At 42.0% G+C, this 60,948-nt stretch overlaps 6 protein-coding genes and 1 non-coding gene across 14 annotated transcripts in view; 1 reads left to right on the top strand and 6 right to left on the bottom strand.

Moving 5' to 3' along the window:
• Nucleotides 1-1,043: 1,043 nt before the first annotated feature.
• Nucleotides 1,044-19,644, bottom strand: bod1l1 (biorientation of chromosomes in cell division 1-like 1). Of its 3 annotated transcripts, none has more exons than XM_061787790.1 (27): nt 19,417-19,644; nt 18,551-18,675; nt 18,290-18,480; nt 15,627-16,073; nt 14,866-15,015; nt 14,610-14,770; nt 14,308-14,404; nt 11,400-11,526; nt 11,264-11,324; nt 9,239-10,850; nt 8,874-8,929; nt 7,814-7,928; nt 7,659-7,748; nt 7,542-7,582; nt 7,416-7,458; nt 6,767-6,813; nt 6,608-6,677; nt 6,416-6,468; nt 6,268-6,337; nt 6,150-6,184; nt 5,905-6,067; nt 3,446-4,051; nt 3,268-3,344; nt 3,078-3,162; nt 2,856-2,991; nt 2,580-2,651; nt 1,044-1,472 (listed from the first exon to the last, which is right to left on the bottom strand). In XM_061787790.1, the coding sequence occupies exons 1-27, from the start codon at nt 19,531-19,533 to the stop codon at nt 1,349-1,351; spliced, it is 4,971 nt and encodes a 1,656-aa protein (XP_061643774.1). In that variant the 5' UTR covers nt 19,534-19,644; the 3' UTR covers nt 1,044-1,348. The 3 variants fall into 3 exon arrangements, with proteins under 3 accessions (XP_061643774.1, XP_061643775.1, XP_061643776.1); XM_061787791.1 differs by having other exon boundaries at nt 6,268-6,334; XM_061787792.1 differs by lacking the exon at nt 19,417-19,644 and having other exon boundaries at nt 18,547-18,677.
• Nucleotides 19,645-20,054: 410 nt separating this feature from the next.
• On the bottom strand, nt 20,055-20,136 carry trnal-aag (transfer RNA leucine (anticodon AAG)). The gene has a single exon. It is a non-coding gene; the product is annotated as a tRNA-Leu (tRNA).
• A 794-nt stretch (nt 20,137-20,930) lies between these two features.
• On the bottom strand, nt 20,931-28,851 carry aurkb (aurora kinase B). Of its 2 annotated transcripts, none has more exons than XM_061787588.1 (9): nt 28,683-28,851; nt 27,197-27,235; nt 25,988-26,063; nt 25,868-25,913; nt 24,523-24,711; nt 23,234-23,372; nt 22,955-23,103; nt 22,690-22,864; nt 20,931-21,186 (listed from the first exon to the last, which is right to left on the bottom strand). In XM_061787588.1, exons 1-9 carry the CDS (start codon nt 28,686-28,688, stop codon nt 21,013-21,015), a joined length of 993 nt encoding a protein of 330 aa, XP_061643572.1. In that variant the 5' UTR covers nt 28,689-28,851; the 3' UTR covers nt 20,931-21,012. The 2 variants fall into 2 exon arrangements, with proteins under 2 accessions (XP_061643572.1, XP_061643571.1); XM_061787587.1 differs by having other exon boundaries at nt 24,523-24,714; nt 28,683-28,849.
• Nucleotides 28,852-33,059: 4,208 nt separating this feature from the next.
• On the bottom strand, nt 33,060-39,586 carry LOC133484663 (F-box/LRR-repeat protein fbxl-1-like). Of its 2 annotated transcripts, XM_061787586.1 has the most exons (4): nt 39,386-39,586; nt 39,174-39,249; nt 35,311-35,616; nt 33,060-35,214 (listed from the first exon to the last, which is right to left on the bottom strand). In XM_061787586.1, the coding sequence occupies exons 1-4, from the start codon at nt 39,568-39,570 to the stop codon at nt 34,609-34,611; spliced, it is 1,173 nt and encodes a 390-aa protein (XP_061643570.1). In that variant the 5' UTR covers nt 39,571-39,586; the 3' UTR covers nt 33,060-34,608. The 2 variants fall into 2 exon arrangements, with proteins under 2 accessions (XP_061643570.1, XP_061643569.1); XM_061787585.1 differs by having other exon boundaries at nt 33,060-35,616.
• A 58-nt stretch (nt 39,587-39,644) lies between these two features.
• On the top strand, nt 39,645-46,437 carry cops6 (COP9 signalosome subunit 6). 3 transcript variants are annotated; one of them, XM_061787589.1, is made up of 11 exons: nt 39,645-39,663; nt 39,759-39,856; nt 40,331-40,456; nt 40,545-40,676; nt 42,342-42,430; nt 42,512-42,574; nt 43,218-43,265; nt 43,384-43,498; nt 43,576-43,668; nt 45,863-45,963; nt 46,051-46,437. In XM_061787589.1, exons 2-11 carry the CDS (start codon nt 39,814-39,816, stop codon nt 46,189-46,191), a joined length of 951 nt encoding a protein of 316 aa, XP_061643573.1. In that variant the 5' UTR covers nt 39,645-39,663; nt 39,759-39,813; the 3' UTR covers nt 46,192-46,437. The 3 variants fall into 3 exon arrangements, with proteins under 3 accessions (XP_061643573.1, XP_061643574.1, XP_061643575.1); XM_061787591.1 differs by lacking the exons at nt 39,645-39,663; nt 39,759-39,856 and adding an exon at nt 39,893-40,041; XM_061787590.1 differs by lacking the exons at nt 39,645-39,663; nt 43,218-43,265 and having other exon boundaries at nt 39,740-39,856.
• Nucleotides 46,438-53,200: 6,763 nt separating this feature from the next.
• On the bottom strand, nt 53,201-56,441 carry and3 (actinodin3). The gene is made up of 5 exons (XM_061787831.1): nt 56,153-56,441; nt 55,501-55,563; nt 55,362-55,406; nt 55,125-55,285; nt 53,201-54,394 (listed from the first exon to the last, which is right to left on the bottom strand). Exons 2-5 carry the CDS (start codon nt 55,553-55,555, stop codon nt 53,615-53,617), a joined length of 1,041 nt encoding a protein of 346 aa, XP_061643815.1. The 5' UTR covers nt 55,556-55,563; nt 56,153-56,441; the 3' UTR covers nt 53,201-53,614.
• Nucleotides 56,442-58,272: 1,831 nt separating this feature from the next.
• mcm7 (minichromosome maintenance complex component 7) overlaps nt 58,273-60,948 on the bottom strand; it is a 13,623-nt gene continuing 10,947 nt past the window's right edge. For both annotated transcript variants that reach the window (XM_061788139.1, XM_061788141.1), the window contains 2 exons: nt 59,287-59,396; nt 58,273-58,746 (listed from right to left, as the gene is read on the bottom strand). In XM_061788139.1, coding sequence (XP_061644123.1) covers nt 58,524-58,746; nt 59,287-59,396 — 333 coding nt within the window. In that variant the 3' untranslated portion in view covers nt 58,273-58,523. The remainder of the gene's footprint in view (nt 58,747-59,286; nt 59,397-60,948) is intronic.

Below are 60,948 nucleotides of genomic sequence, written 5' to 3'. Positions count from 1 at the left end.
TATATTTTTTTTTATTTTTTTTTAAATTGTGTGTGTCTGCGGGGCAGGGGGTGTGGGCGGGGGCTGGGGTATGAAATGAAATGTAAATAATCACACAACAACCATATGATATGGTCATTCTCCCAAATGTGAACAATATGTTCGGTTAAGTCATTTTGATAAGCTACGTTAATGCTGCAAACTGTAAAAGTTTACACACCCATATTTAAAGGCCAGGATTTTGTGATCTAAAATAATTAAACCAAGACAAATCATTTCAATTTTTTTTGTTGTTGTTTTTTTTTAATCATGAATGTGACCTATAACTTTCACAACAAAATTTCTGTGTGTGTGTGTGGGGGGGGGGGGGATTCAAAAGCGGAAGTACTGGTACAAATAAACTAAAATAGTTGGTTCAGTAAAGCAGTCTGAAATAGGAGTGAGTGCTGGCACAAAACCTTCTGGCTAAAAATGTCAGGAAAAGCCTACTAGTACATCTGAACATTTGGGGTTAATCAGATGCACTTTAAATGGTAGTAGGTGCATGCAGACTTCCCTATAATGAGTTCCAACGTAATTGGTTCATTTTGAACACAGCCACATCCACACTTACAAGATGGTGTGTGTACACACGTGCAACCACATTATTTTTACTTGCGCTCGGGGGTTAAAAAATCAAATAAAAAAAGAAATTTTAGTTGTACAAGTTATTACCGGTAATCACAATGGTGAAAACAGTTTTGAAGTGATTTTTCTGGGTCCAAATTTTTACATCACAAAAACCCAGCATTTGAACAGGGGTGTGTAGACTTTCAATTAGTGTTGCTGTGAATTTTGCCGTTCAGCTCCTTGTCAAGAGAACGGGAAGTGGTGCAAAAAGTACTGAAACACTGAACTGTTGGGCAAGTGTGTTCAAAAGTTGAGAGAAGTTCCCCCTGTAAAAAGGTATTGTGGATTTTAGATTCACCCTGAAATTTCACAAGAAAGCCGAATATCCCCTTTTGTGAGTAGTGTTAAATCAAACTTCTTGGTGGTCATCTTTTGTTAAAAAATGATAACATACATGATTTTGTTTTAGTTTATTATAAAGAAATAATCATCTGACACACAAGACACAAAAAGTACATATATAAAAAAAAAAAAACTTAAAGAGTAAAAGACTAAAACACATTTTGTCATTTACAGAATAAATATTTCCCTATAAAAATGCTGAAAAATTCTCAAGCTTGTGTGTGGCGTCAGTTAATTTCACTAGTTGTGAATTCAGTCCACTTAAAAGGAATGATGCAGTGAGATCAGAACCACAAGTGATTATTACACACTGTGTCCCTTCGATACAACTCTTTTGGTCCAATTGTTGGCGAGACCGTCAGCGTTTTCCTCGCTTGGCCGGCGGCTCCTCTGACTTCTGTCCTCCTCGCGTCCGCACTGCGGGGGGACTGGCCTCCAGTTTGCGGACTCCCTTGGTGACGGTTGCCTGGCCTCTGGTCCCACTACGAAGACAAAACACACACAGTTGCCTTTGCAGTGGCAAAAAAAACAACAACAACAACAAAAGCAAAGTGGTAGCCCTGAAGAGATTAGCATAGATGCTAACAGTTTCAGCAGAGCATTTCATTAATTTTCACTCTTACTGGGTTAAAGAAAAATCACAATTCAACTCAGTTAAGCAGTTAACTACCAGTTAACTAGCCCAGTGGATTTATCCAAGATGTAAAGCGGTACAAAGACTCGCCATAACCTCCCCTAACAACCCAGGCTAAATTTAGCTCCTCCTGCCGTGGAAATAAACACGCAAGACAGACTGGCTGTGGAAGTGAGGGATCAACTCGTTTGCTTGACACCGAGTTTATTTTTCTTCACGTGGCAACTTATGTCATGTACAAGAGCGGCCATCACCCTTGAGGTTGTTGATAAAGAAATACGGCTCGTAACAGTCATACCGCAGAGGTTCATCTTGACCTCATCTAACTTAATTGGGAGTTTTACGAATCGGTTCTTTGCCCAATATCATTCCCCACTTTCCGGGGTCACTCAACCCCCCAAAAGAGGGTTGGGGAAATGTCTCATAACATCAAGACTGCAAAGTCCATACTTGGTTGATGATGTAGGTATAGCACACTTGGTTGTTTCTTGAGTTGACCTTAGAAAGCTTGTCTCTCTGTCGAAATGTATCCTTTCAACAAATTAAGACTTTTGACACCAATCACTGTACTACTTTCCTATTTTGACAGGTTTTGGAAGCATCTTGGGGTGGTGTTTCAGAAATAGCCCAAAAATACAAATAGGAGACCTTGAATCGTGAACCACAGCTAAGCGGGGGGATTACTGTACTGCGTTAGCGTAACTTAGTAATAATAAGACTGCGGCGCATTCCAATTCGCACGCAAATGGGTTAAGTTTGCCGCCGCAACATGGCTTTATGCATTTCCCCAAACCGTTACCCAAAAAAGCAGAAGCACACAATTGCCCAAAATGTATGTGATCGGACGATGATTTTAAGGGAGACAAATGACTCAACCGCTGATCGATTGCGCGACTGATTGAGAGGTGTTGACAAAGGCTGAAAGTGAAGCTTGAGATCATGAAGATCAACTCACCGTGCGCCAACTGCAGTCTCGTCTTTGCCACTTTGCCTACTGGCTCGCGTGGACGGTTTGCTCGGCTTATTTCTGGAAATGAACAACAAATATGAAACCCCTGCCCGCTGTAGCTAATTAGTGCAAAGGAATTCTCAGTGTGATGCCGGAGTACAGTTGTACAAAACGACAAATACAATAATACAAATACATTAAACTAATACCACTCAAATGAAAACTGAACATCATTATACTCGTAAGGGAAGAATTGTCGTCAAAGTAGTAGTAAGAAGTGACCTTTCAGCTTCCAGGCGAGACGCCAAGCGCGTTGTAGCTCTGCCCTTCGTTTCTTTCCCATCATCCTCTTTCTCGCCACCGTCCTCATCCTCATCATCCTCCGTCTCCTTTTCTCCTGTCGTTTTCTCTTTCTTCTCTGCCAGTGGAACCAAAGACACCAACTTTCATGCCCTCCTTTTCTTTTTAAATCAGAATCACTCACGAGGAACAACCAAGAAGAACCTGAGTCGTCCGATGACGTCGCAGCCTTGGGGGGTCTTCCCCTCCGAGCGTTCTTCTTGGGAGTGGAACCTTGCTGCCCGTCAACCTGAAGACATCCAACAACACTCTCTTACTGCACTTGAATTTGACAAGAGAATGACAAACGGAGTCACATAAGAGGACGGCATTTCACACTTTAGCACCCACGCACATCATCGGGTTTCTTCTCACTGCCGCTCTCCTCTTTTGCCTCCTTGTTGCCTTCGGACGGGCTGACTGATGGAAAAGCTGAGAGGTTTCACCACTTTAGACGTCAGCAAAATAACACTAACAAGGTACACCATCATGCCAATGTTGTGTCTTCTCTGCCTTTTTGTTATTGTGCTCACCAATGTTTTGCTGTATCTGCTGGTCCTCTCCTTGCATCTTCACTGCCTCCTTGTATGTGTCCTTGGATGCATCCTCATTGATGTCCTCGATGGCCTCTTCACTTGTGTACTCATCACTGGGGCCCATTATGTCCTCCTTATTTAAATCATTGAAGGCCTCCTCATTTTTATCTGTAGTCACCTCCTCACTTGTGTCCTTTGTGCTCTCTTCGTCATTGTCCTTTGTGACCTCCTCATTTGTGTCCTTGGTCAACTCCTCCTTTGTTTGTGTCGTTGCCTCCTCACTTGGGTCCTTGATGGTTTCCTCACTTGTGTTCTTATTCACCGCCTCACTTTTATCCTTTGTAGCCTCCTCATTTGTTACTAGTACGGCTTCCTCACTTGTGTCCTTTATGGTCTCCTCATTTGTGCTCTCGACAGTCTCAACACTTGTGTCCTTGGTGGCCTCCTCACTTGTTTCCACAGTTGAATCCTTACTTGTGTCCTTCTGTGTTTCCTCACATGTGTCCATCATGGCCTCCTCGCTGGTGTTCTTGATCATCTCGTCTCCCTCTTGAGGTTCTCCGGCCGTCACAATTCTCCTCCTCTGCTTCACTGCTGGTTCATCTGAAAATGAGGACATCACATTTTTCAATCTCAGATACAGCGGATAGTCGGGACCCCGGAACGGTTAGGCAGTTCAATTCAATGAATTCATTACACACAATATAATCAGAGTCAACCTCAGAAGATGGAACGAAGGTGTCGGACACCAAGGGGGGGGGGAGGAGAACACCCCTCCCCCCCCCACCTCCCCTCCCAGGGTACCCTCCAACTCGTTTTAACTGTCATAGCAAAACACATTTACACGGTATGGCACGAAATTAGATACCTAAAGACCCAGATTAGCCCAACAAATCTTAAGACTTGTGAAATAATCAGACACAACACTGTCTACGTGTTGTTGTACCGTTTGCGTTCAAATATCCCTTGCTTGAAGCATACAGCAACAACAACGCCACACACAGGTGGTGGATCGTTACCGCTTCGTCATGACGTCGAAGCCAGGCGCAGCCTCGCTGAGTCTCCGTTTCACCTTGTGTCGAAAGTGCAGACTTTAAACTATAAACTAGTTTTATAAATTGTATTAATAGACAAAGTAAAACCAGAAATATGATCAACAAATTACACCGTATTTTCCCCCCTCCGACCATTCTAAGGAAAGCAACTAGAGCAGGAATTGCTTGCAAGCAAAACAAACAAACAAATAAATTAATACTGCGATAACCCTTTTTATTGGTGGAAAAAAATTCACATCAACCAATGAAAACTAGGTGCTACGGCAGGAAAGGGAAGGAAACAGTTGTGGGAATGTGTGAGTGAGTGTCTCATTGAGGAACAGCGATAGCGACAGCGGGAGAGTCTTAATCAGAGAGTGAAGATTTTGATGAGGAAGTGGCCAAAAAGCTTCCAAAGGCAGACTGAAAAGCAAACGCTGCCTCCAGGTGGACAAACAGAGAAGGGGCACACCATGGAAGTGTCAATCCTGTGATGTGCCACTCTGCATCGTTGTGGACAGGAATTGTGGCACAAATACATTTGTGTGTAAAAGCATCTGAGGAACGGCCTGCATTTTACTGTAAATAGTTGGATATCATTTTGTTATTTTTGCTAAATTTTCACAGAAGATTTTGAAATCAACTAATCATATTTGAATTCTATGTTATAGAAATGGTTCGTTCAGCCTGGTTTTCACAATCAGAAATACAACTTTTTCTTACTTGGACTTTGTTTTCTGTGTGATTTTGGGTCCAAAGTGTGACTATCATGTCAAAATGTAAAATAAATAAATAAATGGTACAAATGACACCAAAAAAGGAAAGGTAAACTATTTTCTTTAGGTGAAATATAATGATTAGCATTTCATAGTGTATGACTAGTGTTGATCATTTTGTAAACAATTCATTGTTAAGCCATGATCTCAAAAACAAATTCTCCAATGTTTTTTGCGTGATATATATATCTGCATGCATGCGCATAGTGTAGGTGTACCTCCCCCAAAAAGGGTGCGGCCAAATCATGTGCTGGTGCGACCAACTGAAAATGTTGGGTGGCTCACGGACAGGTAGAAAAACATTTATCGTATAATACAGAGGTGGGAGGTAACGAACAAAATGAAAAAGTTAGTCGCACCAGTGCTACCAGTGCAAAAGTTAGTGTAGAGCACCGCCTTAAAAGTCTTTTTTTTATCAAAAAAAAAAAAGAAAAGAAATGCTTGTTGTGAAGTCAATTGAGATCATTGACACCAGCTAGGGCTCATATCTCAAAATGTTCCTCACAATTCAAAGCAAAAAATGTTGAGCGACAGCTCGTATTTCGAAAAACCCGTGAGTCTAGTCACTCATAAGTGAAGATACCACTGGATATATTTCAATGAAAACTTTTAGCACACTTGCTTGTAGTTTTTTCAAGTGTCTTACCATCAGAGTTTCCTTTGGCTGCTGAACGTCTCCTTCTGCGACTCGGCGTCTGTTCCCTCTTCTCCAATTGTTTCGACGGCTCCTCCTCCACCTCTTCTACAGTTCTGGACGATCGTCCCCTGCGTGGGGTTTTCCCCTTCACGACCTTCGGCTGCTCAGTTTCCTGCGAACAACACATTTGTTTCGTGTTTTTCCCCCCCCTTGATTCAAAAAAGTTAAATCTGATGCAATTGAGCTTCTCTGACCTCAGATGATGGTTCCTTTGCATCCTGGTCCTCAGCTGTTGAACATTAAAGTAGTCACTGTCAAATCTCACGTTGGCAAAGTTGTTGCATTTCTAATATCTGGCTTTGAATTATTTACCATATTCATTCACTGCTGCAACATTCTGACTGGACAGCTTTCGCTTCCGTCCAACTCGTACTCTTTCCTGCTGCGAGAGAAAAGCCCCCAAAAATACACCATATCAACACCGAAAGTATCAAGATGATCCACTGTGTGTACAAGTTACCTTCTCTGACACCTCAGACTCCTTCTCTGGCTCATGAATGTCTACACTCTCACCTGGATGAATGTCGAGAAAGACAATAAAAATATAGCAAGGAAGATACGGTTGAACCTTGCAAGTGTCATTTAGGAATCTTATCAACGTCAACATATCAAACACAAACTGCAACAGCAACAAAACTCCAGAATGACTCACTTTCTTGTTTGGCCACTTCTGTTCCACTTGCGGGTTCTGTGACCGGTCCGGGTGGACGGCAGAGTTGCGCCTAAATAATGATGGATGAAGTCCGCATAAAAGAAGGATCAGGGAGTGATAAAGGTGTGGACTGTTTCCTTGGGAACAAATCTAACTTACAGGTTGTGTGCCACACTCCTCCTCCTGTTTTTTTAGATCTAGTGTGCCTGATGATGAGAAAGCAAGTTAAAAATATATCAATAACAGGGGTGTGCATCTCTCCAATAAGAAACAATTTGCATTCCATGTATATCGACACATGGAATGCGATACGCTTCAAGGATGGTACATTTTTAAGTGGACCGATTCGATTTGTTTTGATTCAATAAGCTTACAATTCGATTCAATACGGTTCGAGTCGATTATATTTTTCATATAAAATCCGAGTTGCTTCCACACTTTGGACTTGAAACTTGTCGGGGCGTTGTGAAACCTGTCCGAGTCCACAATTTTCCCCTCACAAACTCACAGCGCGATTTGATGTAACTGCGACAAATCTCGCGAGAGTTTTGAGAGAGCGGGAGAAGGTCAAAGAAGGAGATGCAGCTGTCCTCAACATAAAACCGAATAACTTTTTGACTGGGCGATCGGCCAGTTCAATCTATATTGCGCCCAATGCGATATGATTCATTAGTCCGCGTACCGATGCACTCACACTTTTTTTTTTTTTTCCTTCAATCAAAAACGGTTTCCCAATTCAAATCGTTTTGTTGTTACGCCCCAAATAAATAAATACCGAAGACGTAGCTTTTGAGGAAAATTTACGTACCGTAACTGACATCCACCTGCTCCTCGTCTAATATCTCTTCTACCTATAATTCAGAAGAAAGCATTCCATTTTAGTCTTTTTCATGTCAATTAAAGAAAAGAGAGTGAAGTGTGGGTGGTTCCTCACTTTAGTGCCCGTCTTTGCTACAACACCAGAATCGCTTTGGTCTAAAGGTGACACAAAACAATGTTAAGACAGACGGAAAAAAGTATTTTTGCAACAGTGATGATTTCATGTGCTCACCTTGCGGACTGGAAACATGCTCTAGAGTCGGCGCCTCCCACAGAGGTACAGCTGCGTTTTCCTGTGGGTTTCCTGTGCCGGCATCATCAGCTGGAACATATTTAATGATAACAATAATATTCCCGACCCATGGGATAATAATGTAATACACTTACCATTTTCATCAGCAGGTGTGGCCTCTTTGTCAGCTGGTTTTGAGTCAGCAGCTCTTTCTCCATCTTTGGACTCATCCTGTTCAGAAGGAAGGCCATGTGGCTGAGTGTCATCCTCCTGTGCACACACAAACACACACACAGAACATGAGCAGTGACTCGAACAAATTTCACATTCAAACAACAGATTAAAAACGAAGCCTCCCTGTTCAGAGATGTCATGTAGCATGTAAGATCAGATAGTGAACGCATTGATAGGCGTCTCTGTAGTCTCAAGTTAGCGAAGCCAACAGTAATCGTCAATCTGTTGAAATTTAAGACCTGTCATTCATCAAATATGACCATTCGGATTGCATAGTATGGGGATTACTATGTTATACAATATGCAACAATATTTTTAATATCCAATCTAAAAAAAGTATGAAACATTCAGTGACTGCGCAGTAATTGTAAATGTGTCAAATTTCTCACGTTTTCCAAAATAAAATCGCAATTTGGGTACTGTGTCTCCTGTAAAAAATGAGGGCAACCCACCATCTACTGAGCAAAGCAATTTTGGAGCTTCTGACTTATCTTAGGCAGGGGTAGTCAACACGTAGATCGCGATCAACAGGTAAATATCAATGCATAACACGGTAGATCACGAGTGAATTACTGTATTATTTTAAAATTTCATGAATTTTATTTTGAAGAGCACGAAAAGGTTCTGCTGTCACTGAGCATGCAAACTTTATAGAGGTTGGATTTATCTGCTCCGCCGTAAAAATCTAAAAAAAAACAAAAAAATAAATAAGACAGTTAACTTATTTCCATCTTGAATGGGAATGCAAATTCCTTTTCACATCATCAAATGGGAAGACGATATCGCTCATATGCAAATACTGTGTGCATCTGTAAACAAACGAGGCAACCTCGAACGGCAGCGGCAACTCATGACAACTCAAAGACTCGACAGTGAGTGAAGAAGCAAGAACTTAAGAGAGCTACAAGAAGAACTACAAGAAGGTGAGAGGTGAATAACCAAAAGAAAAGCCTAAGGAAAATAAAAGTGATGTTTGTTTACCTGAAGAGCAGGCAACACAGGTATATCACCACTTGTTGCATCCCTTTCTGACTTCGCTGTAAAGAGGCAAACATCATTACCTGACTTGAAAAAGAAAAACCCACTAGTCACAAAGGATATACATTTGGCTTGCGCGTGAAATTTCAAGATGACGCTAAAATGTACTACAGTCGTACCTTGAGCTACGAGTTGAACTTGTTCTGTGACTGAGCTTGGAACGCACGTTACTCATATGTCAAATGGTAAGCGAGACGCGGGATGCTGGGCAGATGCTGTGGCGTTCATCCAGAAATTTCACCCGGAAGCAAAACATGCCTAACGTTTTGTGAGTAATGTAATTTCACTATCAAAGTAATGTTAATTACCTTCACTGTTCAATTCGTCAACATCACTCTTCACAGTCTGGGACGCAAAGGGTGACAATTCAGAAGTCTTAACAGGCACATCACCAGCACTTTGTGGATCTTGTGGTTTCGGCTTGTTCTCCTCAGCCACCACCTCCTCCGACTCCTCCTTTAATCCATGATTCATGAACCTGGGGGACAAAGCGCTGTCGGGGTCCATGGAGAGCAGCGTGAGGGCCGCCTCTTTCATCTTCATGTCGGCGTCCTGAAGGGTCACCTGCAGCGGGGTGTGCTCTCTGCTGCCCGCCGAGTGCAGCCTGTCGTCCATGGCCGAGGTGCAGACGTCCATTAGCGTCAGCAGAGCGTCGGCCTCCGGGGGCACGACGGGCATTTCCCGCACTTGCGTCACGCCTTCGGAGGCGATGTCGATTAAAGGTTCACGGGAGTCGTCAGAGGAGCCGGCAGCGGCAACCGGTTCCGAGAGTGTCCCTTTCATCTGGGCCTCCTCCGCTTCAATGGCAAGAGACAAGTCAGAATTCTCAACTTTGTCTTCTCTGGGTGCTTCCTTCTCCTCGCGGCTCTCCTCTTTCTTCGCTTTCTCCTTCTTGTCCTCTTTTTTCTTCGTGCCTTTGACGTCAGGCTCTTCAGAGCCTCTCCTCTGCTCCTTCTTCTTCTCCTTTTCAGGTTTGCCAGCACCCGAGGCGCCACGGATGTCCAAAGCATGAGTTTTCTTGTCTGTCTTTGATTGCGTGTGAGACTTTGGTTCTTCTCTGGATTTGGATTTTTCCGTGGTTTTTCCTCTCTCAGCCGAGTTGACTCTTTTGTCGACGTCAGCGAGAGTCTTGTTCGATTGCTCAGCTTTCGTCTTCTCTTTGTTTTCCATTTTCAGTTTGACCTTGTCCCCTTGCCGGTCTTCACTGTGGCTCTTGGACCTTTTCAGGACATCTTTGGAGTGTTTCTCCTTCTTCTTACCGCTGTCTGCTCCCGCTAGTCCCACCTCAGGCCGGTCCTCCAAAGAGCCAGAAGAATCTAGCCGGAGCAGTTGCTTTGATTCACTTTTTGCTGCCGTTTTCTCTCCTTTGATCCTGTCCTTCTCTTTGATCTTGTCCTTCTCTTTGATCTTGTCCTTTTCAACGGACTGGGCCCGCATCCTCTTGGCCGAAGCGTCGTCAGCCTCAGACACAGACACCTTCTGTTCTTTTGTACTGGTCATTTTCTTCTCATTTTTCACTTTAGGCTTCTTCTCGCCTTTCTCATCGGAGGACGCCTTCGCAGGAACGCCGTCCTTCTGCTGGGATTCGTTTGCCTGGGGTTCGGATTTCTTCTCCTGCTTCTGTTTGATCTTGGGGAGCTCCTCCGACACGCCGCGCTCCTTCTCTTTGCGCTCCTTGCGGGAGGGGCGGTCAAACTTCCCGACGGAGCGCTGCCTCAGAGCCTCCTGTGAGCCCAGCTCCAAGTCTAAGATAAAGGAGTGCGTGCGGCTTTTGTCAGGGAGCTTCTTGGCGTCGCCGGGATCTTCCGAGACGTCGCCACTACCGCTTGTCCTTGAGGGCCTCTCATCAGGCACTGAGGACTCGGATAGATTCTTCACCACCTTCTGTTGTAGGTTACGCAATTGTGTTGATTTTACTTCCTGAAAAGGACAGAACGGTTACAGGTCATCATATCCATTTTCTAAGTCGCTTTGTCATTAGGAAGCTGTAGCCTATCCCAGCTGACTTAAGGGGCAAGAGGCGGGGTACACCATGGACTGGTCGCCAGCCAATCACAGACACATATAGACAAACAACCATTCACACTCACATTCAAATTTATAGACAATTTAAGAGGCTACAAAGAACAACATGTCTGGTTTTTTTTTGTTTTTGTTTTTTTTAACTGTGGACTGGAGCACCCAGAGAAAACATGCAAATTCCACACAGGAAGGTGAGAGCCAAGATTGAAAAATGAACCTCAGAACAGTAAAGCAGACATGCGAACCACTAACGACCGTGCTGCCACTCATCCTATCACTTAATGTTTAGTTTCATGATGGCTGTCACATACTGGCTTCTTTGATGTTTCTCCTGCTTCTCCTTTTTTCTTATTGGTCACATCTCCCTCGTTCCTAAACGAACACAAACATGAGCAGATTCCATTAAAAAAGGCTAAAAGGTGACAATGAGGGCTCTTTGGTCCTCACCGTGAGTCGAGCTTCCTCTTTCTGCTGAGAGCCATTTTTTTCTCCAGAACTTTCCGTTCTTTCCGGGCTTCTTTGGCTCGGGGTGTCTCGAACCCAGCAGAGGGGTCGCTCTTCTGCTTTTTCTGATCTGTCCGGGGAGAAAATGACCAAGTACCACAACCGAATGATTATTTTCAAATGAGGGTTGGATCCAAACTCCTCCACATTCTATAAATTAAACACAGTAGATGAGCACTGGTCAATAGCCAAGGTACAATAAAGTGAAGGAAAACAGTAGATGTTTTGCACACAAACATGTCCAAACCTTTGACCGGTAAGCTACTAATGCCCTCATATGCCGTTAAGGATGATGCAGTCGCTGATGCAATTCAGTCGCTTTATTCCCATGAGCGGTAACAGAATGCACATTCATTCAAGAGCTGCTATCGGCCGCGACTCACACCCAGTCCCTCCACACACACGCTTACTAAGTTGAGCCAACTTCAAGCACAACTGTCCCTTTGCTCTTTCTTCTTTTCTCACGTCACAACCGCTCTTTTGTCTTTGCCGATGTCACAACCGCCAATCACCAGGCTCGCCCCAAAATAAACTGTGAGTCATCTGAGTTAACAACACATGATTAATGTGATCATTTGTTTGTGATTAATCATGAGTTCACGCTTTAACTATGATAGCCCTTATCTTTTTTCATGAATAAATAATGATAAAGCGGCTGAGATAAGTATTTAACACGTCACCATTTTCCTCACTCAAAATAAAACCCCAATTCCAATGAAGTTGGGACGTTGTGTTAAACATAAATAACAGAATACAATGATTTGCAAAACTTGTTCAACCTATATTTAATTGAACACACTACAAAAACAATATATTTAATGTTCAAACTGATAAATTGTATTGTTTTTAGCAAATAATCATTAACTTAGAATTTTATGGCTTCAACACGTTCCAAAAAAGCTGGGACAGGGTCATGTTTACCACTGTCTTACATCACCTTTTCTTTTAACAACATTCAAACAACGTTTGGGAACTGAGGACACTAATTGTTGAAGCTTTATAGGTGGAATTCTTTCCCCATTCTTGCTTGATGTACAGCTTCAGCTGTTCAACAGTCTGTGGTCTCCGTTGTCGTATTTTACGCTTCATAATGCGCCACACATTTTCAAGGGGAGGCAGGTCTGGACTGCAGGCAGGCCAGTCTAGTACCCTCACTCTTTTACTACGAAGCCACGCTGTTGTAACAAATGCAGAACGTGGTTTGGCATTGTCTTGCTGAAATAAGCAGGGGCGTCCATGAAAAAGACGTTGCTTGGATGGCAGCATATGTTTCTCCAAAACCTGTATGTACCTTTCAGCATTTATGGTGCCTTCACAGATGTGTAAGTTACCCATGCCATTGGCACTAACACAGCCCCATACCGTCACAGATGCTGACTTTTGAACTTTGCGTCCATAACAGTTTGGATGGTTCTTTTCCTCTTTGGCCTGGAGTACACGGCGGCCACAATTTCCAAGAACAATTTGAAATGTGGATTCGTCGGACCACAGAACACCTTTCCAATTTGCATCAGTCCATCTTAGATGAGCTGTAAGCACGCTCACCACGCAAGACACCATTGCTGAAAACAAATCAAAAAACGTGCCAAATCTCGTTTAAAGTTTGCTGAACAGCATTGGGACAAGCCAGTTAAATACTGGGAGAATATAGTCCGGTTTGATGAGAGCATAATTGAACTCTATGGATGCCATAATGCACACCACATTTAGAGGAGAAATGGCACTGCACATCACCCTAAAAACACCATGCCAGCAGTCAAGTTCAGAGGAGGGAACATGATGGTGTGGGGATGCTTTTCAGAAAAAGGTACTGGTAAACTTCACATTATTGAAGGAAGGATGAATGGGCAAATTTACTGAGACATTCTTGACATCTACGGGGATGATCGAAATGAAACAAGGGTGGACATCAGGATAATGTTCAAAAGCACACTGCCAAGGAAACTCTCAATTGGTTTCAAAGAAAAAAAATAAACCTGCTAGAATGGCCCAGCCAATCACCAGACTCGAATCCAATTGAAAATCTATAGAAAGAATTGAAACTCAAAGTGCACAAAAGAAGCTCACAGAACCCCCAAGATTTGAAGACTGCTTGTGTGGAGGAATGGGCCACAATCACACCAGAGCATTGCATGCGACTAGTTTCTCCATACCGGAGGAGTCTGGTAGCTGTCACGGCAAACAAAAGTTTTGTATAAAGTATTAAATAAATACCAGTTGGCGTGTTCAATACTGTTTCCCTGTGTCGTTTCACATTATTACACACAACTTCATTTCTGAGCTTATTTGTTCTACTTTCTTTGTATGTATGGTTTACTTGGGTTGTTCCCAACATCAAGTGAAATGTTCAGGTCAATAGCACCTTTGGAAACATATTTAATGAGAAAAAGGGTGGTGCGTTATATACTTATTTCATCCGCTGTACGTGCCTCCATAGTGACATACGGTGGTATTAGATGTCATCATAAAGGTAACGCTGTATTTGTTGGCGGGGCGAGGGCATTTCTTTCGGTGAGGTGTTTATTTCTTCATGTGGTTGGTGGTCAAGTAAGGCACTGTGTCCATTGGTGTGGAAGCCACCATTTGGTGGGAATACGAGTTATTGTACTTTACTCTGGCATTATTTGTGAAAGGAATTATGTATACTGTATTTAAATGAATATTTAATCACTTTCAAGCTTGAAGATAGGTGAGGATCATGAAGTATTTTCTGTGCCATAAAAAACAAACAATGCTAAATGTCAGAAAACAGATTGGAGCTGGGAGCAGAGGATGATGCTGCGACGTGGGCACGACCATCTTAACAAGACGCCAAATACAGGAGCGAGGAGAGTAATCCAAGTAGAGATACCTTGCTCTTCAGACTGAGCTGCTTTCTGCTTCCGCTTCTCTTCCATTCGCTCTCGATTTTGCTGCCTTTTGAGCAGACGTTCCTCTTTGTCCTTGGCCTGAAAAGCACATTTGAAAAGAAACACGTAGTGATAGACGACACCCTTTTTTGAAGAGATTACCTCTGCCAAGATCCAAGACAGCATTCATTTTTGTTTTATAATTACTGCAAATTGGGATACAAGCGCAGAGGCAATTATTTTTTCTTTTTACCAACAGATTACTGTGTAAAGTCCTTGATGAAGTCTTATGCATCCAACTCACTGCAGATCTCCGTCGTTCCTCCACCGTGACCTCATCGTCGGAGTCGCTATAGTAACGGGAGTACAGAAAGGGCTTGTGGACGTAGGCCTTGCGGCGAGGTTTGCTCTCTTTGCCTTCTTCTCCCGTCTCCTCGCTTGCTTCTCTCTTGTCTGCGTTCACACCTTAAAAGTGGAAATAGAAGGGGAAAAAATACCGAGCAATCATATACAGCATATCGGCCTGTAAAATAAAGTCTGTGGTACAAAAGAAGTGAGACCGTCGAGTGTGCGCTCGCCCTCCTCAGAGGAATCGGACAACGGCTCCTCGTCTTCGCTCTCCCCTTCAAATGATGACAGGTCACTGGTGTGCACGGAACTCACTGTGATGTCACTCAGGCCATCTAAATCAGAGTCCTCCAAAGAATACTCTGCAAATTATGACACCACAGATACATGATACATTTACCACTAAGACAATACAATAACACCACTCTATTAGCATCAAAACTAAATATTTGATACCAAAATACAGGTACATCTCGATAAATTACAATATGATAGAAAAGTCAATGTATTTCAGTACTCATACATTATATAGATTAATTCAACACTGGGGGAAATATTTTCCAGAGAGCAAATTCCTGCCTAATTTCGACATTACAAATCTTTTTTTTATCGTTTCTTGATTGTTTATTACATAATATTCTAGTTTCTAGAGATGGTGAATTTGGGGTTTTCGTTTCCCGTAAGCTACAGTCCCCCCAAAAAGTATTGGAACAGCAAGGTCAATTCTTTTTGTTTGTTTGTTGTATACTGAAGACATCTGGGCTTTAGATCAAAAGATGAATATGAGACAAAAGTTCAGGATTCCATCTTTTATTTCATGGTATGTACATCTAGATGTGTTAAACAACTCAGGACAGAGCACCTTTTGTTTGAAGCCACACACATTTTTTTCACTACTTTTTTCATGTAGAAATTGCCTTAATATTCTTAGCTACAGACAGTTCTAACTGAAAATAAGCAAAGTAGTACTGACCTTCCTTTATCCTCTCTTTGGCTTTCTGCTTGGCCTGACAGCTATCTTCCTCCTGCTTTTCTTCTGAAGGTTTCCCATTTGTTTTACTGCCCACTTTGGGTTTCTCCTCAGCCTGGTCTTCAGCTCGTGGCTCTTCCTCCTCCATTCTTTTCTCCTCCGTGGAGATTTCCTTCCCAACCTCCATCTGGGCCAGAGGGTCATCAGTCTTTACCTCTGATTCTTGGCCCTCCGCCGCCGGCTTTGCTTCGTCTGCCTCTTGCTGTTCGGTCTTCTTGTCTTCCTCCTCATCCAGACTCATGTCCTGCTCGCCGTCTTCAACGAGCTCGTCGAGGGCTTGGAGGCCCCTCTCGGGGGCCCTGCTGTTGGCCTCCTGGTTGAGAGAGGTGATGGCGTCCAGGATGGACATGGCGTCTGTGGCAGCAGTGGACGTCGGCGCAGACGATGAGGCTACCACAATAACATGATCATAATTAACTACAATAAATGTCTCCATTTTACCGTACAATATAGGAGTTCAACCAATAATACCTGCGCCTCACATTGTTTTGTTATGATGCAAAATCTATTTTTTATCCGATTTATCTATGAGATAATCAATAAACTATTCTATAGTTCCAATAATCTTTGACAACTGCAACCCTAGCCTCTCTATATGGGAGATTTTCACCGATTGTGGGTGGGTCTGCAACATATCGCTGCGGTGAACAGCGTTTCACTGTACATATGAAAATAAATTCTACCAAGTAAAACACTTACACTACAGTGCACTAGTGCTGGGCGATATGACCTCAAATTCATATCACGGTATAAATTGTATCCCTTCATGGTCACGGTATATATCGCGGTATAAGCGTCAGTGTAAAAATGATCATGGAAGCATTTATGAATAGGTTGTTGTTCTTTTCGTTAATATAGTGTCATGTTGTGTTATCAGCTGTTCAAACAGATTTGATAAGATTGATCCGAAGAGCTTTTACCGCACACCAAACAAACCCGAAACTCGTCGAAAGCTTTGAATCGCAGCAATTAAGCTTAACAAGTGGAACCTACTGACAACGACCGTGTTTACGTTCGACACTTTATATTTAACTTCCTGATTATGTTTTTTAATGTCCATCCATCCATTTTACGAACCGCTTATCCTCACTAGGGTCAGCGGCGTACTGGAGCAGAGAGGCGGTGGACACCCTGAATTGGACCGCAGGAGACAGAAACAAACAAGCATTCGCACTTACATTCAAACCTACGGGCAATTTAGAGTCTTCAATTAACCTACTGTGCATGTTTTGGGATGTGGGAGGAAACCGGAGTACCCGGAGAAAACCCACGCAGACACGGGGAGAACATGCAAACTGCACACAGACGAGGCCGGATTGGAACCCAGGGCCTCAGAACTGTGAGGCAGACGTGCTAACCAGTCGTTCACCGTGCTGCCTGTTTTGTAATGCATTATGATATTAAATATCATATTTCTCATTGAATTTTTATAATATTATCGTCTAAGTGGAGAGAGCCAACCAAAGTAAGAATTTCATTCTTGTGCTTTTACTGTGCATATGACAAACATCTTTAATATTGTTCATATTAGGCACAAATAGCAATAACAAACGCAGTCTTGACTTTACTCCATATGTAAATACAATACATAATAATATATAAAACATAAAAGCAAGCTGCATTTAGATTTAGATTTTAGATTTAGATTTAGATTTAATTCTTGAGGAATTTATTGTTATGCATGTAGAAATCTTTTGCAATAAAACCTTACACAATATCAGTCTGCATGCTGCAGGCTGGACAAGAGTTCAGGACACGTCTTCAAAAAGCTTTGCTGCATATCTTTGCTTGGCATTAGCTGACAACGAACTTGAATACAGTGCGAAGTAGCCATGAAAACGTTATTATGCATCTTTCTTTCTTCTGTTAATTACTTCTTGTCCTCCTTTAGTAATAACAATACTTTAAAAAATGTTGTGTTACCTGCACAGAGAGGCGAGAATTTGAGAGTACACCAGTGCGAACTCCCAGACCTTTCTTTCCACCTCCCAACTTCTGCGCTGCTTCCTCCGCCAGTTGCCACCAGGTGACATTATTGTTCTGGTAAACATCTTCCTGTTCCCTCTCCATTATGTCTGTCAGCTGTCTTCAGAGTGTGAGTAATTTTAACTTGATTTTACTTTTATTAAACAGTTCTCTTTACATGTGTAAGCAAGGTAGAAATGCGAAAACAGCACTTAAAACACTGCACGTATCGTAGTGTGTTTTAGTCTGGAACATCCATCCATTCATATTCAATACCGCTTATCCTTTTCAGGGCAGCGGGGAGCGAGAGCCTATCCCCGCTGTCAAACCCTGGACTGGTTACCAGTCAGTTGCAGGGCACATATAGAGACAGACAACCATTCACTCTAACATTTAGATTTACATCCACCATCACTGAGTGGGACCTGGCGAATGTATCACTACACCACCAGTGACTAATCTGCAACAAATTATTTCAATTTACATTATTTCCAATGGAAAACAACTTCTTGGACTAACCCGGAAATCAACCAACATCACAAAATGGATTGTGTTCAACTTCGGAGGTCCCGCTATGATAATTAGTGGATGGATGAGCAGGAGCGAGGTAAAGAGTGACTGTGGGACGTCATCAAACATACCCTGCTGAGGAACGACGGCATCTGCTTTGGTCTCCGTCGAGGGCATCGCCTCTGGCGGCTCCACACTGGTGGTGCCGGGCGACAGAAACTGGTGGACCACTTTCTCCACCTGCGGCCTAAAGATGTGGTTGACTTTGGGATCCACCACCTGGGCTACAATTCTGTCCACTCCCTGCTCCAGCATGCCGGATCTAAGAGGGACGTTTGTTAAGTTTCACTTCACACCTGAATAACAACACGGATGGAAACAAACTTACTTACTGCAACACAAGCTGTCTGATGTTGTTTCGCAACTGGTTTTTGTTCAACTGGGGGCTCCATGTGTGGTTGGAGAGGTGATTGGAGACAAAGTTGTCCACTCGTTGTTTCAGGTTCAGGTAAGCTGGCTGAAAAAGATACGGAAGTGTTCTCCCCAATTTTTCCACAAACTTTCAAGACTACTACTCATCAGATTTGACCGATAGTAATAAGTAAATGTTATTATATCTATCTATAGCGTTTATCTTCATAATTGTTGCGGGTGAGCTTTTGCCTATCCCAGCTGACTTTGGGTGAGGTGCACCCGGGACCGGTCACCAGCCAATCGCAGGGCATAGTGACCAACATTATTTCAGTATCCATACTTTTTGTGACATTCTTGTTTTGGTGGTGTGCCATGCATGCCGTGACATTTTCTTAATGTAAACTAGGTGCTTTGGCTCAATATAGGTTGGGAACCACTGCTTTAATGGACATCGGCATCATACATAATTGCATATTTAACAGTGTATTTTTGTATTTGTCTTAACACTTAAAAAAAACGGCCTCACAAAGGCATTCATAGGCCAGCATCAACGTCATTACTGAAACACGCTCCAAGCAAACTCGAACAACCTGTATAATCGGAGTGAATGGAGACCATTGGCAGCATTGCGGGTATGGTAAAAGGAAATAAACTGTTAAATAACTTTATAATGTTGGAATAAGTTCCTTCAGCCTACAAAAAAAAAAAAAATCACCATTAGTAGTGCAGTAGTGATTTAGTTATCTGGCGTAGCCCAACACATGGTGACTGTTAAGCATTAAAATGAACGATGAAACGTCAAATGAACGTTAGTTAAATTGTATTCATTTTGTCATGTCGTTACCTTAGTGTCGACGTCTGCTAGGCAGTCTCTCCTGAACTGGTCGAAGAGTCCTTGTGTTTTTAAATGATTGACGATCATTGACACTAGCTGGGGATCGCCCGGTGGTAAAGCCGCCATGTTTAAATTCGATTGATTCAATTTTAATCATTGAATTAGAGCATATCGGCACCGAACACGGGAGTTTCAGCGCTCTCAACCCGGAAGAGTTTAAATACAAACATTTTTGTGAACCGGAACTACAACGACCACTTCCTGCTTGTGGCAGTCATCTTGAACCGACACTCTGGCGATGGTCTCGCACCCTCTGCTCGATTCATTTCAATAGAGACTTTAGGTATAAGCACACTCCTAAAAAAAAAATCATAACACGCTGAATTTTTAAGCGATATTCATGCGGTTTGTTTTAATGCAAACGTCAGACATGTGGTTACAACACATACAAATCAGTCTGCGTTTAAAATGTTTCTTTTTCACTCAAAAACTTACTTTTAAGGAGATAGTAAATTGAAAAACAGTCTCCTGTTAGAAGTATGAGACCCACATGCATCCAATATATATACATATATAAACTACCTTAAAAATATAAGAATATGTTATGTTTTACATCTAAAGGTGAACAAACTATGTAAAAAATAGTTTGGCAGCGGTGGGATTCGAACCCACGCCTCCGAAGAGACTGGAGCCTTAATCCAGCGCCTTAGACCGCTCGGCCACGCTACCTTGTGCCCTTTACCGGTAATGTGATGAATATGAAGTAGACAATATGAATGAAAAATTTAATATTGAAATAAAGTGGGGGGAAAAAATACTATTTGTTTAATATAGGCACTGTTGGTCCCCCATAAACCATGTTGATGACCCGTGCTTTATTCACTACTGTACTATGTTCAATTGACCCGTGTTAAATTATTCTGATGGTATTTCTCAGCGTTCATAAAACAGGCAACCACAATTTCTATATGAATAAATAAATTTCTCTGGTAGTGTCAAAAGAAAATTAGCATTACACCGAGCCGTGGCGCAAAGGATTAGGGGGCCCCGTGAAAAAATAAAAATCTCACGTTGGGTCCCATCCACTCCAATGCTGTAAATTGAAAATATAAATACTCATTCCTGGGGCTGTGAGAACTATCATCGCCCACCTCCTCCTTCATTGTGTAAAAAACAAACTAAACAAAAACACACACATCAATCACATATGAAATACATGGTGGAGAGAAGCCTCACTTGAGATGACTGTGGCTCATACCTTAATTAAAACATTGACTCATTCAACAACACCGTTTATTCATGTTTATGAAAATTGAAACTGGGAAAGTTTTTTCATGTACACTTTTGATTATAGCAAAAATTCCAAATTGGATTAAAAAAAGAAATCAAATTTATTTTCATAATTAGGCAGGAATTTCCCTCCTGGAAAGTACTTTATGTGTTTAATCAATCCGTATAATATATGAGTTTCATTTACTTAAAAAAAAAAAATAATAAAAAAAAAAAAAAAAAAAAAAAAAAAAAACGTTTCAACAATATCATTTATTAAGGTGCACCGGTAAATAAAAACACCAAACAAAAAAAATAAAGCAGGCAGCTTTGGGGTCACAGGGTTTTGGTGGGACAGTTGGGGGGTAAGACCCGGCGCGAGTTGTCGCGCACCCATGGGTGATCGATGACACACTGTAGCGTTAGACGATCGGTGGGGCTGTGGCGCAGCAGCTTGCGGATCAGGTCCCGTGCACCATCGGAGACAACGTTTGGGAATTTCAGATCCACCTGGGGGAAAAAAAAATATTTAAAAAGGGCAGTTTGAATCAGTTCATAAACCAATAATGACTTCTCAAATTCAGCTTTTATGAGTTGTAATCTTTGATAAAACCTAGAAGACTGTTTAAAGAATGTAGCTTATCCAAATGTGTAACACACTTCACCAGGATTTATTACCTTCAAGTCACAGTTTTTACTCAACTACCTCCAGTGGTATAACTTCACAATAAGAGCACCCGTCAAGTTCACCAAATTTTACGGCAGTATGAAATACACTTCATTCATTCATCTTCCGTTCTTCTTATCCTCACAGCTAAATGACAAAGGCTAAAAATACCTATCCCACCCCATCAAAGAGGGAATTCAGTGGCAAATGACATTGTAACTAATGTGTAACAGGGCAAACTGAAGCCTCAAGTAGTAGACAGGCTTATTTTCTTTGCCAAAAAATGTTTATGGAAACTAGGCAACCTATTTGGCATGTACCTGAAGTGTAGGGCTGCAATGATTAATCCATAAAATTGATAAAAATCAATAATTAAAAGTGTTGGTAACAAATTTCATTAGCAATTCGTTGTGTCGCGCGATGGTAACGTCAATCAACCGCTGCATCGCGCCATTTTGACATCAGTCACCTGCTCCGTTGCACACAGCAGTGGATCCAGAGGCTGCTGAGTCATGGGCATGACATATTTGGAGCTCTAAACCAATTAATACGCTGACACAGCCGTCCAACTCAACAGGCAGCGTGGGTTCAGTTCCCACTCAGTGACATTGTGAATGTGAGTGCGAATGGTTGTCAGTGTCTATATGTGCCCTGCGACTGACTGGCAACCAGTTCAGGGTTTCGCCCGATGACAGCGGTGATAGGCTCTCGCTCCCCTGAAAAGGATAAGCGGTATTGAATATGAATGGATGGATGTTCCAGACTAAAACACTATCATATCATGGAGGAACCCCAGCTCAATGCATTGTCACCGCATGCTCATTCCACCCTCACATCACAAGTTCAGCCTCCTTCTACCAATGTTAGTCTGTCCTTTGTTTGGCTTTTCTATGCATTGTTCCCCTGTACATTCCCCTGTTATATTTCATAAAATTTTCTATAAAAATCCACTACCTGTATCATTTGTGTGTTTGGATTCGACAAAAGACCTTTGGTTATCGAGAAATCTTATCTAATTCCTGTAGCAACCTTCAGATTAGGAGACAGAGGTTTTTTTCATCACTTTGTCCTAAAGTTTTACACATCTAAAAAGAGACGTGGTGCCCCTTTTCGAAATAAAATAATTTGATTTTAACGCTTAACTTAAAGTCACGCCAAACCGGAAGGAACGCAGCCGTCGCTTCCGGCTTATTCTTTTGTCCTGAATTAATTACGTTTTAGCCAAACCAATATACGACACACACACACGCAGATATGCAGGCATCGATCTGATTGTTTTTTTTTTTTAAATGACTGTCAAGAATGGGCTAATTCCTTCATTACATTATTTTTTTAGATTATCTTACCGTCATAATTCTTTTGTACGTTTCAGATGGAGAGCGACTTTCAAAGGGAGGATTCCCCACAAGGCATTCAAAACAGAGGACTCCGATGCACCACAGGTCCACCTTCTCGCTGTGGGTGCGGCCCTCGACCATCTCGGGAGGGAGGTAATCCAGGGTTCCACACATTGTACGACGCCTGCACAAATGTCAATGCAGTATGTGAAGTTTGCAATTGTGGCATTAAAAAAAAAAACACTGCAGTTTCAAAAATATGAGTGCTGCTTACCTGAGAGAAGGTGCATGGACTGACCAACCAAAATCTGCAATTTTCAGCTGTCCACGATAGCCAAGAAGTAGATTCTCTGGTTTGATATCGCGATGGATCACTTTCTTCGAGTGGCAGTATAACAGTGCATCTGAGATCTCTTCCATGTACTGGAAATGCAAGCGGTGAAAGCTTCAGAACTTATTCACATATAAGCAAACAATATGAGACGAGTCTTCAAAACGACATTGTCGCCATTGACCAAATTGTCGTGTCTCATTTTAGAGGACAATGTCTTACAGTGGCAGTGCGCAGGTCATCAAAGCGTCCGTATTTCTGGAGCTCCTTGTACAGCTCGCCACGTGGCGCATATTCGAGCACCAAAAACACCCTCTTGCGATCATGAAAATAGTTGTAAAAGCGAAGGATGTTGTGATGCCTGAGAAGGAGAAAAAATATATTTATGTATACAGTGGTACCTTGACTTACAAGTGGCCCGATTTAGGAGCTTTGAGATACGGGCCTTCGCTGAGTCATTTTTCATTTTTTTTGCTTTGACTCGTAAGCAAAATTGAGATGCAAGCGGGTGGAAGTGAACTGAATGAGCATCAATTTGGAACTCATGATGGTAGCAGCAGGATGAATTCTGAAGTCTACAAAACCATTTTGTCTGGCAATTTAAAGAAAAATGCATCCAAACTAATCGGGAGAAGCTTCATCATGCAACAAGACAATGACCCAAAATACACTGCCAACACAACAAAGGACTTCATCAGGGGGAAAAAGTGGAAGCTCTTCAACTGGCCAAGTCAATTACGGGACCTTAACCAAATAGAGCATTCATTTTACCTCCTGAAGAGGAGACCGAAGGAAGAAACCCCCAGAAACAAAAAAACTGAAAGAGGCTGCAGTAAAGGCCTGGAAAAGCCTTTCAAATAAAGAATGCAACAGTTTGGTGATGTAAATGGGTCGCAGGCTTGATGCAGTTATTCCAAGTAAGGGTTATCCCACCAAATATTAAATGTTATTCACTTTAAGTTAATTAAATCATGTCTGTTCCAATACTTTTGCTCACTTGAAAAGTGGGTGGCTTCAAACAAAAGGTGCTCTGTCCTGAGTTGTTTAACACATCTAGATGTAAATAGTAATACCATGAAATGAACGCTTGAATTCTGAACTTTTGTCTCATAGTCATGTTTTGATCTCAAACCAAAATGTCTTTTTCAGTATACAACAACAAAAACAAAGGAATTGACCTTGGCGTTCCAATGCTTTTGGAGGGGACTATATGGCTCAAGTGCAGGGGGGTGGTGGTGGTGGGGGGCTGTAAGCACATTTGTACATTAAGAATGTAAAAATATGACAATTGCCAGGTGAATTACTTTCACATGCCTGTCAAAGTTAAGATTGGAGTCTTGTTTTTATGGCTTAATATTGCTGTTAAAAAAATAAATAAAATCAATCCTTCTAAATCTAAACCAGGATCCTAGAACGGATTGTGTGTGACCATAGAGGTTTCCACTGTACTATGTAGATGGCTGCGAAGTGAGTCAAGGGAAACAAAATGAAACACGGCAGAAGACACTTACTTGAGGTGGGCCTGGATCTCGATTTCCCTCCTGAGCTGGTGCTCCACGCCCTCCTTCTCCATTTGGGACTTAAACAACACCTTCAGAGCCACAACTGCCTGCAGCTTCTTCACCTTGGCAAGGTACACATTGCCAAACTTGCCCTTCCCCAGGGGTCGACCGATGTCAAAGTCATCAATGGTGATCTGCCTGCTTTAAAAGAGTGGGAGACATTCAATATTGATTCAGGGAGTCTTCTAAACTGATTCAACACCTGGCCACTGGTGGCCGCACAAATCCACGTGCACACACACATTTGTACAGTATAATGCATTTTTACAGTGCATGATTTTGCTTCTACCCATATGTTAAAAATATGAAGTATTATCTGTATTGTTAGTTTTTTTCAAAGAATTATTCTAAAGTTAAGCACTTTATTTGAACACTTAATACTTTTTTATTTTCTTGCTCTTATTTTGAAATTCACAGCCCTACTTTTATTTAGTAAATGAGAAAACACACGGTTGTGCTCATATGTTTGATTACCCAGGCAGAATTTGTAAGATGGGTACAATTCCTTAAAGAAAACATGAAGGGCCAGGCGAATCACATTGCATTTTAATGGGATTCAAATTAAATTGTCAAGCATTTCAGAAAAGCATTATCATGAAACATAACATAACCATAAAGAAATTAATGATGGTTGTTGTTCAATCATCAGTCGTATTTAAGAAAACAACATTTCTTCACAAATTCTGCCAGGGTATGTAAACTTATGAGCACAACTGTACACATATGCAGTTATACGTACCCTTCTCATATAGGAATGAAAGTGTAGGCTACAACTTTTTCATAACCTCTAGGTGGCGGCATACATTTATAAAGATTTTTTTCCATTTTCCCCTATACCCATGTATAATGCGCACGATTGACTTTCAACAATTTTTTGGGGGAAAAAAATTTGCATTATACACAAGAAATTACGGTATTTAAAGTCCCCTGGATATGATCGGCCTTCACATAATTCGTCGATCCAATGAATGACGTCATTGATCGGCTCTGCAAACAATATTTACTCCAAATCACCGTCGTGCACAGTATATTCAAATCCAAAAGCTAGTTTATTTTTAGCCTTGTCGTGTGGCTTTTGACGTAATACTGTAAATATCTGACCACCAATAAGGTTTTTTTTTTTTTTTTTTTAAAAAACATGTCGGCGGTGTGGGACAGACAACACGTAATGTCTGGATCAGATTACAAGACAAATTTGGTCTTTCACGATTGCACTATGTCATACTACTGCAAACATTTCGATATGTTTGACACAAATATCTGTGAAAAAAGCAGGGAATGACTGTTTACTTACTTTGCAACCAAACTGGAGGATGAACCAACACACTCTCTCACAGGTCCTAAAAATTATATACACCATCAGTACAATAAGTGGAAAATCTGTAGTGGCTTTATTTGAAGAGGCTCGCATTACCTGGGATGACGTTTTTGTCTGCGACTAGCCACGGCTTCATCAGTACACACTGTGGGCCCGCCACCATGCTGGGGGTCTGGTCAAATAGGTCAAAGGCAGAAATGAATGACTAATGATCTTTACAGTTATTATAATCTGAGTACAATGACATTTATCAAGGGCCATTCTCTTGCAATACAAAGAAAAAATATGTAATAGTAGAAAATATTAGGGACGTCCTGATCACATTTTGAGTATCTGCTGATACCAGAGCCTATACCCATCACTACCAAAACTAACTTTTAATATTTAAAAGAACAAGTCAAAATAATACAGTAACAAGTAAAATAATCATTGTAAAAAATAGAAATAAAAAACAAAATATATTTAACAAATAGAAATATTTTTGGTAATCTAATTGACCTAAAATGTATTTATTTTCAGTCTGATTTCATGTCAAGTCACTGACTTGACATTTGCCTGACTTCGGTGAAGACAGCGTGGGGTCAGTTCCCATCACTTTTCCACTTTGCATCAGTCCATCCTTAGATGAGCTTGGGCCCAGAGAAGCCGACGGTGTTTCTGGGTGTTGTTGATAAATGGCTTTTTGCTTTGCATAGTAGGGATCGAAGGTCACGGGCTTTCAATGTTGGTTTTCGGCCTTGCCGCTTACATGCAGTGATTTCTCCAGATTCTCAGAACCTTTTGATGATGATGATATGGACCGTAGATGATGAAATCCCTAAATTCCTTGCAATTGTACGTTGAGGAACATTGTCCTTAAACTGTTTGACTATTTTATCACGCACTTGTTTACAAAGAGGTGAACCTCGCCGCATCTTTGCTTGTGAATGACTGAGCAATTAAGGGAAGCTTCTTTTATACCCAATCATGGCACCCACCTGTTCCCAATTAGCCTGTTCACCTGTGGGATGTTCCAAACAGGTATTTGATGAGCATTCCTCAACTTTCTCAGTCTTTTTTGCCACCCGTCCCAGCTTTTTTAGAACGTGTTGCAGCCATAAAACTCTTAAGTTCATGATTATTTGCTAAAAACAATCAAGTTTATCAGTTTGAACATTAAATAGCTTGTCTTTGTAGTGTATTCAATTAAATATAGGTTGAACATGATTTGCAAATCAATGTATTCGTTTTTATTTCTGTTTAACACAACGTCCCAAGTTGATTGGAATTGGGGTTGTAGTTAAACGCTTGTTATAATCATCTTACCTGTTGCTGGAAAGCCCTTGGCTGATGATTTTCTTTATTCTATAAAGAAATAAATGTTAATTATTGCATTTCTCAAATGATTGTCCTTAGATTTGTATGCAGTTGGGATGCAAAGTAAAATTTGACGTGTATTGTTCATATTTTGCACCACCCATTTTTTAAATGAGGCAGGCATTCTAATATACTGTATTTACACTATATCCCTGCAATACACAATGCTTATTTAAGTTTATATTGCTTTATAATTCAATACACCTAAATTGTACAACTCCAGTGTTTTTATGCAGCCACTCATAAGATAATTTTTACTGTCTGCTCTGGTATACAATATACCGTTCATAGATATCAACAGCAAGAGTCAGCTAAACGCAAAGAATTGCATACAGGTTCATAGATAACTGCATTTTATTTCCCTCTTGAGGGATTATAGCGTATAATGTAGGTACTTTACCAAAGCCAGAAATACGGCCGCCATTTTCTTCCCATTTCGCTGTGCTGAAAATAGGTTAAGTGAATTTAGCGGAGGTCCACCAAAATCGGGGTTTCTCATTGTTTCGCGCAAGGTAATGCTTGCTCTTTTCAGATTACGTTGTTGGGAAACCCCTTTACCACCTCGTCTTTTATTTTTTTTAAATTCGGTTGAGATTTCCTGCGGTTCTGACAAAGGTAAAAATGTTCCTCGAGTTCGACGTCGAAAATCACACATTCATAGGATTCGGTGACGATAGAAAACTATATGGTGGCGATTCACTATTATTATTATTGTTTTCTGTTAACTTTGAAGTAATTCTGACGGTTTGATCATCTAAATGAGATGCTCAGATGGCTCGAGCGTACGCCGCCACTGAAATAAACGGAAAATTGCCCGTTTAAACGTCACATTTTCGTCTCAACTCATAAGAAGCATCCGGGTATTTTTCCTACCAAATAGCCAGGTTTTCGATCACACATTTCCTAATGATTTGCATTCATTTATGGGCAGAAAATGTCAAATCTTCGACATAAAAAGTGGCATGGCATAAAATTCTCAATCCTTATCCGATTCTTACGAACTAGAGCTCATTTAATTCGTGTAACACTCCTATATCTAATATCGTCTATTCTGATAGAAACGTACGTTGAAAATTTTAGTAACGTACTATATAATGAACATACACTGGGAACAATGGTAAACAACGACAATGCCGGAAACGATGCTAGTATTATCCATAACGTCTAAGTGTTTCAGCAACGACGAAAAAAATAAAACTCGTGTCATTTACAACGATTAACACGTCCAATGTGTGTATTTGACTTGGTCTTTTTGTTTGTTGTTGTTTTTAACATAATTTGACGCTAATTTAGGCTCTTACTACAAAGTATAGGCTAACTCAACATCGGCTAGGTCTCAACGCTCTATGATCTGATCAAAAAGGTATAAAACTCGGGGTTATCAACTCTCGTGCTGCATTACCTCACAATTAAGAAACACAAAACACACAGTTACCTGCATATTTGTGGGAAATTGGCAACTTTATATCGTGGCTCGAATTCTTCCTCGTCCGAAACGGGACGACTACGGCCGCCAACTTTTTCAAAATGCCAAGACGGACGACGAAGCTGGTTGGTCAGCGTGTTGCTAATCGAAAGCTCCCATTGGCCAGGAGGGACAGGAAGAAAGAGGGAAGGAGAAGGTATGATTGGCTTAAATCGAAATCGACCCGCCATCCGTTATTACATGTGTACGTTTAAAAGGAGTTCAGATTTGACCAATTTATGAACAAAAAGTATTCACTCAAGTGCTTAGTTCAGATTTGACAAATTTATGAAAAAAAAGTAGTCAAGTGCTTAGTATTTTAATTGTATTTTACGTTAAGTTTTTATCAAAAAGCAAAGTCTACAAATATTTTTAATACTGATCGTTAACATACGCCATCATCTAATTTAATTACACCCATTGACAATGAATCTTGTCAAAGGATTTTTACTTACAAATATTTTTGTATAATGTATGTGATATGAATGTGTCAAAAATTCACATCAAATGGCACTTTTAAACACGTGAACAAAAATATGGCAATTGTTTATTCATACAGTATTATATTCATCTGTTTGCTTTGTTTGAAAAAGAAGACAGACATACTATGCGTCAGACATTGCAATTAATTTCATTTCATAAAGCAGATAGGATGGCTAGCCTTCATGATGGTTTTGTGGACATCTTTTCCTTTCGGCTTGTCCCTTTAGGGGTCGCCACAGCGCGTCATCCTTTTCCATGCAAGCCTATCTCCTGCATCCTCCTCTCGAACACCAACATATCTTCCCTCACAAGATCCATCAACCTTCTCTTTGGTCTTCCTCTAGTCTTCCTGGCAGCTCCATCCTTATCATCCTTCTACCAATATACTCACTATTTCTCCTCTGGACGTGTCCAAACCATCGAGGTCTGGTCTCTCTAACTTTGTCTCCAAAACAACGAACGTTGGCTGTCCCTCTGATGAGCTCATTTCTAATTTTATGCAACCTGGTCTCTCAGGGAGCAAACCTCAACATCTTCATTTCCACCACCTCCAGCTCTGCATTCCTGTTGTCTCTTCAGTGCTCTTCTAATCCGTACATCATGGCTGGCCTCACCACTGTTTTATAAACTTTGCCCTTCATCCTCGCAGAGACTCTTCTGTCACATAACACACCTGACACATTCCTCCACCCGTTCCAACCTGCTTCGACCCGTTTCTTCACTTCCTGACCACACTCACCATTGCTCTGGACGGTTGACCCCAAGTATTTAAAGTCCTCCACCATTGCTATCTCTTTTCCCTGTAGCCTCGCTCTTCCCTAACCAACACTCTCATTCAAAGAGTATCAGATCGAGTAATGAGGCTGAAACTTGAACTTGACGGTGTTATGTATAGTAACTACCTGTGGGGCATAGCCACTATGCCCCACAGGTAGGATGTGACCTAGGAGGTGAAAGAGAAATTCTGGAAGGAGATGGACGAAGTCGTTCTGAGCATCCCAGACAGAGAGAGAGTTGTGATTGGTGCAGATTGTAATGGACATGTTGGTGAAGGAAATAGGGGTGATGAAGAAGTCATGGGTAAGTACGGCATCCAGGAAAGGAACTTGGGAGGGACAGCTGGTGGTAGACTTTGCAAAAAGGATGCAAATGGCTGTAGTGAACACTTTTTTCCAGAAGAAGCAGGAACATAGGGTGACCTACAAGAGCGGAGGTAGAAGCATGCAGGTAGATTAGATTTTGTGGAGGTTACTGACTGTAAAGTAGTAGTAGGGGAGAGTGTGGCTAGACAGCATAGGATGGTGGTGTGTAAAATGACTCTGGTGGTAGGGAGGGAGATTAAGAAGACAAAAGGCAGAGCAGAGAACCATGTGTTTGAAGCTGAGACAGGACGAGTGTTGTGCAGCTTTTCGGGAAGAGGTGAGACAGGCTCTCAGTGGACAGGAGGAGCTTCCAGAAGACTGGACCACTGCAGCCAAGGTGATCTGAGAGGCAGGCAGGAGAGTACTTGGTGTATCTTCTGGCAGGAAAGGAGAGAAGAAGACTTGGTGGTGGAACCGAACAGTGCAGGAAATCATACAAGGAAAAAGGTTAGCTAAGAAGAAGTGGGACACTGAGAGGACATGTATGCCAGGTTGGACACTAAAGAAGGAGAAAAGGATCTATACAGGTTGGCCAGACAGAGGGATAGAGATGGGAATGATGTGCAGCAGGTTAGGGTGATTAAGGATAGAGATGGAAATATGTTGACAGGTGCCAGTAGTGTGCTATATAGATGGAAATAATTCTTCGAGGAGTTGATGAATGAGGAAAATGAGAGAGAAGGAAGAGTAGAAGAGGCAAGTCTGGTGGACCAGGAAGTGGCAATGATTAGTAAGGGGGAAGTTAAAAAGGCATTAAAGAGGATGAAAAATGGAAAGGCAGTTGGTCCTGATGACATTCCTGTGGCGGTATGGAAGCATCTAGGAGAGATGGCTGTGGAGTTTTTGACCAGGTTGTTCAATAGAATTCTAACGCGTGTGAAGATGCCTGAGGAATGGCGGAAAAGTGTGCTGGTGCCCATTTTTAAGAACAATGGTGATGTGCAGAGCTGTGGGAACTATAGAGGAATAAAGTTGATGAGCCACACAATTAAGTTATGGGAAAGAGTAGTGGAGGCTAGACTCAGGACAGAAGTGAGTATTTGCTAACAACAGTATGGTTTCATGCCTAGAAAGAGTACCACAGATGCATTATTTGCCTTGAGGATGTTGATGGGAAAGTACAGAGAAGGTAAGAAGGAGCTACAATGTGTCTGTAGATCTCGAGAAAGCCTATGACAGAGTACCCAGAGAGGAACTGTGGTACTGCATGCGGAAGTCTGGAGTGGCAAAGAATTATGTTAGAATAATACAGGACATGTACGAGGGCAGCAGAACAGTTGTGAGGTGTGCTGTAGGTGTGACAGACAAATTTAAGGTGGCGGTGGGACTGTATCAGGGATCATCCCTGAGCCCCTTCCTGTTTGCAGTGGTGATGGATAGGCTGACAGATGAGGTTAGACTGGAATCCCCGTGGACCATGATGTTTGCAGATGACATTGTGATCTGCAGTGAAAGCAGGGAGCAGGTGGAGGAACAGTTAGAAAGATGGAGGCATGCACTGGAAAGCAGAGGAATGAAGATTAGCCAAAGTAAAATAGAATATATGTGCATGAATGAGAGGGGTGGTTGGGGAAGAGTGAGGCTACAGGGAGAAGAGATAGCAAGGGTGGAAGACTTTAAATACTTGGGTCAACCGTCCAGAGAACTAGTGAGTGTGGTCAGGAAGTGAAGAAACAGGTCCAAGCAGGTTGGAACGGGTGGACGAAGGTGTCAGAAGGTGTGTTATGTGACAGAAGAGTCTCTGCTAGGATGAAGGGCAAATTTTATAAAACAGTGGTGAGGCCAGCCATGATGTACGGATTAGAGACAGTGGCACTGAAGAGACAACAGGAAGCAGAGCTGGAGGTGGCGGAAATGAAGATGTTGAGGTTCGCTCTCGGAGTGACCAGGTTGTATAAAATTAGAAATGAGCTCATCAGAGGGACAACCAAGGTTTGATGTTTTGGAGACAAAGTTAGAGAGAGCAGACTTCGATGGTTTGGACACATCCAGAGGAGAAATAGTGAGTATATTGGTAGAAGGATGATGAGGATGGAGCTGCCAGGCAAGAGAGCTAGAGGAAGACAAAAGAAAAGGTTGATGGATGTCGTGAGGGAAGACATGACGGCAGTTGGTGTTCAAGAGGAGGATCAAGGAGATAGGCTTATATGGAAAAGGATGACGCGCTGTGGCGACCCCTAAAGGGACAACCCGAAAGGAAAAGAAGAAGACCCTTGCTATCTCTTCTCCCTGTAGCCTCACTCTTCCACCTCCACCACTCTCATTCATGCACATATATTCTGTCTTACTTCGGCTAATCTTCATTCCTCTGCTTTCCAGTGCATGCCTCCATCTTTCTAACTGTTCAACCTCCTCCTCTCACTGCAGATCACAATGTCATCTGCAAATATCAAGGTCCACGGGGATTCCAGTCTAACCTCATTTGTCAGCCTATCAATCACCACTGCAAACAGGAAGGGGCTCAGGGCTGATCCCTGATGCAGTCCCACCTCCACCTTAAATTCATCTGTCACATCTATATTTATAGCTATATATTTATGTGGACATCTATAGTCTGTAAATACTGTGGTGGATTTATGTAGTTGTCAAAGATCTTTAAAAGAACAGAACTTGTGGCCTCAAAGTAGAATCAACTTACACTATCTTATTTAGATGTTAAATTGTCATTGAATGTAACACATATTGAGAATTCAATGAATGGAGGGAATGAACAAAACAAAAACAACTGCATTTGTTTTAAAAGACTCATATTGTATATACAAATGTGAAGGTCTGACAGCCCAAACCCCAAATCACCACATGCATATAACCACTCACTTATTTACAAGAGATTCTTGACACTGAGTAGTACTTTTATCAAGTTACAGCACTTGTTGCCTTACAGAAGGTGTGGGGAACCTTTTTCGCAGATTTCGAAATGTAGGAAAAACCTATGATGCAATATTGAAACAACTCCATCCATTCATCTATCTTCTACAGTGCTTATCCTCACCGGGATCAGGAGTAAGCCTAATTAAGCTGACTTTGGGTGAGTGGGGGTGTTCACCCTGGACTGGTCACATGTAGACAAGCCATCCACACATTTATACCCAAGGACAATTGGGAGTCTTCAATGAACCTAACATATGTTTTTGTGGGAGGAAGCCGGAATACCCAGAGAAACCCACGCATGCACAGGGAGCGCAAACTCCACACTGGAAGGCCAATACCCAAACCTCAGAACTCTGAGGCAGATGTGCTAGCCAGCGCAACACATTCATTGTATACATTGGTGCGTTGAGATACAAGTGACTCAACTTACAAGTTTTTCGAGATTCCGTAATTTCTTGTGTATAATGTGCACCCATGTATAATACGCACCCCCAAAGTTGACTTCAAAATTCTGGAAAACCCTTCTACCCATGTATAATGCATTTTTACAGTGCATGATTTTGCTTCTACACATGATCAAAACATTAAGTACTATGCCTTACAGTCTATTAGTTTAATCATAACGCTAAATAGCATATATGCAGTGGTGCCATCACATGTAGGCAGAAAATAACAGTACTCAGTGTCGTATAGTCTTTATCCTCTTCCAAGAAAGACTATTATTGGTGCCATACTAATGAGCTGAGGAGTTGATACCTCACATTGAACAATATATCTGTGTCTTATACTGCCCCCAGGTGGCCAAGGGAGGCACACCAGAAAGAGCAGCAAGAAGGCCACAAAAACACTTACATTATTTTTAATTCTGTGTAAATATGTCATCACTGTATTTTTATAAAGTACAAGCTATTTTTCCTCATTAAAATACAGTACACATTACAAAAACATTTGGGGAAGACTGGAACAGATTGATGGTATTTCTGCTCATTTCAAGGGGAAAAGATGATTTGAGAGTCACAGAACAAATTAAACTTGTATCTCAAGTCACCATTGTATTATGATATTTTGTGGCAAATGTTTTAGGACATTATATAGCAAGTCCTCTGGGATTTGACTTGATTTTAGAACTGCGTGGCAGGCCAGCTCAAACATTCTCATGGGCCTGATACTACTGTATGACCCGCGGGCGGTAGGTTCTCAACCTCTGCTTTATACAGAAAAAGATGTCAGGTTCATTTCCCCTAAGAGTTGTAATGAAACCGTTTACTGGAGACAATGTGGTAAAGTACCGGTATTTTCCGGGTACCAAATTACTTTTCTACAATTTAATCTTCCAAAACTTTGGGTCTAGATTTAAATGAAACAGTGCTATGATTCATTAGTTAAATTGGATGCTTCACTTAATCTGGATTTATCTGAACAGAGCAATTTCTGAAGGCCAGTGTGCAGCATGGCAGGACGACAGCCAGCGAGCGACTCAGATTTCTAATCAGTTTATCCGGTTTGCTCTCGTTATCACCGCCCGCAGCCTCCTCCTCGCCCTCCTGCTCCCCCTCACCAACGCCCTCTCCCTCGGGTGGGCACAGCCGAGGCTGGAAGACCACATCCAAAAACTCCAGTCTGTGGAAGCCGGGGAGACGGCGGAGCATCGTGCAGTTGTGGACGATCTGCATCTCGCCGAGAGTGCAGGCCTTCAGGTAGAGGCGCTTCAGGTCCTTGAGGTGGCTGGCGCAGAGGAACCCGGGTACCACCTCCTTGCCGCCAAGGCTCAGCTCCTCTAGTCCGAGCCATCCCGATCCTAACCCTGAGGAGGCCATTGGCCTCTGGTAACCCTGCCGCGTGGTGATGCTCATTTCCAGAAACTTAAGCCGGAACAGACCTTCCAAGCCACAGACCCCTTCCTTGGCGGCACAGCCTCTGAGCCCATTTGCAGTCACACGAAACGTGTCGCACAACTCCAGTCGACTGAGCCTCTCCCATGATGTTAGACTCTGCAGATGCTGGTCCTTGAAAGAGGGAATATTGTTGAGGATTAAACATTCAATAGAAATCCCAGAATGTGCACCGCATCTTGTTCCTTTCTGTTTAACGCTGGAAGTTGCCTGCATGCTCTCTTGAGACGAAGCAGGCAGGTCCTGGTTGAAGAAGCCCTGAGGCAGCTCACAGCCTTGCAGCTCCAGCACCTTCAAAAATGGCGGTAGGAGCTGGCAACTGGGGAGGCTTCTAAAGTCCGTGTGCAGAAGGTAGAGCTTGCTCAGGCGAGGGCACTTTGTGGACAAAGCTTTGAGCCAAGCCTCAGAGAGGAAGGTGCCTCCACGGACAGAGAGGAGCAAACCACGCAAGCGTAAGCATCTTAGTCCACCACCGAGATACTGGCGCAGAAGGACCCACAGGATACGGGATGTCATCTTATTGAGAAGAGAGAGAAACATACAGTGGATATAAAAAGTACACACCCCTGTTCAAATGCCAGATTTTTGTCATCTAAAAAAATGAGAACAGGATAACACAAACCTGTACCTGAACTTAATTAAAAAGAAAAATAATGAAGACGTGCATACCCTCTTACAACTGGGGATGTGGCTATGTTCCGAATTAACCAATCATTCCAATTCATGTTAAATGGGAGTCAGCACACAACTGTCACCATTTAAAGTGCCCCTGATTAACCCCAAATAAAGTCATTAATTAATTTATTTAATTTCTAGCATGAGCCTTAAGGGTTTGTGCTGATATTTTTTTTATTTGGAACAGTTCATAATTCCCTCCACCTTTACTAAGGCCCCAGTACCAGCTGAAGAAAAAAAGCCCCAATGCACGATGTTGCCGCTACCATGCTTCACTGTAGGTATGGTGTTCTTTTGGTGATGTGCAGTGTTGTGTTTCCTCCAAACATGCCTTAGACAAGTTCAACTTGGTTTCATCAGACCATAGCACATTTTTTCACATGCGTTTGGGAGATTTAAAGTTTTTTTTTTTGGTTTTGTAAAATGTAAACGGGCTTGGATGTTTTTTCTTTGTAAGATAAGGCACCACCCTACCCCATAGCCCTGATATATGAAGAAGGCAGGAGATTGATGTCACCTGTATCAAACTTTCCAGAAATTCCTGCCTTTCCTTCAATTTCCTTCCTGTTGGACTCTTGGCAGCATCCTTTACCCGTTTTCTTCTCGTCTTTTCATCAATTTTATAGCCAAGGAGATATTTTCGCCACTTGTTGTTGGCTGTCTTTACTGTGTTCCATGATATATTTAAAGGACCCATACTCTCCAGATGGCGTATATTTCACTAACAAGTTCTCTTTATGTATTTTTTGCTCAAAAAATTAAACTGGCAGTCATTTCCAATAATATCAATCCGTTTTTGGAGCAATCGGTAAATAACTAATCCCCTGGGTCCCCACAGATAATTATTTTTATCCATCAATCCATCCATTTTCTGAGCCGCTTCTCCTCACTCAGGTCACGGGCGTGCTGGAGCCTATCCCAGCTATCATCGGGCAGGAGGCGGGGTACACCCTGAACCGGTTGCCAGCCAATCGCAGGGCACATACAAACAAACAACCATCCGCACTCACATTCACACCTACGGGCAATTTAGAGACTTCAATTAACCTACCATGCATGTTTTTGGGATGTGGGAGGAAACCGCAGTGCCCAGAGAAAACCCACGCAGGCACGGGGAGAACATGCAAACGCCACATAGGCGGGGATTGAACCCCGGTCCTCAGAACTGTGAGGCAGACGCTCTAACCAGTCGTCCACGGTGCCGCTTAAGCACTCTCATTCTGGAAAAAGAATTGACTAAAATCATTGTCTGTTTCACTTCATTTTTCACTATTACCAACTTCAAAGGCTAATCTCAAATGCATCCTCCAGGAAAATATTAATATTTTCTGTTTTTATTGGCTATTTCAGAATTTGAAGTTAGTTTATTCTGTGTTGTGACATAATCCCTCACATCGCTCCGTCGCTTAATACATTTAACATTAACATCCGTAAACTAATTAGATAATTGTAGGCGCGTTTCCTAATTAATTCAAGATGTACAACGGATCAGCTCTTCTCGACGATGTTATGTGTGCTTCGCGGTTCCGCTGGGACTGCAACCAGGGCAACGACCCGCAGCACATCAACGCGAAAATACAAAAGACCAGTGCAACAAATACGACACTGGCTGATCTGGTGAACAAAAATGTTGCTTAAACGTAAGAGTAGCAATAGAGGATGTCTGCTCCAGAGGTGGGTAGAGTAGGCAAATATTGTACTCAAGTAAGAATACTGTTACTTGATAATAATGTGACTCAAGTAAGAAGTAGTCCTCCAAAAAATTACTTAAGAATAAAAGTACACAGTGAAATAATTACTCAAGTACTGAGTAAATAGTGAGTAATTTTTGATTTTTTTAACCACAGCATGAACATCACTTAAAAAAAATAAAAAATAAAATAAAATGTGAATGTGCAAATTCTGATATTGCTGTGTGTGCGTGTGTTTGTGTGTGTGTATGCATTCAAAACTAAAAAAAAAACATCTGCAATTTACTTCACAGTGTTTTCTCAAGTTATAAGTGAGCTGAAATACCCACGTTTGGGCAGACAGTGCCAGACAAATACAAGAATACGTGAAAGCTGTTGTTTTTGTTCGTCTAGCACACCGATGCCTTCATGGTAATGACGACCTTCCCAACATGGTCGCCATATCGGCACAACGATCATCGGGGCTGGCTTATCTAGTGTATTAACACTAGATAAGCCAGCCCCGATGATCCCTATGCCCGGGAAGCCCTATGGAAGACGTCGTGTGACTTTCTTGTGTCGTTTGATTGGTGAACTAGACTTAAACGTCACTAATGCTTAAATTGGATTGGCGCAAACAGCACCCAATGCAGAAGTCGTCGTCTCGCGCACGAAATAGTTGATAAATACGCAATAATTGATCAATAAAAATAGCGAGCGACAATTAGACATTGTAAAAGTAACATTACTTTTTAGCAGAAGCGGCGGAAGTGTTTTTTCTGGTCTCGTCAACTCCTGTGACTTATCCAAAGCAGGTCCCTAGCGGACAGGCGGAACCTCAGGCCAATGCGTTCAACATATTAGTGTGCCGCGGAGTAATATTCACAATTCCATCTGTGTGCGGATGGTGGATGTATGGAATGGATCGAGCTCCCAGCGTTCAATGAGTACGAAAAAGCCTATGACGACAGCCTCTGAGCACATTTGCAGTCACACGTATACACTGTAAAGTGTCAGATTTACTCATATTTTATACGCCGTTTTGTCGCTGTCGGGCGGAATCCCCCCACCTCCAAAGTGCCAACTTTTCAGGAAAACATAAAAACGACATCTAGCTTGAGTTTCCAAATACCATTTTGTGCAAGTTGGTATTGCTCTTTTTTTTTTTTTATTTGTTTAACCAGGTAAGGGAATTGAGTATGGGGAGAGAGATGTCTCAAAATTATTTACACGTGTTTTTCAAATCCACAAATATATCCGTGATTTACACATATTTTTCAAATCCACAAATATATCCTGCGATTTACACGTATATTTTTCAAATTCAGAAATTATTTGCATGTGTTTTTCAAATTCACAAATATATCCGTGGTTTACACGTGTTTTTTAATGTTGTGTGTGCATGTATCATGACTTATCATTTGTAAATATTCCATTTTGCTTGTGAATTGTTGAAAGTGCGTTTGTGGCTCAGCGGGCTCGTGCATTTATTTTTGAGACTTCACTATATATAGACTGAGAGAAGTAAAAAGTCGCAACAACAACAGATTATAATGTTTCAGACTCAACCATTACAGAATAGCAATCCAACATGAGGTACTAAATTGTAGCAGCAGTAAAGTACACAAACCTTGAACAAACAAATGCAGGATTCATTTTCAGGTTAAATGTTAAAGTTACCGAGAATTAAGGGCTGGAAGTCAAGATATATTGTTCCATTTTTCTTACCCCTTTCCACGCAGTCAAGTCGACAAGTCTCCACAGTTTCTGATCCTTTACGAGACGTCTCCACCGCTTACACACTCTGAAAGGACGACATTTCAACATCACACGTAACTTTAAATCACGTGAGAAGAGTCAAGAGTAAATACAAGTATTCCTCACAAGATAATAACGGACAGGATTTATTTTTGGGAGACTCAATCTTCATTCGCTCTCACCTCCCAGCTCTGACAAGCTCGCGCACGCTCAAATATGACAGCACGTCAATTAAAATGTTTTCTGGAAGGTAGTCGAGGTTACACGTTGTAAATTCATCCATTGTGTAAACAAAACTGTGACCTATACACCTCTTTCTTTTTTTAGCACGGACTACTATGTCGAAGCACACCAGGTGCGCCCTCATGAATACTCCCCCGGAAACGTCAAATGGTTGACAGTGCCTGGTCGAAACGAGCCTATTTTAATTGTTTCAATCTTCATGTCTGAAGACATAAATGTATTTATTTATTTATTTTCTAACAAGTTTATATTTCGTTCGAACAAATAACTGTTGACTAATATATATTTTTTCAAACCTCACTGTCACGCTAGCTAAAATGCGGTAAATGAACATCCAACATTGCGCACGCGCCGTTCACCGGGCAAGATGGCGACTATCAACGGTGGTGGAATGGAAGTGGACGGGGCAGGCGAGTCCTTTAGCACTTATTCAATTACCTTTTCCACTACAGCGATACGAATACGCACGCTAATTAGTGCGCTCAGTTCCCAAACGCGTACTTGTCTGTCTCCGTTGGCGAATACGTGGGGTGAACGCTCCCGGGGCGAGTTTGCTGACACGGCGGCTGTGCTTCCAAAGCTGTCAACACATGAAGTAGTTTGAGGCCATATTCCATTTATGTTTTTTGTATTATTATTATTATTATTTTAATATTTAATCTGTCTCATTGCACAGCCATAGATAATATTTGAAGTAACTAAGAATTACCCAAATTCCGTGACACTATTAAACAGTTGTTCTTCTATTAACGCTATCGAAAATGTAAATTCCCTTAGTTTGTGATCATAATGTGTACTGCGTGGGACTTCTAATGTTGAGAACTGCTTTATAGTACACACGTTGAAGTGTTATGTGGATGTTTTGGTTGTCTCTGCATCTACAGCCAGCCCCAGTGTTATGGCCTCCGGGATGACTGGCAGCGTCTCGGTGGCCTTGCACCCTCTGGTCATCCTCAACATATCTGACCACTGGATACGCATCCGCTCACAGGAGGGACGACCCATGCAAGGTAAGCGTTCCACCTCCAATACTACTAATTGTGTGCCAACTGTGTCTGTCTGTTGTTGTTGTCTCGCTTATTATTTTAATTTCCTCAGTGATCGGGGCTCTCATTGGGAAGCAGGAGGGCCGAAACATCGAAGTGATGAACTCCTTTGAGCTTCTGTCACACACGACAGATGACCAAGTGCACATTGACAAGGAATACTACTACACTAAGGAGGAGCAGTGTGAGTTGTTGTGTTTCGGGGCAGCCTCTGTTTGTCTTGATAACGCTCTCCTGACTTGCAAAAACAATAACAGCATAGACTAAAGCATTCTATGCTCGGTCGGAGATTTTGAATTGTGGACAAACTCGTAAGAAATAGGAATTCCTGATTGTTGAGTGCGTCCTCTTCATGCAAGTGATATTAGCTTGGCAAGCAACCAGTGTGTTTTGATTGAGCAAATTGGCAAAAGATTGAAGTCTGATAAATCTATTAACATGTCCATATTAGAGGTGGGGGACTCAAGTCACATTAATTGACTCAAGTGTGCAATTTTAGGACTTGGGACTTACTTGGCTAAGACTTGACTTGCTTAACCCATGTGATGATTAGACTCGCTTGAAATTTAGCGGGGACTCAACTTTTTTTTTGTCATGCCGCAGTAATTTGGGATTGCTTGAAACTTGAAGGTTAAGTCTTGAATCTTAAGACTTGCACAGAGAATGGATATAAAAAGTCTACACACCCTTGTTCAAATGCCGTTTTGTAATCTGAAATAAGAGGAGATGTGGCTGTGTTCAGAATTAACCAATCACATTTAAACTCCAGTTGATTAGGCGTCACCACACACCTTGCAGGATTTGAAGTTCCCATGATTAATCCCAAATTAATTTAAGATTTTTTGTCGGCTTTTCCTGGGTTTTTTGGGAGTAACATCTTACAGCACAAGCCGTGGTCTGCAGAGAGCTTCGACAGAATCAGAGGGATCTCATTTTTCAAAGTTATTAGCTAGGAGAAGGGTACAAAATAATTTCCAAGTCTTTAGGTGTAACATGCAACACAGTGAAGACCATCATCATCAAGTGGAGAAAATGTGGCATAATAGTGACATTACTCAGAACTCAATGTCCCTCCACAATTGATGAAAAGATGAGGAGAAACCTGGTCAGGAAGTCTGCTAGGACGCCAACAGCAATATTCAAGAAGATGCAGGAATTCCTAGCAAGTACTGACTGTTTAGTATGTGTGACAACAAACTCCCATCCTCTTTTCTCATTTCTGTGGGCTGTGGGGTTGGGTAGCAATGGGGAAGCCTTATCTTACAAAGAAAAACGTCCAAGCTTGGCTACATTTTGAAAAACTAACTTGACATCTCCCAAACGCATGTGGCCACATCATGTTTAGAGGCTGTTGTTCTTCAGCTGGAACTGGGGCCTTAGCCAAGATTCCATATAGCAGTCAGTCTTAGCACCCAATTGTCAGGCGTCTGAGACCACTCCATATGGAAAGTGCCTTGTGATAACTTTTGTCGGAATTTGGCGAAATCTTTTAGGCCACTGCCCTCACTTGTCCCCAATGCCGGTAGACTGTAACAGTGAAAAGTAAAACATAATGTCCTTTGTCCATTTAGCGTGCTTCCAAAGCTCTTCCTGGGTTTGAAATGTTTTTTGGGGTGGGGGGGTAATCCTGCTAATCAACTAACAAACTATCCAACCCACATACCCATAATAATGTACAATGTCATATGTAGGGACCATCATAAACTGAGTATTACCTGTATACAGGTTGTTTGGTAATGCTTTATAATTAGCTTATTAGCTGGTGTGGTTTCAGTAGGAAATTGTAGTGTTTTGTTCATCCATGGATTGTTATTCAAGTGTCATGTTTCATGTGGTTTTCATGTCACAGTCAAGCAGGTGTTCAAAGACATGGAGTTCTTGGGTTGGTACACTACAGGTGGCCCCCCAGACACGTCGGACATCCACATTCACAAGCAGGTGGGAACGCTTTATTAGAGCGACGAGCCTCCGTCACGCTTTCCATGTTGTGACCTCGACTGTCGTTTCCGCTGCTGTCAGGTGTGTGAGATCATCGAGAGTCCGCTCTTCCTCAAGCTTAACCCGATGACCAAACACACTGATGTGAGTTGCTTATTCACTCATCACATACAGTGGAGCCTGTAAAGTCGAGCACAATCCGTTCCGGGACGCTGGACGACCCCCGGTTTGTTTGGTTTTCGATTAGATTTTTTTATTTTATTTTTTTCTTCAAACCATAGGAAATCATGTAACTAGAAGTCTGTGTGCCTTTTTACATCATCAGGTAATGAGACTGAATGAGAGCTGCAGTATATAGTATGTAGCAACTACAACTGGGCGATGAATACATTTTATCGATTAATTCAAGTTTATTTGTCAGGATGATTAATTTGCATTTTCTAGAAGCGAAGAAGAAAAAAATGCCTTAAAATCGGATTTTGTGATTAAAATTTGGTTTCATTATAAAGTGGCAGCTGTACACGATTAAACAGATATTACACATACAGATGTGAATGTGAACAGCAGCAAGACTTGTCAGCAGCATTGCATGTAGCAAAATTAAATAATGTACAGTGGTGTGAAAAAGTGTTTGCCCCCTTCATGATTTATTTTTTTGCATGCTTGTCACGCTTAAATGTTTCCCATCATCAAACAAATTTAAATATTAGTCAAAGACAACACAAGTAAACACAAAATGCAGGTTTTTATTAAGGGAGTGTAACCATTTTGTCTTTGTTTTCTTCAGCTACCTGTCAGTGTTTTTGAATCAGTAATTGATATCATCAGTGGCGAGGTAACCTTCCTCTCAAATAAGCTTACAAATTGGACCCTTCAGTGGCTAATCTATTTTTTAAAAAAAATTGTTTTTTTGTTTTTTTTGTTTTTTTTTTATTTTTATTCTCCCCTCACAGGCCACAATGTTGTTTGCCGAGCTGAACTACACTCTGGCCACGGAGGAGGCCGAGAGGATCGGTGTGGACCACGTCGCCCGCATGACGGCCACCGGCACGGGCGAGAACTCAACAGGTAGAAGTCGGAGCGAGCCGATGGAAACGCACGTGGAATCTGCTTCTGAAATCCGCTTGTGATGCTTCCCGCGACAGTTGCTGAGCACCTCATCGCCCAGCACAGTGCCATCAAGATGCTGCACAGTCGCGTCAAGATCATTCTGGAGTACGTCAAAGCGGTGGAAACAGGTGAGACACCCTTGTTGGTTAGCAGCCAGTTGGCTTGTTCTTTCTTTCTGCTTTGAAATGAGACACTTCCTTTTTGTCACATCATTAAGTGGAGGCCCTTTATTGGCCTAGTTGTGCTCAATTAGCACTTGTGGGATGTCACACACCCCTTTAGCGTTAACGTCGATGTATTGTTTATTAGGCCTGGTCCCCATGCACACTTGACATTGTGGAAAGTGTTTTGAAAAGTGTGTACATTTTCAGTTGGACGTAACACAGGTTTTAAGGGGAGTGACAGGAAAAAAACAAAGCGGGGAGACGGTGAAAAGATAACGAAATAATATTAGACTTTACACCGATCTGATCGGTATCGGCCGATATTTAGCATTTCATGCTGATCGGCTTTGTCGTAATTCGCCGATTGATCGGCTCCACAAAAGACATTTACTCCGCGTCACCATTGTGCACAGTATATTTGAATTCAAAAGCTAGTTTATTTTTAGCCTAGTTATTTTAAAAAAATAAAATAAAAATAAATGTCGGCCGTGTGGGACAGACAACACGTCTGAGACAGGCAACACGTAATTCCCGGATCAGACTACAAGACAAATTTTCTCTTTCACGATTGCACTATGTCAGACTACTGCAATAGAATCTTGTATTCCAATACCACCGCATCCCGCTTTTTACGATCATTGGGCTTTAGCTTGTCAACTCAAATGCGTCCGGATACACTCGTTGCCGTGGTGACAACAACAAGAGTGGATCACGCCGACTGTTTTATAAGAACAAACATGCAGGCATTCTGTCGAATCATGCTCTAAAGTTTCGGTGTGGGTGGCGTAATTTAATTACAGTAAGTTAGCACCCATTATTTCTGTCATGTTGTAATGTTGGTTTGACCTGACTGATTAGAATACATGACCTGACTAGAGCAGTGATTTCCAACCTTTATGAAGCCAAGGAACATATTTTAGAATTGAAAAATCTCACGGCACACCAACAAACAAAAATGTCACAAAAAGTGGATACATTAATTACTATATTTACTTCCTGCCATCTAATAGAAGACCATTCATTTATAAATGTTCTGTCTGTCACTATGCCTCACTGGCATAAATAGAGGAACAAAGATACATTATTTATTGTAAATATATATTTTTGGAGCAATTAAGTACACAATTATATACAGTAAATGAACAGGTCATTTAAATAGACACATTCCTCCATCTTGTGATCAGATCTGTGATCAGTTATCGTTTTTTTAAACTCGCGGATTGATCTGTGATCGGCCCCAAAAATCCTGATCGTGTAAAGCCTAATGCAAACCATCACATGGTCAGTAAGAGTCCCAGTTGATGGTGCTATTTTTCTTACGTGCTCAAATCATTGCTGTTTTATGAAATTTAAGAAAACATTAAGAACATTTTTGTTTATCAGATATGACAAAAACAATACATTCAAAATTTGCAGACATATCTTTTGTCCCAAGAAACACAAAGAAAAATCTAATCCACAATATCAGAACGTTTGATTTATTAGGATTTTAAATAAACGGACACAATATTCCAACAATTTTATTTTTTTACAGAAGAAATTTGGTTCATCATTGGTGCATTTGCATATTTATGGATTTTTTTACCTATTCTGTGAAAATCTCTTGCTGTTTTCGTGCCCAGGCCAAAGCAATAAAAGTAGTACTTTTGTGCCAACTGGTGCAATCGTGGTCTTGTGATGCGTTTGAGATGTCCTGTTATGTTGGCGGTCCTTGAATTTCAAATCCGTTTTAGGGCTGAGTGTCAATTTGTGGGGATTTTCGTTATTCGTGGCAGGGGTCGGTCCTTAACCCCAGTGAATAGCGGGGGTTCACTTTCACTGTATCCTTTTTGCATGGTCGCTTGTTGCCAGGGAGAATTTATTTCTATTTGTCAAAGGTTTGACTCCTTTGTATGACAGGTACTTCAATACATGAGTGCTATTTTTTTGGGGGGTGATATTTAAGGATTCATCCACATGTTGTTATTTTTTGCCTTTTCCCAATATGACTTTCTTCAGGCTTCTTAGCGAGTTTTTCTTTTCAATGCTCTATACATTTGATTTACTCTCGTAAAGTGCTGTTTTCAGAGTACTTTCCTTCCTGTTAGCTGACAATGCTTTAAAATTAATCTCGTCAGTGCTTGAATTTTGTATTTTTTTTCTCTCCCTTGTCCATCAGGAGAGGTTCCGTTCAACCACGAAATCCTACGAGAAGCGAACGCTCTGTGCCACAGACTGCCGGTCCTAAGCACTATTAAGTTTAAAACGGACTTCTACGACGTAAGACCCCCTCCCTCTTTTGTTATTTTGGTTGTGACCACAAATTTGTGCCTTTCTAACCCCGCCCCAATTTTGTACCCGCCGCAGCAATGCAACGACGTGGGCCTCATGGCCTACCTGGGCACCATCACCAAGTCGTGCAACAGCATGAACCAATTCATCAACAAATTCAACGTCCTGTACGATCGACAGGGCATTGGCCGTAGGATGAGAGGACTTTTCTTCTGACGCGCCAAAAAGGAAGGGTCTTTTTGTTGTTGTTTTTGTTTTATTGGGAGGTCGGCGTCAAGTCGCTGCTCTAGCCACAGCAGCTTTTCAACCCTGCTTCAAGTGTAACCCAAAGCACTTAGCGGCACCAGTAAACAGAGGCTCTTGTTTACCACTGGACATGAACATATTTTATTTCCCCCTTGTTTATTGTAATTTGATCATTCTGTATGTAATAAAAGATTTACTGTTTGTTTTTCCATGCGACTTCTGGATCTCCTTGAACGGCCGTTCGCATTTTCTAACACATCAGAGTGCTACGTTTTTTGAAAACATGCTTGTGAAAAGTCCTGTGATTGATTTATTTTTAATTTGTTCTTTGCCTTTTGAAGTTTTCTTCCTGCTGTTTGACAACCCTGGAGGTTTGGCAGGGGGTGGGAGAAGTAGAGGGGCTTCCGGTGGATAGGTCAGCAGTTTTCCACTTTTTAAATGTACAGCGGAACTCGACTTAATGACCTCATGTGGCGTCTGGAGAGGAGAAGCCAAAACGCAACCAGCTATCGTTTGCATTTTGTCAACTTTTAGTTTGTCATTCGACACAGTTTCATGCTTTACTCAGGGATGGGCAACCTATGACTTGTGAGAACATTTGATCCAAAATAAATGCTCTGTTATAAAAATTCCAAAAACATTCAACACACAAATGCTCTTAATGTTATGATAAACGTTTGTTCAGGGAAAGGTTCCCCATCCTTAATTTACTTGTCCACATGAACACAGATATTTCCATAAACACTTTTTTCTGTTTCTAAAACTGACCATTGTGAAGATTTACCAAAACTCTTCAATAGGCTGTAGGTAGATGGGGATAGATACAGCCTTATAGCTTGCTTCCTTTGAAATCATCATGATAGTCACTTGAGCAATGGACAACCAAGGGGCCCCTAAATGCTCAGGGGCCTGGAGACAGTTTTGTAACCCCCCGCCCCACCCTACCATGTTCTACGCCCCTGACAACCAATGAATACTGAGGAATTACTAAGTAAAAAAAAAAAGTAAAAATACTTTTTACTTTCAATTAATGTTTTGGTTATATTTAACAAAGACACAATGCTCTGTAAAAGTTTTAGGCTGCCATTATATTTGTATTACCTTATACAGTCCCCTCCAAAAGTATTGGAACGACAAGGTCAATTCCTTTGTTTTTGTTGTATACTGAAGACATTTGGGTTTCAGATCAAAAGATGAATATGAGACAAAAGTTCAGCGTTCCAGCGTTCATTTCATGGTATTTACATCTAGATGTGTTAAACAACTCAGGGTAGAGCACCTTTTGTTTGAAACCGCCCACTGTTCAAGTGAGCAAAAGTTTTGCGCCCCCCACCACCCCCCTGCACTTGAGGCATACAGTCCCCTCCAAAAGTATTGGAACGCCAAGGTCTCTTCCTTTGTTTTTGTTGTTGTATACTGAAGGTGACATTTGGGTTTGAGATCAAAAGATGAATATGAGACAAAAGTTAAGAATTCCAGCATTCATTTCATGGTATTACTATTTACATCTAGATGTGTTGAACAACTCAGGACAGAGCACCTTTTGTTTGAAGCCACCCAGTTTTCAAGTGAGCAAAACTATTGGAACAGACATGATTAAATTAACCTAAAGTGAATAACATTTAATATTTGGTGGCATAAACCTTACTTGCAAGAACTACATCAAGCCTGTGACCCATTGACTTCACCCGACTGTTGCATTCTTCATTTGAAATGCTTTTCCATGCCTTTACTGCAGCCTCTTTCAGTTCCTGTTTCTCGGGGTTCCTCCCTTCAGTCTCCTCTTCAGGAGGTAAAATGCGTGCTCTATTGGGTTAAGGTCCGGTGATGGACTTGGCCACTCTAAGACCTTCCACTTTTTCCCCCTGATGAAGTCCTTTGTACTGTTGGCAGTGTGTTTTGGGTCCTTGTCTTGTTGCATGATGAAGCTTCTCCCGATTAGTTTGGATGCATTTTTCTGTAAATTGCCAGACAAAATGGTTTTGTAGACTTCAGAATTCATTCTGCTGCTACCATCATGAGTTACATCATCAATAAAGACTAGTTAGCCAATTCCAGAAGCAGCCATGCAAGCCCAAGCCATGACATTTCCTCCACCATGCTTCACAGATTAGCCTATGTGTTTTGGATCATAAGCAGATCCTTACTTTCTCCATACTTTGGCTTTTCCATCACTTTGGTAGAGTTTAATCTTGGTCTCATCATTCCAGAAAACTTTGTTTCAAAACTTGTGTGACTCATCTCTGTACTACTTTGCAAAATCCAATCTGGCCTTCTAGTTCTTTTTGTTGATGAGTGGTTTGCATCTTGTGGTATGGCCTGTATAGTTCTTCTCTCAAATTCTTCTTCGAACAGTGGATTGTGATACCTTCACCCCTGCCCTGTGGAGGTTGGCAACCCAGTTAGTCTGGCAATTTAAGTAAAAATGCATCCAAAGTAATCAGGAGAAGCTTCTTCATGCAACAAGACAATGACCCAAAACACACTGCCAACACAACAAAGGACTTCATCAGGGGGGAAAAGTGGAAAGTCTTGGACTTGCCAAGTCAATCACCGCACCTTAACCCAATAGAGCATGCATTTTACCTCCTGAAGAGGAGACTGAAGGGAAAAACCCTCAGAAACAAACAAGAACTGAAAGAGGCTGCAGTTAAGTCCTGTAAAAGCATTTCAAATGAAGAAGGCACTAGTCAATGGGTCGCAGGCTCGATGCAGTTATTGCAAGTAAGGGTTATGCCATCAAATATGAAATGTTATTCACTTTAAGTTAATCATGTCTGTTCCAATCCTTTTGCTCACTGGAAAAGTGGGTGGCTTCAAACAAAAGGTGGTTTGTCTTGAGTTGTTTAACACATCTAGATGTAAATACCATAAAATAAATGCTGGAGTTCTGAACATTTGTCTCATATTCATTTTTTGATCTGAAACCCAAATGTCTTCAGTATACAACAAAAACAAAGGAACAGACCTTGCCGTTCCAATACTTTTGGAGGGGACTGTATGAGATAACACCAAATATAATATAACAAAGCTAAACTCAACCACGAACTCCCGAAATACAAGCAGCACATCGACTGTCCTACCAGGGAAAATAACATTTTAGACCACTGCTACACTACGGTAAAAAGCGCATACCGTGCTATACCTCGTGCAGCCCTGGGCTCGTCTGATCACTGCTTAATTCACTTAATACCGACGTACAGGCAAGAACTTAAATGCGCGAAGCCTACAGTGAAAACAGTGAAAAAGTGGACCAATGAAGCAAAGATGGAACTTCAAAGCTGTTTAGACTGTACAGACTGGAGTGTCTTTGAAAATTCAGCTGGCAGCCTGGATGAATATACGGACACTGTCACATCCTATATCAGTTTCTGTGAAGAGGTTTGTGTACCAACAAAATCATTTCACACATTCAACAACAACAAGCCGTGGTTCACTGCTAAACTTAAGCAGCTTCGCCAAGCTAAGGAGGACGCATATCAGAGCGGGGACAGGGCCCTGTATAATCGAGCTAGAAACCAGCTGACTAAAGAAATTAACATTGCAAAGAGGATCTATGCAGCAAAGTTGGAAAATAAGTTTAGCGCAAACGACTCCAAATCAGTCTGGCATGCATTCCAATCGCTGACTAATTACAAGCGACGATCCCCCCAAGCTGAGAACAATAGCACACTAGCCAACGACTTGAATACCTTCTACTGCAGATTTGAAAAGGACAGTTTCACACCACACACCCACCCGGCCGCACCCGCGACCACAATCACACCTCTGACCTCTGCGTTAACCATCCATGAACAGGATGTGAGAAGCATCTTCAAACAACAAAAGATTAACAAAGCGGCAGGCCCGGACCACGTGTCCCCATCCTGCCTCAAAGTCTGCGCGGACCAGCTCGCTCCAGCCTTCACTCAGATCTTCAACAGATCTCTGGAAATGTGTGAAGTTCCATCCTGTTTCAAACGCTCCACCATCATTCCAGTCCCCAAGAAACCTGCAATCTCGGGTCTGAATGACTACTGGCCTGTCGCTTTGACATCTGTGGTCATGAAGTCCTCTGAACGTCTCGTGCTGGACCACCTCAAGAGTGTCACAGGTCCCCTGCTGGACCCCCTGCAGTTTGCCTACCAAGCGAACAGATCTGCGGATGATGCAGTCAACATGGGACTGCACTTCATCCTAGAACACCTCGACAGTGCAGGGACCTACGCGAGGATCCTGTTCGTGGACTTCAGCTCAGCGTTCAACACCATCATCCCTGAACTCCTTTCATCCAAGCTTCTCCAGCTCAGCGTCTCACCTGTCTTCTGCCAGTGGATTTACAGCTTTCTGACGGGCAGGACACAGCAGGTCAGGCTGGGGGAGGCCACCTCATCCACACGCAGCATCAGCACTAGGGCGCCCCAAGGTTGTGTCCTCTCTCCGCTGCTCTTCTCTCTCTACACGAACGACTGCACCTCAGCGAACCCGACTGTCAAACTCCTGAAGTTTCCAGATGACACCACTGTCATCGCCCTCATCAAGGACGGTGACGAGTCTGCATATCGACAGGAAGCGGAGCGGCTGGAGCTGTGGTGCGGCCGACACAATCAGGAGGAATCCTTCGCCACAGCTGCCCCTCACGTTGTCCAGCTGCCTTGTGTCAACAGTCGAGACCTTCAAGTTCCTGGGAATTACAATCTCTCAGGACCTGAAGTGGGCGACCAACATCAACTCCGTCCTCAAAAAGGCCCAGCAGAGGATGTACTTCAGGCGGCTTCTGAGAAAGCACGGCCTGCCATCGGAGCTGCTGAGACAGTTCTACACAGCGGTCATCGAATCAGTCCTGTGTTCTTCCATCACAGTCTGGTTTGGTGCTGCTACAAAAAAGGACAAACTCCGACTGCAACGGACAATCAAAACTGCTGAAAGGATTGTGGGTACCCCCCTACCCACCATTGAGGACTTGCACGCTGCCAGAACTAAGACAAGGGCGTGCAAAATCCTCTCTGACCCTCCGCACCCCGGTCACCGGCTCTTCCAGCTCCTTCCCTCAGGTAGGCGCTACCGATCAATGCAAACTAGAACTAGTAGACATTCCAACAGCTTCTTCCCTCTTGCGATCAACTTCTTAAACACCTGACCTACAATTCCATTACAACATGCTGGCAATTTTTTGACTTGAGTTCGTTGTCACATTTCTGTGGGGCCAATTATGCATTACTCGTGCACTCACTGTAGTTGTCTCGCCATGCTGCACTATTTGCATATACTGGCCACTCATGCCAGAGTAGCATCTGCTCCATTTGCACAGTGATTGAGGAGTATCTGTAAACCGCATACACTCCTTGAAGTCTCAGCGCCCTTTGCACAATGGTCATTGCACCGGACTATTGCGATATTAGTCATTTGAACTGCTCTAAGTGCTACAGGACTCTGCATCTTTTTGCACAATTGTTCTTTGTCAATGTCTTTATGTCTCCAAAGTGTTCTGTAAATTGACTGTCTGTTGTACTAGAGCGGCTCCAACTACCGGAGACAAATTCCTTGTGTGTTTTGGACATACTTGGCAAATAAAGATGATTCTGATTCTGATCATTTAGGGGAGCCTTGAAAATATTTTTTTAACCATCTGGAGCAGTGCCAGGCGCCAGAGCATGCTCAGTGTAAAACTTGGCAATCCCAGACCTGAGCAACAAGGGATAATCTCCCCACCACCGCAAAAGACATTTCCAGATTTGCTAAAGGGCGAAATTTTAGGATGATCCTGAAATGTACTATAACCTTGAGGTCAAATTAATTTGACAAACTTCACTTGTATGCCTTTCTGAGACTTAACAGTCTCCCTCTATGTCTGTTGCAAGCTGCTGATGACACTGTGACTCCAAACCCAGTGGCCACTTCTCTGAGAACATCCTTTTTGAAGCCTTATAATGCCTACTTTTGATCAATTGTCAGGTGTCATCTTGGTCTCATGATTTCAAAATGTGAACAATATGATGAAGAGGACTTTAAATACCAATTTGAAATGAACCGGGAAATGTGTTGGTCCATTCATGGACAAAATCCCTTTTATGAATGTTGCTGTTGAGCTCCTTCTGAAGAGAATAGAAAGTTGTGCAATAAGTACTGAAATGTGAACAGTTGGCTAGCCGAGTGACAGCTACCATGTAAGGCCTAAAGCCTGCTACACACGTGAAGGTAATCTGGCTGTTTTTGTCCTGATTTTGTCCCTTCTTGACCTAGGATGACAAACGGCAGACTATTTTATGTCTGATTAAAATAATCCTATAAAGTTATCCTGTGGTCTGAGGTGTGTTAAGAGTGAATTTGTCGCAATAACAGGGTCAGAAATGGGTTGGGGCCGACAAGCTTCAAAAAATTTTCTCACCTCCGGTCCTTTCGGCAACACAGGAAAATCTGGTAGTCTTTCTTCTTCTTCGTCGTTTTTGTTAGATCACATTTGATCACGTGAGATTTCTGTCTTGGAGGACTTGATTGATTTGAGACTGATGGTGGAACCGAATCTTTATGTGCGGTGTTCTGCGTTGAGAGTATTGGAGCAGGGCGACCAAAACTGTTAAATGCCACATTGTTTTATATATATATATATATATATATTTTTTTTTTTTTTTTTTTGTGGTCTGTCTGTAATTGATAAACAATTTTTAAAAAAAATCTTTATGGTTTACCAGGCCTTATTCACTGAAAAATTCCACTTTTTACTGTTTTTGTGCACAGGTCAAAGAAACTAAAGTATTGCTTTGGCACCATTTTGTGGCATCTCGACGCCAAGGAACTATGTTGAAGTGAGTTGAGGAGCTTCATTTAGACAAAAAGTAGTGATTTGTTGCCCTCGTGATCTCTATTGGCAAGTATAAGCCTTTTTGGGGAGTGTCAATTACTTTAAACCAACCATTAAAAAGTCAATTTTTACCCCAGAACAAGGAAAATGTATATTTTAAAAACTATTCCTGCGTGTGTGAACATAGCCTTACAGCAGTGTTTCTCAACCTTTATTGAGCCAAGGCACATACTTTACAGATTATTAGAAAAATCTTACAGCACATCACCAACCAAAGGAATTCAGAAAAAGGATACTGCAACAATAATGATCTTTTCTCCTTTTTACTCAAATGTGATGACTTTGTGTGAAATCTGGACCCGTTTCATTGAACACAAATCTATTATTGTGTTGTATGAATTGCAACAGGTTTATTGAACCTTCTGCCAGCCGGTATAGGAGCATTTAATAGCTCTGATTGTCACTATACATCAGTGGCATAGATAGACGAACAAAGATACATTGTTCGTTGTAAATAAATTATAATTTTGGGATCAATAAAGTGTAACACCTCTGATAATGCAATTGGGAATCACTGCCCTAAAGGCTAGTTTAGTTTCAAAGGTGGATCCCCTATTGGGTTTCGTCTTCGGGCTCGTCTGCAGGTGCTTCTGGTTGAGGATACTGGAAGCGGGCCGGGTCGTACAGCTCATCGCGGGGGTCGTAGGGCATGGGGGGGTGGTAGTAGGGGAAGGGGATGCCCTTCTTCTGGATGGGTGGAGGAGGAAGTGCAGGCTCTTGTACAGGTTGCTCCTTCTCTTCTTCGGGTGGGGGTGGAGGAGGTCCCATAACTTCCCCCTTGAGGGGTCTGGGTGGGTGGTCGACGAGGCAGTCGGGGTCCCAGTACGGGTCGCAGTCGTACTCCATGCCCTTGAATGTGCGGATGGGGGCCGGCGGTGGAGATTTTTTGACCAGGACGGGTGGCGGCGCAAACTTTTTCGGAGGCGGCGGCCGGGGCGGCGAGGCCGGGGCGGGCGGCACCTTCTGAGGCGTGCAGTGGGGGTGGTAACGGGGGTCGCAGAGGACGGGCACGGCGCCGGCGGGCAGGTAGACGATGTGGGGTTTGCACAGGGGGTCCTTACTGTTGCACAGGTAGAGCACGTCTGCCTGGGAGATGGCGGGGGCGCGAAGAAGGGGAGGAGGCGAAGTGACGGGCAGCTCGGTGGCCTTGGGGACGCCCTTCATGGGCGGAGGAGGAAGGACCACCACCTTGCACTTCTTGTCTGTGGTTGGGTCACACGTGACCTGAGGGACCCCCAACTTGTTCTGGAAGTACGAGGCGTTGGGGCCGTACATGTGCTCCAACTGCCTCATCTGCTGGTACAACATCCTCAGCTTGTCGATTTCATACAGCTGAGGGACACACAATGCGAAATCAGTCTGCATTTTATTGCTGTCTTATTTTTTTAGTTTTATCACTTATTTTTCAATAGCAGTCATGATGCCAACACGGTGAGCGACTGGTTAGCGCATCTGCCTCACAGTTCTGAGGACCGGGGTTCAATCCCCGGCCCCGCCTGTGTGGAGTTTGCATGTTCTCCCCGTGCCTGCGTGGGTTTTCTCAGTTGTTGAACATACACACAACCGCATTACTAAAAGCTTTGTAACCATTTTTAGAGGAAGAGAAAAAAAAGTCCGTTACATGATGATATCATCAGGGTAATTCTCCTCTCTTCTTCTTTTTCTTTGTTTTCAGCCATAATGGAGTGCCACTGTAACTCAGATTATCAGAAAAAAAACCCGGAATATTTATTCATTCATTCATTCATCTTCCGTTCCGGTACTCCTCACTGGGCTCGCGGGCGTGCTGGAGCCCATCCTAGCTATCTTCGGGTGAGAGGCGGGGTACACCTTGAACCGGTTGCCAGCCAATCGCAGGCCACATAGAAACAATTATTCACACTCACATTCACACCTAAGGGCAATTTAGAGTCTCCAATCAACCTTTTTATTTCGGTTTCGGCATTTTTATTCGGTTCGGGCATCAAAACCGATTCTAATACATCGGAATACAAGGCTCCATGTAAACCCCCCTATTAGCATTGATTGTGTGTGTGTGTGTGTGTGTGTGTGTATGCGTTACCCCCTCGGTGTGTCCGATGCTGCTGTAGTAGCGGTAGTAGGCCTGGAAGTCCGGGTTGCCTCGGTACCATTTGGGGTCCACGTTCCTCTTGGGCCTGGAGTGGCTCAGGAAGTCGTTGGCCCTCTCCGGATCGATACTGATGTCACCGACAGGAACCATCCCTGTTCAGAGAGCGAGGAAGAAGATGAGGAGGAGGAAGAAGACTGCTTTGGTTGTGACCCAGTGATGATGTTGTACCTTCCTGCTGGATGGCACTCAACAAGGATTTGGCCTCCAGCAGGCCTGCAAGAGGGCACAAAATATTTTACATTCATAATTATTATTTTTTTTTAAATAATTGGAACACTTTAATGCAAATGAAACGATCATAACGTACCAGGAAGCCATGTTAGACAACTGAGTGCCCCCAATAAACAAAACGAGGAAATCATCTGGACCCCTGAAAACAAGTTTAAGTGATTAAAAAAGAAAATGTATCCATCCATCCATTTTCTACACCGCTTATCATCACTCGGGTCACGGGTGTGTCGGAGCCTATCCCAATATAAAAATACATACAAATTACCACAAAAAAATGTACAGATTAAGAACATCTTCTTTTCTTAAAAAAAAAAAATAACAATAATGGAGGATAACAAACATCAACTTTATACTTAAAAATTGTATCCATATTTTTCAATCATATCGGTAAATGAACAGCAACATTCTATTGGCTTAAAAATAATATATGTAGGTTAATATACACCCACCTTATCCTTTAAAAAAAAAATATGGCTTAATGAACTATTTTCTTTGAATAGATAATGTAAAAAAAATAAATAAAAGACAAAATAATGTATGTTAATAAACAAAATGTTCTTGAAAAAAAAATATCGTATCACTTGAAGCGCAGAAAACGACCTTTTCAATGCTCCGTTGTTTATGCATTAATTGAACAGATTATTGAGTTTGTAGTTTGTACAAGCATGATAACGCGCATGTTTAATGACAAACTAAATCAAGTACACCAAAGGTTTAGAAGCACTCACCGGTGTCAGGAAGCTGTCCTCACAGCTCTTACGGTCCCAGGCAGGTTAAATAGTGAGGCAGGGTCCCCCTAAACCTTTCACTGCTTTGCAATAGGATCCCTCCTTCGTTTGGTGGAGCAAATCCTGAAGCCCACCACTCTTTTTGTTCATACACTTTTTATGCGAGGAGCCTTTGGCGACAATTAAAAACAAAAAGCAGCCAGTAAAAGAGGACCGGGATGGAAAGGAGGCCATTAAAGCTGAGACCCCTGCTGGGAAATGTGCAACTGGGGAGGAAAATGCTGCCGACTCAAAAGAAAAAAACATTCTAAAAATCAAAGACGACGACCTCATGCTACTTTAATTTTATAGACGACGAGAGTCTGCGCAAAAAAAAGGTGCTTATTAGTTCTTGGTCATGTGGCAACACCTGCCTGTCTTACTGACCTCGTGAATGTTACTTCTCATTAGATGTTGATAGATGTGAAATATGTTTGGACATAGTAAAGCAAAGCAAATTGATTTATAGAACAAGTTGCACAAGGTGCTTTGCTAAACATATGTCTGTATCTTGGCAAATCATATGACAATGATTATGTATTCTGAGTACTTAATTTGACAAAAATTGTGGTTTCCCTCAGACGTTGGCATTTTGCCAAATATAGGATATGATTTTGATTTTGATGATGCACAGCTAAGGTACTGTCATCACCTTCAGTTGCAGAGGTCGGACTGTAGTATATATCGACTCTTGGTTGCCTGAAAGAAATCAAACAAACTGGGATTTTTTAAAAAAATGTTTAGTGCCATACTATTCAGTTGACGTCCGTCAAATCTATCAATCCCTCGTGAAAGATGAATAAATAACTATCAATAACATTGATTTATACTAACACGCAGATGCACTGGCACCCAAGCAAAAGCAGTACTTGGGTCTTCTATCAATCTGTGAATCTGACTTTCTGGTTGGTTTTTGCAGGAGGTAAAGCCTGGCACCATGGTTAGGGCCATCTTAAAAACGGGAGCTTGGCTCAGTCTTGCACAGTTGAATCGGGAAAAGTGCCGAGTGGAATAAAGGACCCCCCCCGTATGCCAAAATTAGAAATAAACATTGACTTAGACCAGCATTTATACCATTTCTGTTGCACTTAAGTTAAAAACGACAAAAAATTATTTCACTCTAGATCTAAATAGCTCAATTTGCCCATGCATGTTTCTTGACTGTCAGTCAGTCAGTGACACTCTTCATTGGGAATTCAAAATACTTGCACCAACAGAAAATTACAAAGTTTTTAACTGTTTCAAAAATACATTAAAAATGCATCACAGTATTTAATATTTTTTAATTATGGTGTCATATATTCATTTATCTGCCCTTTGATTGATGGCAGCATGGTGAACGTGTAGTTAGCACGTCTTGACTCACAGTTTTGAGGACCAGGGTTCAAATCCGGCCTCGGCTGTGTGGAGTTTGCATGTTGTCCCCGTGCCTGCGTGGGTTTTCTCTGGGTACGGCCGGTTAATTGAAGACTCTAAATTGCCCATAGATGTGAACGTGAGTGCAAATGAATGTTTGTTGGTTTATATGTAATTGGCTGGCAACCAGTCCAGGGTGTACCCCCCACCTCTCACCCGAAGATAGCTGGGATTGGCTCAAGCACGCCTGCGACTCTAGTGAGGATAAGCAGTACGTAAAATGGATTGGCCGGGAGAAGTCGTACGGTCTCTTATAGCTCCGTGTGTGTGTGTGTGTTTGGGGGGGTCCACTTTAAAGTATTGGTCAAGTACAGTACCTATGTAACTTCATAACAACCCCCTTCCCCCACAAAATTCTATCATGACAATCATATAACTAGCACACTGCTGTCTGCAAACAAAATCAAATAAAATGATCCTAATCCTAAAAGCCCACTAAGACATTTTCATATTCTACATTTAACATGTCAGGAGTTTGGAGAACTTACATTTGTGAGTTAAAAATAAATAAATAAGAGCAGTCTTTTGCATGTTATTGAAGAAAAAGTGCTGCAGGGGTATTTGAAGCAGACCCCTCAATGTATTGGAACTGGTAGCTGCAACAGTAATAACTCATGAACGCAACCTCTATCCGAGCAGTTTCCCCATTACTTGCACACAAAGTGTAACAACGAGCAAATAAATTTATTATAGCTATGGGTCACAACATGAGACTCAAAGTTAACATTGCATTACAATGTTACAACAATATACAGAAATGTTCAGTGAAGTGTTGGAACGTGGATCAAACTGGTCATTTCTGACATATTTATCAGTGGAATTCTGAAAAAGGGAACACTGAAGGCTGTTTAATAGACTGTTGAAGGAAAAGAAAATAAGTATCTGTGCAAGTCAATGAAGTCCTCCCCTCCTCCTCTCAGACGAACGTAATGCGGGTGCGAGCCTGGTTGATCTGCCACACATTGAGCTCCTCGTACTCCTCCAGGGCCTCCTGGAACATGGCGGGGGTGAAGCCCCGCGAGAAGCACCGCTGCTCGGCCTCCGACATGCGCACCACGCCGCCGGCGCCGCGCCCCGCCACGCCCTCCGTGACCAGCTCACGCACCAGGGAGAAGATGACGTCGGCAGGGCGCTGAGCCCTGCGGAAAAAATCGGAGGAAAAGCCGTTGGGACCTAAACAGACTGTTTAAAGGGCGACAGACTACTAAAAAAAAAAAAGTTTATGATATCGAAGTTTTGGGTAAAATTTCAGGATGAACCGAAAATGCACAATAACTTGCGTGAATTTAATTTGATGTTCTCTAGCTCCTAGTTAAGTAGATCAGTGCTGCTTGTATGAGGTGATTAAAAATAATAATAATAATAAATTAGTATTTTTTTTAATTCTTAAGAAATTCAAAGCCCTAAAAGACCAGAGCAACAAAGACACTTCTCTGGACGGCATGCTAGTTTCACTCTCAAGCACAAAGTAGAGGTTGAGCCATTTAATTCAAACTCTACACATGAACACGCTGCTCCCTCCATAAAACAACTTTACAGTTTTCCCCGGGACATGCAGCTTCTCTAACTGGTATGAGAGAAAGTCGTAAAAGATGTTTTCTTCTTTTTGTAGGTCAGCGGCCCCGCGGGCACCGGGGTATCTGCATTCATTAAAAGTTGGGCAGGGGCTGGTGTCAAACCTTGCGTTGCTGGACTTGTCGGTTTGCAGCGAATCCTTGGACATCTCCATCAGCCTCATGGCCTCGTTGACGTCCTCCTTCTCAACGCTCTCCATTAAGCGGAGGCGGGCCTGAACAGGGGAGAAGACGTTAGGGGGAAAAAATAAATAAATAAAAAAATTGAATGAAATTGGATTTTATTCCAAATAAACACAGTGGACCCTTTACAATTCTAAGCCTGCAAAATGGTCAGGAAACTGTGACATCAGCAGTTCACATGACCCAAGTAGATTTCATTACAGTTGCCATCGAAGGATGAACTCAACATGTGGTTTCTACTTTTTGTCACACTGAAATATTTTTTTACCAATACATGAGCTACATTTCACCCGCAACTTGTAATTTTATCTAGTTATTTAGTATTGCTCACGCGACCCATTTTAATTCGTTATTCGTCCCATGATTCTGTTCGACCAATCAGAGCCTGGAAGTCACGTGGAACATTTTCATTTGAAGATTGACTTCTTTGTTGTAGTGAGAATATTGATGAATAATAAGTTGACATTCCTATTAGCAACGTGACAAGTGGCTGCCATCTTCAAGGAATAAAATAAATACAAATGGAATGAGCACTTCATACAGCTCTAAAATCCCCCATAATGATGGCTATTTTTTAACTGAAACTTGTCAGCAAATCGGAGGAGGGGTTCCCAGAGTAGCACATGGCATGGTTGAGAATCATGAAGTTTATATATTTTTTTTTTAAACTCTAATTTGTAGGCATTTTTTGGACCAGATTTTATATAGGTGATATTTAACAAAAACTCTCATTCTGGAAAAGAGTTGACTAAAATCATTGTCCGTTTTACGTCATTTTTCACGATTACCAACTTCAAAAGATAATCCCAAAAGGCATCCCCCAGGAAAATAAGTACAATATTTCTGAATTTGAAGTTAGTTCATTCTGTGTTATGACATAAACCCTAACATTGCACCGTCGCTTAATACATTTAACATCAACATCAGTAAGCTAATTAGATAATTGTAGCCAGGTTTCCTAATTAATTTTTACTTTCCTTTCAGTAACGAGGAACAAAGCAGCAACAATGGCAACCGCGACAGAACAAATGGACCTAGATTACCAGATGATACGTTTAACGATACTGCAAAATCGATCGAGAAGGCGGCGGCGTAGATGGTATGTACAACACCAATTCCAATGAAGTTGGGACGTTGTGTTAAATAAATAAGACTGATTTGCAAATCATGTTCAACCTATATTTCATTGACTACACTACAAAGACACGATATTTAATGTTCAAACTGACCAACTTTGTTTTTAGCAAATAATCATGAATTTAGAATTTTATGGCTGCAACACGTTCGGAAAAAAGCTGGGACAGGTGGCAAAAGAGACTGCGAAAGTTGAGGAATGCTCATCAAAAACCTGTTTGGAACATCCCACAGGTGAACAGGCTAATTGGGAACAGGTGGGTGCCATGATTGGGTATAAAAGGAGCTTCCCTGAATTGCTCAGTCATTCACAAGTAAAGATGGGGCGAGGTTCACCTCTTTGTGAACAAGTGTGTGAGAAAATAGTCGAACAGTTTAAGGACAATGTTCCTCAACGTACAATTGCAAGGAATTTAGGGATTTCATCTTCTACGGTCCATATCATCATCA

This window comes from Phyllopteryx taeniolatus, chromosome 10 (assembly GCF_024500385.1).
Source record: "Phyllopteryx taeniolatus isolate TA_2022b chromosome 10, UOR_Ptae_1.2, whole genome shotgun sequence".
In the NCBI taxonomy this organism is placed as follows: domain Eukaryota; kingdom Metazoa; phylum Chordata; class Actinopteri; order Syngnathiformes; family Syngnathidae; genus Phyllopteryx; species Phyllopteryx taeniolatus.
Note: the sequence above shows the minus strand (reverse complement) of the source record. Positions and strands in the feature narration are given on the sequence as shown.

Bases quoted from the DNA above. Each gene is read 5' to 3' on its own strand.
- bod1l1 (XM_061787790.1), bottom strand. From the start codon at position 19,533: ATGGCGGCTTTACCACCGGGCGATCCCCAGCTAGTGTCAATGATCGTC. The intron at 6,678-6,766 runs GTAAGTTAGATT...ATCATTATTTAG, and splicing joins AGGAGTGTGGCACACAACCT to GCGCAACTCTGCCGTCCACC. The intron at 6,469-6,607 runs GTGAGTCATTCT...ACATTCATCCAG, and splicing joins AGAAGTGGCCAAACAAGAAA to GTGAGAGTGTAGACATTCAT.
- aurkb (XM_061787587.1), bottom strand. The intron at 23,373-24,522 runs GTAAGTGTCTTC...TCTCCTTCTCAG, and splicing joins GAGATCCAGGCCCACCTCAA to GCATCACAACATCCTTCGCT. The intron at 21,187-22,689 runs GTAAGATAATCT...TTTTTCCCCCAG, and splicing joins CGTACAAAAGAATTATGACG to GTGGATCTGAAATTCCCAAA.
- cops6 (XM_061787589.1), top strand. From the start codon at position 39,814: ATGGCGACTATCAACGGTGGTGGAATGGAAGTGGACGGGGCAG. The intron at 43,266-43,383 runs GTAACCTTCCTC...CTCCCCTCACAG, and splicing joins TTGATATCATCAGTGGCGAG to GCCACAATGTTGTTTGCCGA. The intron at 45,964-46,050 runs GTAAGACCCCCT...TACCCGCCGCAG, and splicing joins TTAAAACGGACTTCTACGAC to CAATGCAACGACGTGGGCCT.
- LOC133484663 (XM_061787585.1), bottom strand. From the start codon at position 39,570: ATGAGGGCGCACCTGGTGTGCTTCGACATAGTAGTCCGTGCTAAAAAA. The intron at 39,250-39,385 runs GTGAGAGCGAAT...TCGTCCTTTCAG, and splicing joins GAGCTTGTCAGAGCTGGGAG to AGTGTGTAAGCGGTGGAGAC. The intron at 35,617-39,173 runs GTAAGAAAAATG...CTTCTCAATAAG, and splicing joins ACTTGACTGCGTGGAAAGGG to ATGACATCCCGTATCCTGTG.
- and3 (XM_061787831.1), bottom strand. From the start codon at position 55,555: ATGATTTCCTCGTTTTGTTTATTGGGGGCACTCAGTTGTCTAACATGG. The intron at 55,407-55,500 runs GTACGTTATGAT...GCCCTCTTGCAG, and splicing joins TTGTCTAACATGGCTTCCTG to GCCTGCTGGAGGCCAAATCC. The intron at 55,286-55,361 runs GTACAACATCAT...CTCTCTGAACAG, and splicing joins GAGTGCCATCCAGCAGGAAG to GGATGGTTCCTGTCGGTGAC.